Raw genomic sequence first — 60948 nt, 5'->3', positions numbered from 1 at the left:
ATTGCTTTGCAGTGAAGTGTGATTTAGTGATAAAGTAGTTGCAACATAAATATACTTGTGGCAGCCTCATTCGCTCGCACAAAATAACGTGAAATCAAAATCTTGTAAATTTTACAACTATATAAACTGATGAATAATAATAGATGGTTCCTACCAGTTGTCATATGTTTATAGGAAATGTGAGCGATTAATTGTTGCGCCGAGTATTTAGTACTGGAGTGAGCCGGTGAGTCGCTAAATGCTCATCCCTAATGCGCCGTATGTCGGTTATTGCAACGCGGAAATGCATCATCTGTGAATTAATCGCGTTGCGAATAATTTCAAGCGCGTAAATTATTTGGCCGTCTGTGTGCCATGCAGGCCATATTGCCCAAAACTCCGGGCACCAAAAACCAGAGGAAGAGTGTGAAAAGTGCAAGTGCCGGCTCGGCCCCTCGGATCTACCATTGTCCCATTTGCTTTGCCGGCTTCGTTCGCTTCTCGACCTGCCGGTCCCACACACTCGAATGCGAACCGACAAATGAGCTGCTTTATGTCTGCAAATATTGTCTGACGCTATATGGGGATGAGGAGGTGCTTCAGCGTCACATCTTGCGGTTGCACAGCGATCGGCGTTTCCTGTGCCTGCAATGTGGTAGCGAGGGGAAACGCTATGCGGCTTCTGGTTTCCTCTACAAGCACATCAATAGCTGGCATGGCGGTCACTCGCTCTTCTACTGTGCTTTGTGCGCCGACGATTGCAACGATGCTAGAACGTTTAGCAGCCATGCGGCGCTGATCGCGCACGCCGCTGGCGAACATCAGTTGTACGCGAGTGCGACGCGCAGCGATGCGGACACCGACAGTGTGGCCGATGCCGATGAGACAGAAGATCTGGAAATGCTGGAGGAGAACATCGATGAGTTGCTGCCGCCCGTTGACTGGGACGACGATGTTCAATTCGGCTGGCCGACCGGTCTCAGCAAGGAGGACTGCATAGCCGATCCCAGGCCGCCGGCTTATGTGTGTCCAGTGTGTGGCAACGGCTTTCCCGGCAGCCTCAGTCTGCTCAACCACATCGACAAGGACCACAAGTCCCGCAATCCCCTGCACTGCATCTACTGCGGCAAGGAGCATGAGACGCGCGAAGCTGTGCGCTCCCACCTCCAACGCCAGCACGTCCTCGTCCGTCCGCACATCTGCAAGACATGCAATCGGGACTTTGCCACGGCAGACCATCTCCACAAGCACGCACAGAGCCAGCACCAGACACAGCTGCCGTTTGTCTGTCCCGCGACCACCTGCAACAAAGCGTTCGCCCAGCTCGGCCATCTCAAGCGGCATATGGAGACGGACAGACACCACAAGACCTATATCTGCGCCCTGTGCGACGATCAGTTCTTTCGACGTATCGATCTCGAACGGCATGTGATCCGCAAACATCCGTAGCGCTTCCATCAGCAACTAAGATGGGTGAGTACCGAGCCATGCCTATGGAGGAATTTAACCCAAAAACCATCAATAAATAACATTTAAAGGGTGGCTGATAGATTTGCGACTGTAATTATTTTTTTGTTCATTTAATAGTTTTTCATAAAATCGAAGCAACTATCTCATTTTCCCGATCATTTTTGGTTATTTTCAAATTAGATTTGAAGAATGGGTGAACTTAACTTTATGAAAGACCTGCCTACCTATCAAATTAATTTTGCAACGCTTTAGCTAACTGCTTAATTCATTCAAAAGTTACATCGATTTTCTGCATCTAATAATCGAGCGACTTTGTTATTAGGCTTTTGAAGAGGTCAAGCTCTGTTATACTTCAGTTGTTGTTGTTGATCTTCTTCTTCTTATTATTGTGGTTATTGTTCTATAGATGCATTTGCTGTCTGGGCAATTAAAAGTCACTCACTGAGCTCAACTCAAGAGCTTGTTGCGGAAACCACAAACATTGATTAACCTTTTGCCATCCAATCCATACAGCCATGGAAAAATGTCAGTCACAGACCCTACTGTTAACAGCACTGCTCTTAACATTCTACTGAGATCCGTTCGCTGTACTGTAACATGTGTAAACAACGGCTTAACTTTTTAAAATTTAATTAAATTTATTTACAATTTGTTGTCATCTTACTTCCTAAGAAAATCAAATTGTTATAATTAGGTTTGTTGTTTGCTTAATGTTCATAATTTGTAAAATGCACAAAATAAAGTAGGAGAAACAGACTTTATTTTGTTAACATTTATTTATTACCAAGCTGGCATTTACAGTATTCCGACTCCAAAACATATAGTTTTTCGAATAGTATTTCCAATCCTTAAATCTTGTTCTAATAGATCGATCGCATTGAGGCACCTGCCTGTGCAGGCGCTGTTAGTTAACAGCGCACCACCTGTTAGACGTCCACTGTTCAGTGCGCTCAGCAGCTGTTAGCCACGCACCCACACTCATCGCGCACACGCATGTACTGCAATATCAGTAGCGGCAGCAGAGTAGTAGCAGCGCCGCTGATCGCAGCAGCTGTGAGCAGTGAGTGGCTGGGAGCGAGTCGGAGCACAACAGCAGCTGCGCAGTGGCGGCGCAGTGGCGGCGCTGCAGCAGAGAAATAAACGTTATTTCTGTCTTATTGTCATTTAAAGTTGCGCACTTGGCCGACACTGTTGACAGTTTTGAACGAAACTTGCGAGCGTTAAGGTCGAAACGTGTATTGTTTCTGTAAACTTCGTCGTCGCCGCATTCGTCGTGTTAAATTCTTTTTCTTTTTTTTTTTTTAAATTGTTACTACTATTATTATTTTACTGTGTGCAGCATTTGTGTTAACAAACCAAAGACAACCGAGTGTTCATGTTCTTTGCTAATTGCTTTGTTTAAAATAAGATAACAAGAAATTGATTGCTTGTGTAAGTAAAAAAAATGAAAAACGTGTGCCTCTCTGCTACAATAAGAAATTTTAATCTACATTTTAAAAAACAACAGCAACAAATTAAACAATATATAGCATTGTTAACAACCGACCCAACCAGCGACCCTCGTTTGTTGTTAACGTTTCTGAAACAACTTTTTGTTGTTGTTTATTTTAATGATTCCGATTTGTTGTTCAGTGACGCTTGAAACGCGCTTTGAAATCAGGCTTTACGCCACTGTATTGCATTTGTTTTTGTATTTTTAAAATAAAAACAAAAACTGATTGTTCATATTTGTACGTCTGTGTGTGTGTGTTTAGAGAGTAACATGCAATTCCGTTAGAACTAAAGCAGAGTTTTATCGACAACAACAACAAATTGAGAAATTCTAGCAATTTGTGTGAAAATTCCCCTCGTGGAAATGTGGCTAACAATTATTTATTACGAATTTAAAGCGCTCGGCACCTTAATTTACACAAATGCCGCGCTTGAGTTGGCTTGGTTGCTATTTTTAAGCCGACAATCGTAGGGCCAGATAAAATAATCAAATGTGTTATGATTATGCACCCAATACTAATTGATCGCGCAAACAACGGCTGGCGTGCAAAGCAGTTGAAACCGAATAGCCAACAACAATACCAAATGAATCACAAATGAATGCTAATAAATGGTTCTTCTTTTCATTCCCATGATTGTTCAATAACTTTAACTAAAACCAATTGTTTATCCCACTACAACAAGTCAAAATGTATGCGTGTGTGAAAGTGAATCATAAATGAATGCTCATAAATTGTTCTTCTTTTCAACGTTTAAACACTCGAACATTGAAATAGCATTACAAAAATTCCTTTCTCCACTAAAATAAGTCCAAATACTTTCTATGAGTGTACGAGTGGTATTATATTTTGAAGTGAATCATCAATGAATGCTAATAAATGGTTCTTCTTTTCATTTCCATGATTGTTCAAGAACATAAACCAATTGTTTTCTCCACTAAAACAAGCCAAAATGTATGAGTGTTTGATAGTAAATCATCAATGAATGCTAATAAATGTTTGTTCTTTTAAAGTGAATATACAATAAATTCTGCTTCTTTTCATTTCAATGAATGTTACTTAAGCACTAGAGCCACAACCATTTGGTTTACCCTCAATATGAGTTCACGTGTGAATTAACAGTGAATAATACCGAAATATTTTGTTTTAAAACGATCACTATATGAGTGTTATGCTTAAGAATTTCCTTCAACATATGCGACATATGTAGAGTGTTACAAAAAATTATTTTAAAACAAATTGATTGCCACATAAATGAATGTTTTTGGAAAATATTTAGCAACTCAAACTAATTATAAATGAGTGCATCAAATTTAAAAGTCTATTTCATGCTATAAGGACTGGATCTAAAAACTACTAGCTCTTATACTTCCTGAGATAAGTGCGTTCATACAGACAGACAAACGGATAAAACAGATGTCCGGACGTATCAGCCTCCCATTTCCGATTAAAGTTACAACAACTGCTCAGTTACTTGCCAGTTGTTTGTCCGTTTTGTCGGAGTCAATCGTTATACAAGTATAGACTCTGAAATAACTACAAACGAAATATTTCTTCAGAACAAAGGTAAAAATTATGGTAACCATTCTATTTGGAACGGTATGTCCTACGCATTTTCAAATCCAAATTAGAGGCTTGTTGCTCTTCGTACGAAATTTCACCAAAAGCGTGGCACTATACAAGGTATAGGTACTGTTGAACCACAAATAGAAATAAATTAATATTATTTAAAAGCTAATTATTTTTTAATCTTCAATATTTTGTGATAATTTTTAGAAATGAAATTTATTTTTGGTATTGTTTTTATTATAATTATTATTGAAATTCGTATAAGTATACATAATTGTTAAAAATAAAATGCCAATTCTATATTCTATACAATTCAATGAATGCTTTTGGCTGCTGGCATTATATTATATCCTATTGTAAAAGTGTTAAATAGTTTTTACACTTCATGGATTCCATGCAATAAACGAAAATCCATCCTTTCGTTTCCTTACACAGCCACATTTGTTGTTTTCGGCGAGGGCGATTTAAGAATATTTTGACAAGTATAGTACTTTATGGTTTCAATATTAGATACGTAGTGCAGCCCTGGTCCTTGTAACCGGTTAAGGCCAAACCCAAAATCGGTGCCCTCATTATTTTTATCGAAGAATGCCATCAAAATATGGAAGTGGCCCTTTCAATGAAAATCGGCTAAACAGAGCTATTTCCCAGTTTTCCTGCGTGAAAAATTTGCAATATACGAGTATGTATTGAATCAGGGTAGTTTATAATAAGTCAGGGTTAAGTCAGAGGAGTTCTCAAGTATCCAAGTGACATACATACATACATACTAAAGCATTTTGTTGTGATCGGAAAATTATGATGATATTTTCGGAGCAGGGAGAAATAAGTATTTGTTAATTCATATATGTACTTATATGCATAGTACATACCGCTTCTTTGCTAAACCAGCGACAATAGCCTCTGGTTTGAAGAAACAAAACATGAAATAAAAAAATAAAAAAAAAGTATTAAATATGAAAATCAAATAATATGAAATCTAAAATAGTAAATAAAAATGTGCATCCAAATGTGCAATTCGTCTCCACAAATTGCGAAAATTTTCTGCACAAACTGTGGAGCTGCCGCTGAGGTTAAATAATCGCAATATCTTTGAATGCTCCTTTTGCAGCCCTGGGCCCCCACTCTGCAGCATGCGATGTCGACGAGAGACGTGGCTGAGGCTCCACGCAGACTTGTTATTAAGCGTGTAGCCCGTCATGTTGTGAATTATTTTTATATTGTAATTGATTTGCCTGTGCGATCTGCTCTCTTCCCCATCCAGCCTCTCTCCCTCTTCCACTCTCCAAGTCCTCTTCAATAGCTCAGCAGACGCTGCCCTTATCTTTGACTGCGACTGCAGCTGTGTTTTTGTTTTTCTCTTATTATTTGCGGTAGTTGTTGTTGTTATTGTTTTTGTTGTTGCAATTGTAATTTGCCACTCCTGCCACACAGGCACAACAAAAACAACAACAACATAATACTAATAAAAGGCAAAGCGTCGAGGACCGCCCAAGCGGGGCATTGTTATGCTAATGGTGTCCACTCCTTTGTAGCTCTACCTGAGTAGAGTTGGAACGGTGCATGCGGCACTGGTTCCACTGATCGAACTGGGTCTTTGGCTGCAGTTCCTCTTGTACACGAACTGGGTTGGCACTTGAGATGAAATGTCATATATTAAAAGCTAAAAAAAGTTGTACATTTGGGATCCTTTTGTCTTCTAAATTTTGCATAAAATTAAATATATCTACATAGAAGCGATAGTGGTGCCGTGCAAAAGATTTTCTGCTATTTTTGGCCAAATAATTTCCTTTTATTCACTCTCATCATAAATTAATGTTTAATCCATGTGGAGAAACAGGAAAACAACTGAACTCAACAGCCGAATGAGCTAAGAAAACGAACTAAAGGAGCTAAAAGTTTAAAGTATGTAATCAATTTTCCAACTGCATACCTGAGCGAACCAGTCAGTGTTTAAGAGAGCCGAAAGAGAAAGGGATGCACAGCTTTTTGGCATGACGCACTCAGCAGCGCTGTCAGCTGCGCAGCATCGACGACGTCATCGCTGTCAGCGACACACGCGCATGCCCAATTCAATTAGTGGAATTTATCAGAGCGAACAAAAAAGCACAGGTTGTATTTTGTTGTTGTTCCTTGTGCGCGCTCTCGTGTCACTTTTATTGCATTGCGATGCATTCGCAAAATTGAATACTCGGAGTGTATAACAATTTATATGTGTGTGTATGGGACTTTGTGTGTGTGTCTGTGTGCATGTGTCTGTGGTTTGTTAATAAGAATTGCGTGCTAGTTTTTATTGCAAACAGAAAAAATTAAACATTAGACGCCAGTTTAGCGATCAACCCAATCGACCTGCGTCTGAGCACTAATTCTAAAGCTCCATTACAGTAAAAGCTCGCATCGAAGTGAGAGCAACATTTAGCTGTTCACACAGCTCTTTAATGTTGTTTGCGTTTTGTAACAAACTTACTGAAACATTTTACAATCTTGCAGCTATTAAAAGTGGTAAATCAGTTTTATTTCATTTTCAATAGAAATGGTATGAATATGTATATTAAAGCTATTAGAGTGAAATATGATCGTGATATTAAAGTTCGATGTTGTTTTCCTCCAAATAGGTCCTTGCAAGATCAATATACAAAAAAAAAAATACAATTTAAAAGTTCAATTAGTAGTTCAGAAATGAAGAAAATGGTTTGTGAGGAATGGGTAAATAATGAAAATGTATTTTAAAAATATTAATATGTAATCGTTATATTAACAATATTAGTTTTTGTTTACTATTACTTTATCAAAAAGTTCAAGATATTATTTACAAATTTATATAATAAATTTTTAAAAGTTAAAGTAGGCTGATAAAGATTAACTATAGAAGATTAAGAAGCTCCTAAAACTTCAAACCTGTATGAAAACCCTTTCTCTAAGAACTTGAGAACAACTATTGTAATTGATTTCACAATTTCAAAAACTCACATCAAAATCTCATTTTCCGAAATACAAATACTTTTCGAGCTTGGAAGCCAATTAATGGCAAATGCTTCGTCAGCTTTTCGATTTAGTTTAGAGCAGCTCTACTGTAGTATACAACCTAATATGGAAATGTTTATGCGCAAAGTTATTAATTTAGCGTTGAGGCTCAATTTGTAATCTGGACGCAGCACATTTCTGGCCAGGCCGAATGGCATTGGCATGCATGTCGCCGTCGCCATCACTGACGAAACCGCAACGCATGACTAAATACCGGATCGATTCAAACGCCTCTTGACTGACTGATAACGTCGCCCCATTGTGTCATCAGCCGCATTGTTGGCGTCAATGTAAATGATTAGGGAGCATTGGAATTTTGGCAAGCTGTCCAAACGCAAACCTTCCAATGACCTTTCAAGTATTTAACTCTTTTGGGAAATCGGAAATCCTACATATAAAATCGTCAATTATTTTCCCGACACTGAACAAGGTTTGTTTGGTTTAGTTTACTTTGAGAACCTTTTCATGTGCAGTTACTGAATATGATATACATATGTAGATTTTGGCCGGCTTTTATAATTTTTACCAAACGACCTTCAAACTATTTCACTTTTTTAACAATTAATTAACTACACATCTTAAAATACGCTGCTTTTCAGCGTGGTTTCTGTATCTGTATATTTTATATTTTCTATATAGATTTGTAAAGGAGACAACTTACGTAATTATTTCATTAGCATGCTCTAAAGAAATTTCTCCTCGGTATTCTAACGGTATTCACTTGATTTGAGTTTTTTGCAAGTCGATTTTCATTTTGAAAAATCAACAAACGATAGTTATTGGCGCAGTTTTGCATTTCAAATATAAAGCTCTCTTTTGGCAGCATTTTATTTAAAATCGAGAAGAGGGTGTAACGCACTTTAGCTTCTGATAAATCGATCTAATATATCTTTATAGCTATTGTCGCAGTGTTGCATTTAAAGTTCGAATGCAGAATGAATTTCGCTTATTCACTCATATTCTAGTTTTATTTGTTCTTTATTCTATTTCATTTTGTTGCCAAGCCATAATTGCAATCATTTCGTAGATCTTTTTTATAATCATGTGTGATTTGTGTATGTATGTGTATGTGTGTGTGTGTGTGTGTGTGAAAGATAAAGCCCTCTTCATACGTTTGTGCCTGGGTTTTATTTATTTTCAACGGCTTTGAGTCACATTTATTGCATTTGCCTTACGCCTTACACTTCCTGCAACGGCAATAACAACAACAACAACAAAATCAAGTACGACAGACACTTGTAATATGAATCATGCAGGTGGCACAGTAGCAACAACAACAACACTATAGCCACACTGTTGCCTGCCCGCGCATTGCGCTTGTCATATCAATTAGTGTTTGTGTTTATTCGTACTTGAAGCTGCGAAAACAAATGGAATGAAAGAGAGAGCATTGCTGCTTTGATAGCAATAATAAAAATATTTGTTATTGTTGTTATTGCCGTTGCTATTACATGCCATTATGCAGTAGAGCTTTTGTCACAGCTTAAGCACAAACTTCATTTTACCGTTGCCAATCATGGCAGGCTATTTTTAAACTCTCTGGCTCTCACTCTCATTCGCGCCATCTCAGTTAAAACTCTTTTCTGCTGGCAGCCCACTCCCTTTTCGCTGCATTGTTGTTGTTGTTATTTTTGGCCGACAAGTTTGAGAAAAAAAAGAGTACAAGGCAAAAGTCGCGCCAGCTTTACTCTTAAATGCACTGTATCCGGTTTTGTAATTTAATTTATTCGTTTTTTTTTCGTATTTTTAAATGCAATTTGCTAAAACCTAAATTTAAACATAATACAATCTTATATACAAAATTTTAAGCTATTTTGTGATTGTAAAATTGAAATCAAATCAAAACAAACAAAAAAATATACAAAAAGAATAACAAGGTGGATGCCTATAGACCCTCATAAAGACAGACTAGAGGAATGGGCAGACAAATATAGTATGTCTCCTCTTGTTCTTCTGACCAAGCATCGTCATTTCAAAAGACCCTTTAACCCTTTGGCTATAGGGTATAAAAAAATGTGTTGGCGATTAAAAACGCGCGCGTTTTAAAGCTCATGTGGGGGCATTTGCATTTTATGAATGAATTGCATGGCTTTGTTGTTGTTGTTGTTGTGGCTAGCTGATAAACAGACCTATCTGTGAGTCTCTCTGTGTATATACATATGTGTGTGTGTGTTCGTCTATCAGCTGCCACTTTTTTCTGTTATTATTTAGAGGCACCATTATCGACAAAACACAAATGCAAAACTGAAAGTGAAACGCACTGACCTATAATAAGAATGTTCATATTTATGCACAACAATTATTAATAAAAAAATAAAATGATATACATACATATGTATGTATGTACATATATTGTACATACATATGTACATATGTATGTGGAAATAGTCGCTCGCAGATACTAAAGGAACTCATTTTCTAGATGCAAGTGTGTGCATACTTAAGGCGAAAAGAATAATAATTTTAGCGAGACAAGAGATAATTGTTTTTCTACATGTATTTTACAAATAGCCTATGAAATAAAATATAAAAACTTATTATTGACAGTCAATAAAAAGGAAAAACCTATAACTGTTGTTTTAAAGAAAAGCTTGCCTTATCTTTTGTTCTCTTTTAATTCAATTACTGTTTTGCTTAAAACATGCCGCGTATTTGCACATTAAAGGTGAAGAGAAAACCTATTTTAACGTGACAAGAGAATTGTTATTTTTGTTCTCTGCAAATAATACCAGAAATTGCAATAGAAGCAATTGTTAGGAAACCTATTTATATTTAACTATAGTTAATAGACAATAACTTAAGAGCAAATACTTTTATGCAGTTTATTTCTTTCTGTAATGTTTGAATCTTGGAGTCTTAATGGGTAATGTTCTTACACGAAAATTTGGTAATTTCTTGCTTTCCTTGCTTTTTTTGCACTCTTTTAATCAATTATCAATTATCGTTTTTAAAAAAAATTGTTTTTTAGTATAGGAGAAAAAACTTTCTTTTAGGGGAGAAAATTGTTTTTATAATTTTGATTCTGTAATAAATGGGAACTGTTCTTTGAATTGATTGATTTGAATTTATGTTTGTTTCACATTGATTGTATTTACCTTTGTTCAAATAAATAGTTTTTCTTGTACACATTTAAAAAACGTTAAAACGTTAAATTGATGAAGCTTATCTCTTACTTGAATTTCCGTTTTTCCTAATACATACTACATTCCACGGCCTTGCTAAGCAATCTCCCATTTTATGCAAGGCTCTACTGTTGTTCCCTCTCCTATGAAGCCACAAACAAAGCCCAAGTACTGTGGCAGTCTTTGTGGAATTAAAGAGTATATAAAAAGGAATTGCTCAAGAAAAATCCTGACATGCCGTTTATAGGCGATCCCAACTGATTTATGAAGCTACGACAAACGCCTTCCATTCATACTTGTAGTTACAAATGAAATACAAGCGTCATGTGTCGCAGTTGTTGTTGCAATCATTTCGATTGCCTGATTGATATGCTTGACGCGCGCATGTGTGTGTGTGTGTTTTCGAGTGACTTACACACTCACTCTATGATAACGCCGAGTTTGCCTTGAAGTGAGCTCTTAACATAAATATGTACATACATATATGTATGTATATTTGTGTGTCTGTCTGTATGTACTTTTGTATCAATGTCAAGTTAACCATAAACAAAGAATTTTTTTTCGTTTTCAGTTCAGACAATACATAAAAACTGACCTCAATTGGTGTTGGAGCCTATGCATATATGTATGTATGTATGTACATACATTTGTATGTGTGTGTATGCGTATGTATTTATGTATGTTTGTATAAACACCTGATGCAGGCCCCCAAAACTAAAGTCTACATGCGCTTTGCATCGTAAATTAGGCAACAGAAAACAAAAACAACAATGGAAAAGTAACAAAAAGTAAAAGAACATAAAATAAACAAAAAGCAACAAAAAAAACCAAATTGTTTTTGACTCACACACATACATAAATATATATCTGCATAAATCAAGCAGTAAATCCCAACAAGACAACTAGCTGTCAACCCTTTTCTTTCTTTCTCCCACCACCTCTCTATAAAAAAAACCCTTTTTTCTGCTCTCATTACAGCGCAAACTACTCTCAATTAAAGCAACACAAAACTAACAATAACAACAACTGAAAACCAAATTCAGCAATGACACCCACCACCACCACCACCCAAACAGCACGCCCCTCTCACGCCCACAGTAGCAGTAATGATCTACAGCATGCGCAGCAGCGACGTCGCCGTCAACCGGCAGCGAACTCTCAGTTTTCTCTCCCTCTTCCTGTGTTAGTGCTGTTGCTACTGGTGCTGCTGCAATGCAGCAGAACAGTCGCCGCTGCGCAGTTAAAGTTGCGCTCCTCCTACGCTGGCGGTCCAACGCCAACCCCTTCTATGGGTGGTGCACGTCGTCAGATACGTCAAGCATCGGAATTGGATGCCGCCGAGGTGGCGGCGGCAGCGGATGCCGCGGCGGGCTGCTGTCAAGGCGCTCCGGCCGTTCTCAGTGCGCCGGCAACGGTGAGTAAGCGAAAAAGTTAAAGGAATTTCATATGTATATGTGCGTATGTATGTATGTATCTATGTACTATGTGTATTTTATATCATAGCATAAGATTCAGATCAAATTCAACATGTAGTTTCTTGGAAAAGCCTACCAGAAAAGCAATAGAATCCTATATATGCGAGTAAATATCATAACATGTAGATCGAATTCAAAAGATTTTTAGAAAATTACACAAGATAGGCAATTGACTCAAATCTTATTATATAATATCGAAAGATAGATTCTTAATCAAATGATTGAAATAATAATAGTTTATTATTGCGATATCAGGCATTTCGTTATATCGGGTTGTGAGCATTACTTGATTAATTCCGACTCATGTTTATAGCCCAATAAACAATCACGATGACACAAGTTGTGTTACAATAACCATCTATTTCAATTTTTTATGGACTGGCTTTTCTTCTATAATTTTTGCAATATCTGAGCGTCTATCTGAACTCGCCTCATCGGTCTATCAACAACCTACATAACACCCTTTTATCGAGCAAATAAAGTGGCACTATCTGAATCATTAAGTATAGTAAATAAATTGTCCGGAATTTTGTAATCGAAGCAAATAATATCAAGTGTTCTAAGACATGAAAACACGCAGAGAACACGAGGAAGATTTCATTCTAGGAACATTAGTCATTCCGCAAAAGGGTGAAGCGAAACTGAAAACAATCGTCAATAAAAACAAACAACTTGGGAAGCTCTTAGGGCAAGAACCAAAATTTGGATTTATTACATTTATTTTTGCCTAAAACTAATAGATTCTCAGATGGAAATGGAATATTACTTTACAAAATGAATGCCAATATGATGTTTTTGAGTTCTCTCTTTTGTAACTCAGTTGAGGTTTTTGGCATCCAAATCTTTTGCAGAATTCCAGATTCTGTTTTAACTTGACGGCATCCAAATCTTTCGATCCGATTGTCGACTTTGGCGCCATCATTATATGGGTCAGTGCAACGGTAAATGTAACTGTAACGGGAACCTGGAGCCACTGACAGAGTGACGTCTTTCGTCTAGAACTTCTGTAAAGCAGCTTCCCGGTTGTTTGCACTTTGATAGGCCCTTTCGTTTTAGATATATACATATACATATATGTATGTATGTACGTAGCACCCACGTCACATTTCTTGTTGTTAACAAACAGCCACGACTTGGCATCTACCGTTATAGATAATTAAAAAGTTATTTATTTGTTATGTATGTATTTATTTAGACAGCACTTTTCTGCTTCTTCTTCTTCTTGTCCGCCTTTCCTTGGCATTGATATATGTAATGGTGGCTATAACAATAACGTGATAATGGGCCCCCGGCTGTTTACACTCGGCTTTCAAAAAAGCAAATAGCTCGCCTGCTTTAGGGCTTTAATTAAGCAGCGAGCATTACTCATATTTTATTTGTTGTTTTATCTAAGGCGTCCCGCCAATTATTAACAAATATGATAAGCCCCAAAGGCGTACAACGGAAGTGCCACCATAAGTTTTTAGCATATTTCCACAGACCCTCTCCAAATATGTACATATGTTTGTATGAATCTCCCCCCGGCATATCAGGTGACAAAAAAACAAAAGAAAGAATGTGCAAAAAGACGCCGTGGAAATGAGACTACATTCATATTTATTTGAAAGTTTATTTATCTAAAAATTGGGAAATGCACTTGCCACCCTCTTTCCAGATTAAAAATGCTGTCTAAATACCTAATTAATAAAAAAAAGGCTTTTCAATTACTTGTTAACGTTATAGCCACTTCCGTCGACTGAATCTTGGATAGTACAAGCGATATAGTCGCCAAGCTTAAAGTCACAGATTTAAAGTAAATGCCACTTCCGTCTGTCTGTATGAACCCCTTAATCGCGAACAGCGAGAGCGGTAGGGCAACCAAACTTGGTAGCACGTAGCTATACATAAAACTGTTCCTAGTGAAATAAACCTACCATTAGAGAGGGTGGAAATGGATCATACTTTAATATAAAAAAGCAGAAACGTTAGAGTCGCCAAACTTGTCTACAGATTTAAAGCAAATGCCATTTCCGTCTGAGTGTATGAACGCCTTACCAAACTTGGTAGAACGTAGGCCTGCATAAAATTGTTTCTTTTAAATTAAAAGTCTTGACACTAGAGAGAGTGGAAATGGATTAAACTTGAATGTAAACATTTATAAAGTTGTAGAAAAAAGAATCATATGTATACACAAATCTATAACCCCAAGCATTGTTAGTGTATGGCGAACGTGCTCGTAGTTGTTGGGCGTAGCAGATTGCTGGCTGGTGCTTTAAAAACGCATCGGAAATTCTTTGCCATACCTCGCTCAATTCTAATTTCCACCTGTGGCGCTTATTATGCCGTTTCGTTTCGCACACGCTGCTTCACTCTCTGTCTCACCTTGACCTTCCGCCAGAGTTGCCAAACCTGCCGCTGCTCAGTTTGTTGCTATTTCCCTGTGTGATGTACATACATACATACAGATGTGTGTCTAAAGTATGTCGTGCAATCAATTAGCAGGCTGCCAATAAACTCGTGTGAATCATTGCTAAGGTATGGCAACAACAACAATAACAGTAACAGCGCAATAACAGCAAAGGCGACGACTACATACAAACGTGCCGAACTGTTAAAATTAAGCTACGTTGCTGATGCTGACGTCGATCGCGTCAGCGGCGCATAATTCAAGCTAAGCTTTGGCACGTGTCGCCATTTTGTTGCTTTCCTGCTAGCCATGCTCTCAATTATAGTGCCTAACTGTTAAAATGCACTGCGTCGCTGACGCTGACTTCGACTGCGATTGCGATGCACAAATCGAGCTGAGCTTCAATTCTGTTATCCCTCTTAAGTCTGCTGATACAGGTCTTCCAGCTGTTGCTCTCTTCTCTTAGAGGTGCTCTAAACTTTCTGTTATCCTCCTCTAATGGAGAGCAATCCTTCTGTAGCCTGCTGATGCATAGGTTTTTCCAGCTGTTGCTCTCAAATAGAGGTGCTCTTAACAATTAGACTGCTCTTATCTGTTAAAATGTGCAACATTGATGCTGTCGTCGACGGCGACGCACAATTGGGGCTGAGCTTGAGCACGTGTCGCTGCCACTGCACCGGCTTATTTCTTACAGTTGGCATGCATAGTGACGTTTCCAATCTCTCTGAGCCAATTGAGTAAAAAAAAAATCAAGCTCTGACTCATTTGCCGGCTAGCCCCAAAGCAGAAAATGTCAGAGCTACTGTTGTTGTTATCTCCATTGACGACACCAATTAATGTTATTCAAATAAAAAGTCGAATAACAATAACTTTTTTCTATGACTAATTTGTTGCGATTGGCTTTTGCTGTTGCTCAGTTGATACCGGATCAGCCGTTTGGCCAAAACTCACACTGCGCCCAAAATAATACAAATACATAGTGTACATCACGAATACTATATATAGTTCATCGACTTTTTTTTTTATTTTCAGTACCATATTTAGTCATATTTTAATAATAGATATTTAAATAATAGATAAAAATAATTAACTTAATTTTGGTAGTTTTGTGTTAAAATAAAATAAACTCGTAATGCCTAGGGACTAGATGAGTCTAAATACCAAGTTTGGTTAATGTGGATTCAACCGTATTCGAAATCTAGGCGTTCATCCAGACAGATGGACATGTCTAGATTTATTGTTCTGGTCGTGCTGATAATAAAAATGTAGTATACTTAATGGGGTCGGATATGTTTCCATCTGCTCGTTACGGATTTTGCACAAATCTAAGATACCCTTTTTACTCCGCACTGATTTCCAGACCTTTCACTCTAATATTCTTTCCAATTTCTGAATCTATTGGTTCTAGTCTAACTCTTTTGCGATAACTTAGCTTTGGTGGACTACCTGTTTGTGGTTTAGACTCAATAGATCCAGCCGAATTGAAATTTTCAAGCACATATCAGAAAGAATTTCGTTTCTATTCTTCGCCATTTATTCAAAACCAACCAATCCAAATCATTTCATGACAGCAGGCTTAGTAAACTTTAGTTACTTCAAATAGATTTCATATAGATTAGGTAACACCTATTTAGAGTCTTGTGGCATCTATCTGTATTATTTGACTCTTAACTGCAGTAGTTAAATGCGTTTTTTATAGGAGCCTATTTTTAATCATGCTCTTTATATACACACGGATGATATTCACCACCTAGCCTGAATAGTTCTTGAGATAGGTCTTTCCTATAATATGTTACAATCCCTATACCTTTAACTTCATCTCAGAAATTCTTTCCATTAGCATGTTGCCATTTGTTTTCTAGTAACATCGTTCATATATAAAGTTTTATAAAAATCTTAAGATACGGGAATTTCGTGCTGGGGCTATTTTTTTTTTTTTTTTTTTTTTTTTTTTTTTTTTTTTTTGTAAACAAAGAATAGAAATAACATAAAGGGGTATCAAGTTTTTGTTATTTAACTGGTTTTGAAACTTCGGCTGTCTGTTTGTATCATTAATTATAATCGAGCGCACACGCTGTTGAGTGTTTGTATTATGTATCTGAATAATTAACTAAATTTACACAGCTGTTATTAATAATACTCTCCTTCTTCCCCTCTCTCTCGCTCTCTCTCTCTATTATTCCAAACAGTTGCCATCAGAACTGGCTCTCGAGCTTAGCAACGTAACTGCCGATTACAGTGAAGCCGATAGCTCTGGCGATACCTCTAGAAGTAAGTATAAATAACTAAAAAATATCGAGACTATAATCTAATAACTCCCTTTCTCCCCCTTTCTACTCTGTTGACAGATTCGGAAATCTTTAAGCGCAGTGTTACACGTTGTAAGTGCTATTTAGATAATGATTTGGATTATAAATTGTATGTTCATATTATTGATTTAATGGGTCCTACAGATGATATAATATTTTAATCAAAATAGGGATATCAGTATTCAAAATCTTTTCTGCTAATGAAGTACGTATAAGAAAGTAAGGAAGTTTTTGGATGCGAAAAAAACCCAAATATCGTCATTTCATCTGATCTATTAAGTGAATCGACATACATCCAGGATAGCCAATTATTTCTTAGATTATAAATGAAAATCTAAATCGATTTAGAAGTATGTACAATACTTGGGGCTTAAAAATAATTTGAGAACTCGTTTTCACGCATTATCATCAATCGTCTCTCAACTCTTCATCGATCGCGTTTAATCGAAACGATCCCGTTTCATTTGTCCATCTCTAATAACGGCATTTTCTTTTTCACTCTTGCAGCCGTTCGCATTGCAACACCCGCGAGTTGCTCGCCACAGCCAACAATTGTGGAACTGAAGCCGGTGCCCGAGGTCGGGGAGCATACCGCAGCGCTGGTCACCTATCAGCCGGCCTGCACGCGCGTCCAGCGCTGCAACGGCTGTTGCGGCTCCACACTGATCTCCTGCCAGCCGACGCAGACGGAGATCCTGCAGCTGCGCGTGAATAAGGTGGAGAGAACGGGCTCGAGCATCAAGCGGAGTCACGCCATTGTCGAGGTGGAGCAGCATTTGGCCTGCAAATGCGATTGCAGGATCAAGGAGAGCGACTGCAATGCCTATCAGCTGTACGATAAGAGTCTGTGCCGCTGCCAGTGCCAGAATACGGATGCACGTGACAAATGCCTAAAGGTGGGTGGCAATGGCTGGAGCATGGAGGAGTTATGATTCCGAAATTGTGACTGATTTTTCTTCTAATTGCAGCAACAGGAGCAGAAGTATTGGGACGATGCGAACTGTACCTGCGCCTGCCGATACATTCAGAACTGCACCACCGGCACCTACTTCGATGAGACGGCCTGCAAATGCTCCGATGTGAGTCCGGACTAGATAAGAGTATAGCGTCTGGTGTAGCGTACGGTCTAGTGGTGGTGAGGGAGATATGTAGACATATATACTTATATAAAGGGTGTTTCAACAAGCAAAGCCTCTTTTTTGCATGCTAATTGGCTAACAGCTGTCAAATATCGATATTTGTGATCGATAAACTTGCGAGACTGACCATGAACCGCCAGAGAATGAAACAATAGTTGGATGTCGTAGAACTTCGTCAAACAAACATCAAGGAATTATTTCTGTAGGGTATACATTAAAAGTAAATTCAATTCAATTTTTGAAACTCTTATGCGAAAGAGTAATCGCAAATATCGATAAAAATGAGAGTAAGTCTTGCAAGCAGATTAAAATGGAACATTTTGTTGATATTACAGTCCTTGTGTCTCAAACTAAGTCAAAGCGATTATTTCGGAGTTTCAAAACACAATCAAAACATCAGAGATATCCAATACAATACTATATGTACTTTGTTGGAGCTTTCAAAGCGAGCATTAAATCCCCCATCGCCCGAATAGATTTCTTTGTTTTGGGGTTTTAAAAAAAGTAAGCTCTCTGCAAACCATTAGAAATCTCAAAGCATGCAATAAAGCCGCCCTCCGACAAATATAGATCCAATGAGACCAACAATCTTTAAACCTCTTGTTGAAGCACCCTTTATATAAAGAAATTGTTAGAAATTTGCAAAATCTATTTAGACCCCCCCTCTCTCCCTCACAAGTACTTTCTCTCCCTTTCGCTCTTCTAAAGAATTATAGATATTTGTGAGAAAGCCTATGTGTTGGTTTCTGGGTCGGTTTGGTATTTTTCTTTTGTTATGGTCTTGTGGCTTGTTTTGTACGTTTAAGGTAAAGGTTTTGATATTACCAAAGCTAGAATTAAGTTTAAAAGATCGTATATGAAATGTGTTTTAATATATATATAAATATAAATCTAATTTCAAAAACACATTTTAATATTTACGTACACTAACGAAATTTTCTTTAGCATTATATCGAATTAGTAATATATTTATGGTATTTATAATCTTCCTTTAGTTATATTATTTATGCTGTATTTGCCAAATTTTTGTAAAAGTAGCCAATCTTTTCTACTCTAGAGGTAGGCTGTGGTCCTACCAGCAAATAATTTGCACGAAACTTTGTAAAACAGTACAAGTATGCCACGAGAAGAAAAACTAACATTTTTGCGGTTGGAAATTGTGATTCGTCATTACTTTGTTATTCTTTTTGCACTATATAGAGCTTAGTTTTATGACAAACCATAAAAATGAATAAAGTTGTGTGCAAATTATTTGCCAGATAAGAGCTTGGCTTTAGACGTGCCGTGAAGATATTCCTCTTTGAAGTAATTTCAGTATCTGTTGGGCAGCTTTATTACAAATTGGTTTTGTACCGTATGGGGATATTGTTATTTTAAGAATTGCCTTTAAGTAGCTAATAATAGTTCTAATCGATTAGTTTTTGAGGTCTGCTCCTTAATGTTGTAAGAAATGCTTCTAATTTGTTCTCATATGTTACTTTAAAACTACTTCAAAACATTCAAAATTTGTGCAATGCCGTGAATGGTAAGCTCTTCACGATTTTGGCAATTGTTACGCTCACGTCTCTAACGCTCACGCACGCATTCACGCACAGCTCTAATGAAAAAAATTCGTTCTGCTTAGAAATCAAGCCAAATCGCTTTTATGTTATTAGTATTTTTGTTAATACTCTACATGTTTTTTCGTTTCATTTTAGATCAAAAATATCGAGTTTTACGCTTAGAAAAAGATCAGTTCGCACACACACACACACCCACACATAGAAATTGTAGCGCGCCATTTGCAATTTTTTTGAATTTCCCTTTCTTTTGTAATTGTTTTTTGTGATAAATTTGAAAAAAGTTAAACTTTCAAATTGGCTGTAAAATGAGTTTTCAAGCATTTTAGCAATTATATTTATTTAGCAGCATTCCCTAGGCTTATAAATGTGTACCGATGTATGTTTATAAGCTAGTATTAGAGCTGAGTTGAAGCGAAGCACAACATTCTAGCATTGTGTGAGTATTTGTAACATTTTATGTCCCCCAATTTATCACTAAAATTTCAAGCTTAAATGCCTTAACACCACTCTGCATGTGCTTTCAAGCTACAAGTATATTTGTATCATACTATATATGAATATGTATGTGTATGTATGAATAGATTTTAACATTGTTACCTCAACCCAATTCCTCACCTCGGCCTTAAACCTATGTACATACAAGTATATACCATATAGATTTGAGCTTTCTCATGATTTCTTTTCTCACTCTTCCTTCCCCCCTGTAGTCAGCGCCTACTGAAGTGTTCGATCGCAAGCGTTTCATCGTGCAGGCCGTTGCCGTGGAGACCGACAATACGACCATCTATGAGGTCTAAGCAGTAAACATCAGCCGATTGGTGCTAATATGGATCTGCTGGCCGTGCTTACGGCGTTACGTACTGAAGATTCTTAACACAAATTTATTATGCAATTTATTGTATTATTTATAAACATTACTTAAGCATCAGCACACACATTTACCAATTTCCATCAAGTTGAAGATACTTTTTCAGTATTTTATGTAAAGCATGTTTTTTGTGAACTTATTTTGTGTTTATTTTTTTTATAGTTCCAAAATTTCATTGCAAATCAGTCTTAAATTTTAAAAATGCCGCTAAATACGTATGAGAGATAACAATTAAGTTTGCAGGCAAAAAATGTCCATGTTAAAAGTTGCAGCTCATTTACATGTTTGTATGATTAGTGTTAAGTTACATTTTCACCGTTATGTTCCAAAAAAACAAGTAATAATAGTTGTATAATTAATAATAAAAAACATCACGATAACATGAATTACTGTTGACGTGCTGGCGAAATTGTGCAACACTGCCCGAGTGACGCGATGGTGATGGCAAGTGCCATCACTAGGCGGCAGCACATCGATAGCCATATATGACATTAGCTAATAATATCGATAGCCGCCAGTCAGTTTATTACTTACCGTAATTCAGTGCGGGTGTATGTATGAGTTGTCCGTATTTTTTGTGGCCGGTATTTCTAAAATCTTGCAAAGTTTTTTTTTAACATATTTTGTTCGGTGTTTTATCTGTTATTTTCCGCTACGCATGCAGGTCATTTGCGAATGCGTGAGTCATTGTTGTTGTGCTAAATTAAATTACAAGTCATACATCGAGTCGCAATTGGCCACTGAGCTGTCAAACATAAAACGAACAATAATAACAGAAGTAATCAACAAGAGTAGCAGCAATAGCAACAACAGCAACAACAAAACCACACCAGCAGACGCATGAAGGAAATTGAGTGCGCGCGTGTCAAGCTTTTGCATATATAATTATTTAGTGACTGCTGCTTGTTGTTGTCGTCATTCTTGTAGTTGTAGTATCTGTTGTTGTTGTTGTTCATTTCTCAACGACGACGAAACCAAAGTGCAAAAGCAAATCAACAGGTAAATACCAACAATAAGATGAGACACAGTTATCTCTGTGTACAAACACAGACTAAAGTACACATACACGCATGTGCCATGTATGTATGTGCATATGTTTGTATATGTGTTTGTCCAAAAGAGAGTATGTGCGTGTGTAAGTTATTAAATATGTCTGTCGCGCACTGCCCACTATAAAAATAAAATAAATAAATAAAAGTAAAAAACGAACGGTGACAGCAGCTCCAAGGCACTTAATTGCGCTTCAAAATGGGTCCCGCACAGTGGAACGGGATTGATGGGATATTGCGATTACGCGAACATTCAATGAAGCCCAAGAGTATACAAAATACATACATACATACATAAATGCGTACATATGGATCTAATCATAACTCTCAATATGCCGGTGGTGCACATGTATGTATGTATGTGTGTCATGTGTGTTTGCTGAAGGTCAACTCTATGCGACTGTATCTGTGTTGTGACCCTGCACTTGTCCCGCTAATTTATTGATTGCTCTACAGTGTTGCCTTTTCCTGCTTCATCAGCAATAGAGCCGAGCCAGCCAGCCAACAAGAGCAGCTTCAGACAACAACAGTTAGACAACAGTGCGAAAACAGCTGTGTGTGAGCCTAGAGCTGGGCACCGATCGTGTTCTCGTTTGTGGCATTGCGTGTTGATTCAAAATGGCAAAAAATAATACAAACAAAGCTATTTAGGTTGGCACATGTTTTTTATTAATAATAATTGAAAAGAAGCTTGTAATTTCGTTTTTAAAAAAGCCATGCCTGAGTGCAAATTAAAGTTTTTTTTTTTTTTTAATTTGAAATAATATCAATGAGTAAACAAAATTAAATGCAACTAAATATAGATAACAAAATAATATTAAACAAATATAAATAAAAAATAGTTGTGTGCATTAAAAGTCTTTTTCGTGTTGAAGCAATAAAAGCCAGCCCTTGTCCATCTCTAGTGAGAGCAATTTGGGTTGGGCATATGTTTTTTATTAATAATAATTGAAAAGAAGCTTGTAATTTAATTTTAAAAAAAGCCATGCTTGAGTGCAAAATAATATATTTTTTGGAATCAATAAGTAAACCAAATTAAATGCAACTAAATATTAAATTAATGTAGATTTCGTGTTGAGCGATGTTTTAAAAAATTGATGTGTGTGCATTAAAAGTCTTTTTCGTGTTGGAACAATAAAAGCCAATCCTTGTCCATCTCTAGTGAGAGCCGCTCTCTCGATGCCATTGTTGTTACTGTTGTTGTTGATTATTTGGTCGATGGATGTCTTATAATAATCGCATTGCCACTGCCAGTTGCCTGTCGCCCTGTTGCTTTCCATTTCACCTTTAACCGTAATACGCACGTTTTCGCGTTTGATAGATGAGGTCATTGGCGAACTTGGTGTATCCTAACAGCGACGTAGACAACAACAAATAAAGCGCATTTCCACACCGCGTTTACTTGTTTATTGTCTTTTACAAGTTCATACTACATACATACATATGTATGTATGTAAATATGTAGATATGAATGTGTGCAGTGTATACACATGTATTGTGCAACAATAAATCGCTTGTTTTCAAGCGTATCATTCTGTCGGTCTGCCAATGTAATTACTTGCATCACTTTTATTATTTTATACCATTTTCGCTTGCCGCAGCACATTTCACGGACATTACGCGATCATCACAAACTAATTTCCCTCTCTCTTTCGCCGCAACTGGCTTTGGCTTGGGAACGATAGTGCCCGATAAGCTATACATGCATACATAAATATATATGTATGTACATATGTATTTAGTTCAGAGTTGCACAATTTTTTGAGAATATTCATCAAATTATAGGCCATTTGGGATAAGTTGAAATTCGTCCGTAAATCTGTGTTTATTTCATGTTATCAATTCCTGCTCTTGTTTTTATCTGTTTGTTTCCCTGTGTACTTGTATGCATGTGTTTGTTTGTGTTTTAATAACTGACAGCCTTGCGTCATATTTCTCACGTGATCAGCAGTTTTCGTTTAGCGTCCAGAGAGGGAAGCGCTGGAGAACGATGGGAGAAAGAATGTGCATGTGATGCACCAATTGAACAGTTATAACTGTGTTACGAAACTTCTATGAATGAGAACTGATTTATTCCATTTATTAGATATCAATTGAATAGTTAGAAATGTTTGCTGAATTGCAAATACTCGCTTGAATGTGGAAAATGTTCCATTATTTGACTTTCTTTTCTTAGATTCTTTTCTACTTTGAGATTTTTTTTAATAATGACACAAAACAATTGAATGTTTCCTGTGGAAACTGAAGTTGTCTTTTATTTTTAGTTTCCCGCTCTGAGGTAGATTGATTTTCTTACATTTGTAGAGGTATCTTACACATGCACGTATCTCCAATCTATAATTGTGGGCACCCTTTGCTATACGTCCTTTGGGATACACGCTTTAGGAAAACTGTACCATTAATCTTAATTAATTGAATGAATAGACGATTGTTAACTAAGATATCCAATACTCTGTGATCTTGAGGTTTTATTTATAAAACAACCAAAGGCAGCAAGTTGAATCCCATCTCAAATATAATAGGAATTGACATGCTTGTCTGTCAATTTGTTTGTCCATCTGAATGCCTATAGTTGAAAAACTACAGAAGCTAGAATAACGATACTTTGTATCAAGATGCTCTTATTCCCAGTACATATGAAGTTGATTTGTACAATCGACCAAAGACCTGTGTCAACAATTTTCAGATGTAATACGTGATTATCTGATACTTTGGCGTCAGCGCAGGCGGAGGCGCGATTTCAAGGCCGTTATTGACGTCGAAATAACCCCAGAAATTCGTTACAGTTAGCCAACAAAAAAGTCTCTTTATCTAGCAGATAATTGGATTTTCAACAGCAGTTAGATAATGCGTGCGATCAAAGAATTTATTTCTTATCAGCTGTTTTTTTTTTTTTTCGATATAATAGTGCTTGTCACAGGCGGGTCTAACGGGCATTACTTATCGCATTAAACTAATTTTACGTTCAAACTGCTTTTATGATTGCTGCGATAAATCGGCGAGCAAATATATATAAAAAAAGAGGTGCTAATCACTGTATTTGTTGGGTGTAAATATGTAATGGCTTAGATAAACAATTTAATGGGGATTCAAAGGGATGACTGGTTTGATTTATATAAATAATAGGAATCGGTAAACCGCAGTATTAATCTGAAGAATAATAAAAAACAATATTCTAGGATGCTTAGCAATTCTCTTATGGAAGCTGAAATTTGAAAAATTTCGAATATAGAGATTTTGCACATAAAATTCGACCTCCAAGGTGGGGAAATCTGGTTTCTATGCAAAATGTGTATATACAAGTATGTACTCTAAGAATAAATATAAAACAAATTGCACCCACCGATTTTTACTGATTTATTGGTGCTTTAACATCTTGATCATATAAATATTAAGTCAAAATGTTAATTACACCAATGGTAAGGTTTCTATAAAACGATAAGCACAAAACCAACACGCCAAAAATAAATAGAAAGCTCACAAAATACGATTTAAAAAAGAGATACAAAATGCGATCAAACCATACATCATGGAAACTTTTCAGAATATAAAAATAGAATAAAAAGCACTCGAAATAAGTTGAGCTTCGACTTATGATGTCATGTTTGGAAGAAGAAACAAACAACGATTAGGAGCAATAAATATCTATAAACTGGTTGCATTTAAGGGCAGGGGGACTTGCAGAAAGTCGGCCGACAAATATATGCCACATTGAAGGCATCTCAAGTGCCACTTCAAGGCCCCGATGACGCTGACATTAATGACAGCATATAAAAAGAACACTATTATAGTCAGCAGACCAGGCCCGAATCACACAAATAGCTACCGGCAGGTGCTAAAGAGTGTGATAACCTATTAGGAACGGTACGTGTTATATTATCGACAGACTGATATTTGGCACAGAAGCACTCGGAAAAATACTTTCTTCCACAAGTATCATCGAAATTGTGTTAAAAATTAACAAAGCGTGAATTTAAAATAAATGAAAGCATATATTTCAACGTCTTTTAACCGCATTATAGCCTTAAAACTCAAATGATATTCTAGAAAGATTTTATTCCATTATCTAATCTTCGCTTTGGTATCAAATATTGTTCACAATAATATCGAGATATTTTTGTATTGCTTTCTGGCAAAATTAAAACATATATATATGTTTGCCCGTCTGTTCTATTATTTCTATCTTTGAGAGTAAAATCTAAGCTCAATAATTGTTTTATTCATATAATTGAGCTTATTAAGACTAATTCAAAAAGAAAGTTACAAACGAATACACAATTGTTGTGCTTAAAAATTATCCTTTAATGAAACTTCAAGCGATTCAATAGCAGATCCCAGTCTATATACCAATGCCCGTAAAACCAAGCTCCATATAGCTAATAAGTTTGTCCGTCTGAACGCTTCCATTGCGGGTACTATGGGAGCTACAATTATGAAACCTTACGAAGAGATGCAGTGAGTTATAGATGCTTCTAGTCCAATAACCCTTTGAGTTTATTTTATTTGTTGTGTGCAAGTGTTAATCAAAAAGTAATATGACATGAAACGATTTTATATGAATTTCTGAAGTGTATATATATATGTACATATGCAAAAATGTTGATATCCAAGACAAATCGAGAGAGACTGGGAGTCCGTCCGCGTGCTGTTCAATTGTTTGTCCGTCTGAGCACTTATGTTTTGGAAACTAAAGAAGCTAGAGTCAAGAAATGTAGCATGTAGATGCTCCTATTCCTAGTACTTATACAATTTATTGGATGCACCACCTTTTCTTCATTAAATGGTGCAAGTATTAATCGAAAGCTTCCCCCTTTTTTTGGTAGTAATACTAATTGAAATGATTGAAGCAGAGTTTCTGATGTCTGTACGAAGCTAAAGACAAATAGTTGATTCCAAGTACGAATCGAACTGGGATAATGATAACAGGGAGTCCTTCCACCTTACACCTTCAATTGTTTGTCTGTCTGAACGCCTATATTTCGGGAAAAAAAGGAAGCTAGAGTCCAGAAACTTCGTACATGGATGCTTCTAGTCTTGGCACCTCACAAGTTGTCACTTATTTTTCCCATTTCAAGCGGAAATCGTCTAAGGAGCACTTGGTAGAATGGAGTCCTTATATTTTCGCTGAGTGCAATTAAGTTCAAAGACTTAAATAGGTTGATAAATCGCATGATTGCATGGGACTGACTAACAGTGTGCCTTAAATAGCCCCAGGAATGCTCGTAACAATATTGTAAGCAACAGCACTGAGCCATCGAGCCATCTAGCTCGCAAAGCCAATTCATTTTCGTCATGCCACGCAAACACAAAAGTACATATGTACATACAAGCATATGTATATCGTATGTATTTGTCAATACGCTATATTGGTAATAAGTAGTTTGATAAAAATTCGACCATTGCGTGTACTTTAGAACGAACGATTGGGGCTGTCAGGAATGACACGGCAACTAATTGCCGGCATTACTGGGGACCTGCTTATCAGAAGGCATGAGACGGTTCCGATATATGTACAAACAAACTATAGTAGTACTAGAGCTTATGAAGTATATGCCATAAATACATAAAACTTGGCTAACGAACGCATCTAGATCCCGAGCGCTAGAGTCGGGCGTGCGATTGTAAAACTGTCAATTAAAATCGTATTTAATTTTATGGGGCTCGAGTGTCAAAGCCCTGCAATTAATGCGACCCATCACTATCAAGTTAATCTGCCCAAAATCGCTATATACCTACATATGTATATAAATGTATATATTTATATAAATTGATGTACGGCTAGACTGGCGAATATGTCTATAAATAAATATTTTGTGCACTCAACAGCTTATTGATCTGGACTGTGAAAATATTTGTTCATGCATGAACAGAAAGGCTGCCAATTTATTGGACGCCAACTGACCAGTTCTTTTGAATTCTGCTTCTTGGTTTACTTATAATCGATAACTGCCTTGTTTTGCGATATTCGATATATAAGTGCAGTGGACACAAGATACATTTTATTTTGACTCTCGTTGAAGCCATTTTTATTGTAGTCGTATTGCAATCATGACGGCGGAGTTCTATCTCTTCTATTACTCGGGAGTGCCTCCTGTGTCGACGACACCATTACCCCTTTTTTTCCTCGGACAGAAAGAGGAATGACAGACTTCATGGGTGGGTATACTAGAAAGTTTAAACGGCCGTCCGTCTGTATGAACACCGAGAACTTTTGAATCATAATATTCAGAGACCCCAAACTTGGCATGGGGTCTAATCCATTTAATTCACACTATATTATATAGCTGCCATAGGAACAATCGGTTCAAAAATATCTCTTAGTATGATAACCGTTTTGTTCATTGAGATCTTAACAAAATGTATCAGTTGTGGGTTATGCATGGTGTCTCACCATATTCTAAAGTTTCATTGAAATCGCTGCACTATATCATATAGCTGCCATAGGAACGATCGGTTCAAAAGTAACTCTTACTATGGTAACCGTTTTGTTTATAAAGATATTTCGAGAAAATTTAATATTTATCAGTTTTCTTCAGTGACTCAGTTTCATTGAAATCGGTGCACTATATTATATAGCTGCCATAGGAACGATCGGTACAAAAATGCATTTTGGTACTAAAAACATTTTGCACCAAACTTTTTATTTGATATCACGAACAAGTATTTTTTTTGTTAAACTCGTCACAATCTGATGTTTGAATAAAATCTCTAAATACGTGATTTTTTATGATACCTCACCATAATCTGGAGTTGAAGTTTCAATAAAATCGGTGCACTATATCGTATAACTGGCATCGGAACAATTATTACAACAATGTTTATTTTGATTAAAGGGTTGTTATATGGCATTGAAAAGCCGAACTTACTACTCGCCAATTTATAATAATACTTATAATAAATTTAAAATGCAATTAATATCGTTAAAAACATGAAGTTGTGTACCAACTTGGCTAGTTAAGCATTTATTTGAGCCCATTATCGTGTTAACTTGTAACCAAGAGCTAAGTAAATGGGTGTACTCGTACATGTCATTAAAATTGCAGTTCTACCTTCAACTCGTCGACCAACTGTTGCCGCTCGCTCGGCGAAATGTCAATGCCACCCAGGAGGGGACGCAAATGAAAAAAAAAAAAATAATAATAATAAAAAAAAAACCGTCCAGTCCATATGGATTTTATGTCATTCGGTGAGGCGTTTTTTTTTTGGGTGGTTGGGCCAGTTCTTAGCTTGAGGGAGTGGCAATGGCAGTGGCTGCTTTTACTGATCAGATAGGGCTTGACCATTGCTCAAGGTTATCAAATAGGTTAGGCCTTGGATAAATAAATGTGCACAGTGTGTGTGTGTGTGTGTGTCTCCACTTTCGTATTCCATATTCCCTATTCATTTATTAAATATGAATAACGTTTTGCAATTCTTTAGCTGTCTCTCTGTCTGTCTGTCTGTCCATGCTAATCGATAAATGCAAATTGCCGTCAAAGTTCAACTTAACTCTCTCCTTGGTCTGTTTGCCGAGCACTTAGGGACTTCTTTGTTCCGAGCACAATCGACACCTTGCCTTGCGTTTAACTAATGAAGTGTTTAGCAACTAATCAAAGGCACGCGAACGGAAAAGTCTTTAAACAAATACACGCCTCTGTCCAACTGGCTGACTGTGCCCTTTCAGGTAACAACGCGACTCGACCGGATCCGACCCGACGACTAGAGATGAAACCGAATTTCACGCGTTTCTATTCATTTCACCAGCTTTCTACTGCTCTTCATTGCTAGCTCCTATTACAAAAACTGATTAGTTTTTGTTAAGTAATATTTTATCTGAAAATTATGCATGCTTAAAACAAAATTCCCAGAAAGTGTCGGGGGGCTTTTATAACTGAACCAGTTTTCTAAAAATAGTTCAAAGATAAGAATTGTGCTCGCGGTTTTCAACCGATTCACAGCACAAATGAGAAAGTAAATAAAAACAACTACTAAATTGAAATAGCAAGAATTATGATTCGGATTGGTCAGTCGGGACTCCATCGTTAATGAGTTTCGAAAATAGGAGGAATATTCAAACTTGAGTCACAATTTAGCTCGAATGTTTGTGGTGGAATCAGAGAAATTGTGAATTCATAGTGAACCCTCCGCCCAATGCGGTGATTGCAGAAACCTATGAGCATTACCTTGATTTCTAGCTGACTTTATTTTAAGAATACGAGTGTAGTCGCAGAACTGCCTGATCCAATCAATTTAATCTTATTTATCTACATAGTGGCCTTTCCCAGCGTTGCTAAATAGCTTCAAAATCCTGTCTACAGTGAGAAACTTCTAGCTTCTGAAAACAACTAGTTGCTTCATTTTTCATTTTTGGAAAATTAAAGTAATCCGAGAAGGCTAGCTGTGGCGATATTGTGGTGCGCTAGGAACCTAACTCATTGATTTTTGGAACTGGTACTTTATCTTGATGAAACGACACTTTCTTGTATGCCAAATGCGGTCGTTTTTTCTTGATGTCATTTCCCAAACGTTCCACTGAGTTCTCATAATACTGGGCGTTGAATATTTTTCCGATTTCAAAAAAATACTAATGCCTAAGGCACGTTCGCCTGCATATGGAACTGTCTTCGCTTTCTTTGGAATGGATTCATCCCTTTTTTCAGTCCATTGTTTTCACTGTTCATGCTTCTCAGGACCTATGTTACATGCAATTTTATTGAAATGAAATATTTACTTAAGTATGTGTGTCCCCACGAGATCCCTCGTTTAAAATATATAGTATAATATCTTAAATATATATCTTATTAAATCTAAAATATTGTAAAAAAAGAAGAAGAAAAAAAGTATGTGTGTGTTCAGGTGTGTGTATGAAAATAATTTTCACACAAGTTGTTTTCTCAAACTCAATTCCAAAGCAGACTTTTGTGGCAATATACATATTTTAGTTTATAATTTGTTTGGCTTTAATTGAAGTTACATTTTTCATTAACATTTGCGCTCAAACTATTTGCATGTCTGAATGGACTTTTAAAATTCCGAAACTACTGTTCAAGATTTTGTGTATTTTTTGTAAATGCTTTGGATTATTCTTTTTTAAAATAATTTTAAATTAATTAAAAAAACAACAAAAAATAATAAATAATTTTTAAAAAAAAAACTTAAAAATAAGTAATAAATAAAAAAAAAACTTAAAAATAAGTAATAAATAAAAAAAAAATAAATAAATAATAAATAAAAAATAAATTATAAATAAATAATAAAAATAAATAAATAACTAATAAATAAATAACTAATAAATAAATAACTAATAAATAAATAACTAATAAATAAATAACTAATAAATAAATAAATAATAAATAAATAATAAATAAATAAATAATAAATAAATAATAAATAAATAAATAATAAAAAAAAAAACAATAATGAAAAATACTGAATAAATTTTAGAAATACCAAATAATTTATAGAAACACGAAATAAATAACAAATAAATACCAAAAAAAAATAAAAATAAAATTCTGAACAAATAAATTATTAATTATATAATAATAATAAATCAAATAATATACAAGCATAAAGAAAATTAATAAATAAATGGGAAACTTTACAAATAGATGAAAGCACACAAAACTTGTCACGCGCCCATCCCTAGCGCGTTACTGCCGATGGTGTTGTTGAGTGGGTGTCGATTTCCATGCAAACAACAACACCTTGCACTCCATCCTTGCGCCCCCCTCTGCCAGTCTCTCATTATTTAATCGAATTCCATGGGACGACCGGCCAGAAGTCGTCGCATTGTGCGACAGCGGAGTACGATTCTCTCTCCATATACTATATATGTATATAAATGTATATACATATATGTATATATATTATGTTTCATGCAGCAATTGCTGTCCATTTCAATTTCCGATTGGTGGGCCCAGCCCAACCCAACCAAACGCAACGCAACTTTAATTTTTTCATTCTCATTTATGCATTTCAGTCGCCAGACGCTAGAGTCCCGCTACCGAGACCGCCAACACCAACACCACCACCTCCACCCCCCCACAGCGACTGCCAATTTTGTAACCCACTTGCCAGCGCCGAGCGAAAAAAGTCGCCATCACGACGTCGCCGTCGCAACCGCCGCCGTTGTTACACGTGCCGTTGGAGGACGCCAGCGCTGGTGATCGCGGGCGTGTCTACAAGCTGAAGAAGAAGAAATACTTGAACGTTGCGCACATCACATAGAGAAAGGCGCGCCAGGAGGAAGGAGCCACACAGGCACTGAGCAGAGGGAGGAGGAAGACGACGACTACGACGAAGACGACAACGACGACAACGACGAGGACGACGAGGACGAGAAGGCAAAGCAGAAGCAGGTGGAGGAGAGAAGAGTACGTTTGTTTTTATCAGCATGCCCGTACAGTCACCAATTGAGATTAGCAATCGAGCTATAGAGCACATTGACGATGTCGATCCGCTTGAATATCACGGCCATTGGGAGCCAGTGGGCGTGGCACGTGTACAAAACACCGGCACCTCTGCGATGGTGACCTTCAGCAAACGGAAGCAACAGCCGTACATTATAGGCGGTGCTCTGCACAACAACAAGTATATTTTCGAGCAGTTGCACTTCCATTGGGCGGACACAGATGAGTCTGGTTGCGAGCACACCCTGGAGGGCATCAAGTACTCCATGGAGGCCCATGCCGTCCACTACAACGCCAAGTACAAGGACTTTGCGGAGGCCAAAAACAAGCCAGATGGTTTGGCCGTTGTCGCTTTCTTCATACAGGCCTGTGGCGAGAAGGATTGTCCGGAATTTAAAAAAATCACCGAAGGCATTCGCATTGTCCAAAAAATACACACGAGTGCCTCCCTGGATTCCGGTAAGTTACGAAAATTCCTCCTTTCCCCCCAAAAATTCCACTAAGTCAGATATTCCTTTTCATGTTGCAGACTGCCTCTCCTGGATCGGTCTGCAGGAGCTGAGCAAACACTACTACACCTACAAGGGCTCGCTAACGACGGCGCCGTACTTTGAGAGCGTCCAATGGATCATTTATCGTACACCCATCTATGTTTCCCGTGGACAGGTGTGTATTAGTTGTCCAGGCAGCTCGAAATTACAATAAAATGGCTAGGTCTAGGGAAGGGGTGAAAATTCCTTAAAAGTAATCAATAAATTTAATATTCGAAGGCATTTCTTTAAAATAGATGAGAAATACTTTCCTTCAACTGATTTCCAATAATAGAGGGTGAAGGGTGGTGTCGAAATATCTTCAAAGTAATCCATTAATGCCACATTTGAAGGCATTTTTTTAACGTAGATAAGAATTACTTTTCTTCAACTGATTTCCAATAATAGAGGGTGAAGGGTGGTTTCGAAATTTCTTCAAAGTAATCCATAAATGCCACATTTGAAGGCATTAAGAAGGAAGATAAGAAATACTTTCCTTCAACTGATTTTCAATAATGGCGAGGCTCTTCAAACGAGATACGAATGCCGAGGGGGCCCGATTACCAATTTTTGACTGAATAATTTCTTAGATATCGCAGCTTTTCCAACATTTGAGTTTATAGTATTATAACTCGCTAGCTAGATAAGAAATTCTAGCCAATATACGCCACAAGATTTCTTTCGAAAGAAAAAATGTACAGAGCTTGTCGATGTGTGTTTTTACAATATCCATTTTTTAAAGAAAAAAGTACGTGCTTTGCAGCAAGCGTCATTTATTAATCAATTACTATATTATACAGAACTTCACAGAAAATGTCGTAATATCTCTAAAATTAAAGTCTACAAAGCCTCTTTTGAAATGAATATTTGGGGGTTTTTGTTCAGTTTTTTAAATCAATTGAATACAATATTGCGACGCATTGCTAAGTTCGGTTCTACATCTGACACAGAAATTCTTAGGGTTTTCGAAAGAACAATTTTATAAAACTTTATATATTAGGACAAGATGAGAAAAGCTTTCTAATAACAACCGCTCATTTCTCTAGGGTTTTCTTGAGTGCAGTTTCCAGACAAAGAAATACTTCCAGAGAAGCGGCAATTATTTCCCTTGGTAAAAGTTTCTTGTGCTCAATTTTCGAAAGATCAAATAACATATTGAAGTAGCAAGTCCCCCTTTTTACGGGATACATCTTGCAATAATTGGGGAAAGAGTTTATAAAAATCAAAACTCATCAACTGTTGTTAAAAAGAAATACTTTCCTATAACCGCATGTAAAACCAGAGCTGTACATTTTTTTGAGTAGCTGCAACCAAAATCAAATGGAATAATAAATACAGACCCTGAAAAGCTACTTAATTAGACCTCCGCCTCTCAGATCTCTCATATCATTACAAATAACTGCCATATGGCTAATGTCCGGTATTTATTTTTTCACACACAGGTCAGCGTTTTTCGCAACTTGCAATCATGCCCCAAAGATGAGTCGAAGAAGATAGTGAACAATTATCGGGAGATTCAGCGACCGCACAAAGATCCCGAAATCCTTTTCGCGCGCAATGCCAAGCCGAAGTCCAAGTTATGATCTGACCACGCGAGTACTGGGAAGCACTCAAAAGAAAGAAGAAAGAAATCCACTCGGGAACACACGGAACCACACATGGGATCATGGAGAACTATCAGAGCGGAAGCAGAATCATAATCAGAAGGAGCACCAACTGCTAAGCTAAACTATATAGTATAGCAATCGCTGTCTAGTTGTTTCTTCGATCCGTACACTCGTATCTAAATGTAATTGGTTGTCTCTACTCTCTGCTTATTACTCGTTTCATGTACATAGCCTAATGTTATCCTATACCTGTACTTCTCTTTTTACTAAATTACAAATAATAGGTGCATACAGAGAAACACATAAATATGCCTATATATATATATACCTCTCTATCTCTATATATAAATATATATATATGTATATATATATATATATATATATATATATATATATATATATATATATATATATGTATGTATGTATGTATATGTATAGTTTGGAACACGCGGTTGCCTTGCATTAAATATTTCCCAGGAATATTTAGGAGTTGTAGAATTTGTAAACATTTAAGTAACTTAAGTGAACGTTTTTTGTATGCAAAAGTGAATTTACTAAACTACCAATAATAATAATAATATACATAATATATGGTACATATGTATGTGCATACACATACTTATAGATATACACTTATATGCATGTGTGTGCATATAAATGTTGAGCATAATCCGCCAAGTTGTTCTCCATCTTTTGGTTGTTCTCCCTTTTTCTCTCTCTCTCTCTCCCTCTCTCTCTCTTCCTGTATATATAATTATATCTAATAAAGCTTTTTTTTTGTTTGTTCCCCAAGTCGAATTCCATCACTGAGCGCCTTTAGGCCAATAGCAGCGGCACTAAATTCTGTATAAACCACTCCTTGGATATGGCCAAGTGATCGCCCTCGAGACTCAGGAATTTCAGTTTCCCATTCGCTTGCATTTTATCCAAACCGAGCTGAAATCGAACAAAGCGGAAGGAAATAAGTTATTCCGATCATTTATCAAAATCATCATTTATCATTTGCCAGAGAAAAAAATGGTGTTGAAAGGAATTTCCTCTCAAAGAAGAGGAAACCAAATCGATTTCGGAAACGGCTGCTATTTGGAGAATCCGAATGTGCGTGTGTGTCTGTGTGTGTGTGTGTGTATCGTGTGGATCGTATAACTTACATTGCTGTAAACCTTGCTTTGGTTCAAGGGCTGCATTTCCCTATCCTGTCCAGGCGTATAAAACTCGAACCACTGGCTATCACGCGGCTGCACGATAGTATCGTTTAGGAACTTGACCATCACAAACCTAAAAGTGGAAAGAGTGGAGAAACATAAGTTAGGTTGGGAATATTGAAAAAAAAAACAAACAAACAAGTCAGGTAAGTTAATAAGCATATTATGTTATTCTTCTTACTTTCGGCTCTTTTCAAAGTTAAATAAAACCGCTAAATGTTCTTAAATGTGATCTGAGTTACAGATTACGAAAGAAAATATAACAACCTTAGCATTTCATTATATTTTCGGATTCCGAATGCCAACTAACCAGGTTATTAGTATTTCGTATTTACTGGATTTTTTTTCAAATAAACCAGACTAAAACATCTTCACCAATTATGAAATAGGAAATACAATAGGGTTTCCTTTACATTTTGGACTTAAGAAGTTTGACTCTACACTAATCAAGCTATTAAAAAAAAATGTCAATGTATCTCTAAAATCAAAGCCTATAACATCCCTTTTGAAATTAATACTAAGCTTAGTTTAGAAACATAAATTAAATACAATTCGAGGGAGTTCGTTTTAAAAAACTTTTCAAAGGCCGCCGGCTATGTCTCAGAGATGTACATCTGACATAGAAATATTTGGGGTTTCCGTAAGAAAAATTCTATAAAACTAGTATTCTTTTTATAGGAAATTCTTTCCAATAACCGCCGCTCATTTCTCTAGGGTTTTCTTGTGTGCAGTTTTCAGATGAAAACAATCTGATGCGCATCTAAGATCTGAGGCGCAACATCCTAAATGCATCTATGTATAAAATCTTCAATGATAATTATCTTTAAAAAAGAGAAATTGTTTAGCTTTGGAGGTAGTTGCTTTGGTCTTCTAGTCTTCCACTAAACTCCTCTGGGACAGTATTTCGGAATCAAAAAGTAGTCCACAAAATTTAATGATATTTCTAAATGAGAACAGATTTGTTTATCAAATGTAGGGCTTACTTCTTGAGTTTGTTGAGGTTCTCGATGTAATTCACTTTCAGATAAAGCTCGTTGTTGATATCGGCCAGAAAGGTACTCTTCAGCCGATAGCTGTTGTCGTGCAGCGGATCGTGCCAATATGTCGCCTGCACGAGCTGTTCCTGTACCCAGCTGGAAATATAAGTATATATGAGCAATTAGCTGAGCAGGGAATATATCTAAATAGAAGACCTACTCCTCGTAGGCCGCATAGTTGAGCAGTCGGCTGAGGTATTCACAGGTGCTGGTGCTGAGCGTCGGACACTTGGGCAGACCGAAGACGCCCTGATGTTGACCGCCCAATGAGATCAGCGTACGCATCGGCGGTTTGGGGCAACGTTGGGCCACGGCTCGTCTAAAAAATGCAGGATTAGCATTGCATACACATATGTACTCGTATGTATGGTTGTACTTACAAGAACTGACCACCCTGCGAGAATCCAATGGCATTGTAGCCATTGGCCAGTCTTGCATCCTTCGCCAGCTGCTTGCAGGCGTACTCCACCTGCTTGTCGGGATGTATGAAGAAGCCGCTCTCATAGTCCAGCACCACGTTGCCACCAATTTTGAGGGATAGCACGTACGTGCCATTAGTCTGCTCCTCGATGAGCTTCTTTATGCTGCCCAGACTGAAGGGAAAACAACAAGTGTCGCCCATGCCGTGCCACAGCACCACCGGCAGTACCGCACCAGCCTCCTGGCCGCGCCCACAGCCCAGCCAGCAGCACAAAATAAGCGACAAGGTCAAGTTGAAGTGGAGGAAATGCATCTTGCCAGCTCCTTTGTTTGGTTTCACTTTGAATTGCTATCGCAGCAACAATGTCTCCCCTCCCGCAATAGTGCAGGCACATTGCCAAGCCGGCAAGCCAATCGATACATCGATACATTTTGCATAACTATCGAAGGAAAAACTAAGTGTTGGGAAGCATAACATGGCGCACTTTTTTGAAATTTGTGCCAACATTTCTGTTTGTCCACTCGAGCTCGGCAAATGTGGAAATTAGGAATACAAATTTTTCTTTAATATAGAAGAAAGTTATTAATTTTGAAAGACGTTCTAGGGCATTAAGTTTTGTTTCTTTTGTGTTTTAAATCGGTTGCTGTTTCCCTTGGCCGCTCTGTTGTAAAAATGTGTGTGTTAAAACATAGCTTCGATTGTTTATACCCTGACCGGTAGGGTATAGGAATATAAAATTCACTATTTGTACATATGTATACAGGTGTGCCGTGTGAAGAAAAAGAGCCAGGAGAAGGCCAGCTCTATTCCTTTGCTCGTTCCAAGGCCTCATGTACTTGTAGTACTTTCTTGGTGGCCTTCTCCTTAGGCTGCTTTTCTCCTCCGAAAGTTAGCCAGTTCTCTCGATAACGGCCGGCACATCCACGCCCATGGATTACGTTTGCTTCGGCCGCACTGGCGATTCTTTGCTGAAAGTAGAGGCTCCTAGTCCCAGTTTTTGTTCCATTAAAAGGTTATATCCACTAGTTTAGTGCGAATCAACATATGAAAAAAATGTATGTATATATTTGTATCAGAGAACTGCAACGAGTATGTTCCTAGCTGTTATAGTTCAAAAGTTGCCGATGTTCATACAGTCGAACAGACGAGCATACTGACGAATGGGCGAACATGCCTATATCGATACATGGGTTCTGCAACGTCTTCTGCTGACAGTTGCATACACTTGACGTTCAGGCACCACTATATCCTAGGCTTTGGGTAGAGGCACTAAAAAAATATTCCTAGGTGGATATTCACGGCGATATTGGAATAATTCCAATTCTCAAACTTGAAACGCTTACCTTCTGCTTCTCCATTGCCCACTCTTTGTGTGGAGAAGATTTTTCGTAGCTGATCGCAGCCAAAACTTTTAGTTTTGGGTGTGGAAATATTTTGATAATTGAGGATAATAACAACTAGTCGGGTTTAATATTTAAACTGCTCTCACGCAGGCTTCATTGTTATTGCTTAAGCTTTACAAAGCTAAGAAAAAAAAGACATATAATGCGAATGCACATTAAAATCACGTGAATACATAAGAATTTATCGGCTTAAATGTACAGACTCTCCATATATATGTATGTATGTATATATACTATACTATATACGATTTAGTGCACGCCATTGGCGGTTTGTGGCGGTGGTGCCAACGCTGTTTGTTGCTGTGCTTCCTGTTGTTGTTGTTGTAGTTTGCTGCTTTGCGAGAAATCGATGCAAGCCCCAGATGTTAGGTCGATTTCCTCAGAATCTGAACCATCGGAATTATCCTCGGATTCTGGCGACAGAGCAGCGACGCCCACACCAGCCCCGATGCCGGCATCCAGTTGCGAGCCACCATGCGAGGGATCTTTGTAGAGCTTCAGTTCTGTATAGGTTTTGGACAACTTCCCATTGCCCATATCACGTGCATGGGGAGGCGGCTGGAGCTGTTGTTGTTGCTGCTGCTGCTGTTGTTGTTGTTGTTGTTGATGCTGGAAAGCTGGATGCATCATAGTGAAGCTGGTGGCGCCATTATCCGCACCCATTTCCCCACCACTGCTGTGCGAGTCCTTTGTGGCCGATGTGCCATTTCCAGCCGAGAGATTTTCGGGCGTTTGTCCGCCAGCCGTTGTCGGGGGTGGCACACGATTGCCTAATTGGATGGTTGATAAGTTGATCAGCTAGGGTTAAGTTGGTTAGTTAGTTAGCTTTACATACCACCGCCTCCGCCACCAGCTAGGACGGGAGGAGTTCCCAGACTCAGGCAGCGCATACGCCAAGCATCTTGCAGTAGCTGCAGGCGCGCCTGTTTGCGCCACTTGGCGCGTCGGTTCTGAAACCAAACCTATTTCGAATAACAAGCGAGCATTACCAATCGAATTATAAAGAAATGTTAAATCAAATTAAAAAAAAAAAAACACCTTAAATGAATATATTACATGCCTCAGATTACGTTCTTAACTAATACTTACAAAACTTCGTGGGTTTATAAAAACGAAAAATGTTAGAAAGCAGCATCTATTTGTTAGTTTGGTGTCTGTACATCAGTGTCTCAGTGTGAAAGCTATATGGGTTCATACAGTCAAACTTTTGGCTGACAGACGAATGGAAACAACAACAGACAACTCGAAACAAACATACTCGACAACAGGCACCGCACGTGCAAAACAAAAAAAAAAGGGCTGACATACAAGTATTCCAAAGCAGAAATCACATAAGAAGTTTCAGAAATTCAAAAAATTTGTCTAATATTTTTTAAAAAACGAACATCCAAACACACACTCGCAGACACTCACCCAAGCGGCGTTTGAGATACAAGCAAGTCTTAACTCATTAGATATCGCAGACATTCAAATGCGATAAATGACTAATTACTTTATTTCACGACCTCTTTCAAAAATATATTCTAAGCGCGGATTTTTTCTTTGTTCGGAATCTCTCTGCTCATGCATAAGACCAATCTTTGTATATACCCAGTTTGTCGTCCCTAGCAATTATGGTTCAAATGTTATTGATGTTCATACAGTCGAACAGGCTGATGGACGGATGAGTGAGCATGCCTGTATCGAGTTTTTTTAAACCAGAAGGCTCCTGTTCAACAATTTCTTGATGTTGAACGGAAGAATAAGCTATTAAATCCTTCATATAGTTCCGAATGTAGTTGCTTGTCGTATCCTTATCTCAATTAATAATATTCTGTATAATTTATATAAAATTTGTAGCTATCTCTATTATTTGAATATTATATTTTATATATTCACTTATCTGTTTATCTGGTTCAATCTGGTTCATCAATATCGTGATTGATCTTTCAAAATACTTGTGCATTATCCGTTGATGTCATAGTTTTACTTTCAGAACCTATACATTCTTTGTTTAAGATCATGCTCGACGGTAATAAGTTTAAACAATCATATTTTATTCTACATGTTAATTTTGATATTTATATGTATCTAAATACTCCTAGGTCTCTGTATCTATATATCTCAATCTCATCATATCTATATCTTTCCATCTAAATATCTACAACCATGGCTTTGTAAAATGTTTATTGGTTTAATTAAATTTACTTTTAAAAGAAATATTATCTGTTGTTCAGCAAAACAAATACAAATACTAAAAAGCAACACCAGTCTAGTTTTGTGGTGTCTGTATACCTTATAATTTAAAAGCTATAGGGGTTCATACAGTCAAACTTTTGAATCAAACTTAAATCGTTAAAGAAATATACACACTGCAACATTATTTGATTTGTAGAAAAAGTGTGAGATTCACCTGCACTCGCGCTTCGCTCAGACTAATGCGTAAAGCCACTTCCTCGCGTAGAAATACATCCGGGTAGTGGGTCTTCTGAAAGAGGGCCTCCAGCTCCTGTAGCTGTTGGGGCGTGAAGGTCGTGCGATTGCGACGTTGACGTCGACGCCCGAACATATATTCCGTCAGCAGATCGCCCGGTAATGGCGATATAAATGGGCCAGCCATTTTTTTAGTTTCTAACGAATTTCACACACGCTTCATAGTCAAAAGAAGGCAAATAGAATTGAGTTTTAAATACACTGAAAAAAATATTGTCTGTTTCCCTAAAATGAAAAGCACCTTGAAAAGAAAGAATGCATTGCCGGTCTAACAAATCAAATTATTGAACCAATTTATATTCAAATTTTAGATTCTAATTTTATAAAAAATAATAATTGGTTTGGTTTTTAAATTATTTAAAGATATGGCAGACTTTCTCATTTCATAAACATGATTGCATTTATAATATTTAAACAAATAAAAATTATAATTACTATAAAAACAAATTTTATAAAAATAGCATTCTAAAATCCATCGAATAACTAACATAAAAATACAAATATAAATTTGTAAAATAGAAGATTAGGTTTGAAAAAATAACTTTACAAATCATTATCTTTTAAACATCTATTTAATAATACTTCAACAAATAAAGAATTTTTCATTATATACACAAAGCTATGAACAATATTTTAAAAAACAATACTAAGTTGAAAATTTAAAAATCTATTATGAATTTTTATGTATTTATACGGCGCCTGGCGAGCTACCGGGAATCCCCCAATGTGAGTTCATTCCTTGAGTAGGCACTCGAATCGAATCACACCGCAAACATTATGACAGAAGCATGATTAAAAATTGTCAAAGTTATCATACAATTTAATAATTGTCCAACATAGGACAGATCTTAAAAAAAGATTTAAATAAAATTTATTTATACAAATTAAATAATTCAATTATAAATTATTACAAACAGCAAATTTTTTAGAATTTTATTTAAATAGCAACCGATTTGGAATTTTCAAAATGCATTTAAATTAAATAAAATTGATTGAAAATATGCAACTATAAATCATAAATTATAATAATTATAAATGAATATTTTACAAATGTTCTTGCTAAGAACACTAATTTTGAATTTATAATAATAAAAATAGAAATTAAAACATGCTATAATTAAATTCATGTTTTCAAGTTTCCTCCTAAAGGCAACCAATTTTTTAAATTAATCATTTTTGAGGGCACACTTTTTCAAGATTATCACAAGAAACGTGTTTTAAGAAAAACAAATGATAACTAAATTTATGTGTAGGAGTCTTATTGGTTTCAATTGAACTACAACTTTTGTGAATTGTGATAAATGTGCTTGAAAATTATTCGCCTGTTTGACGATACATGAACACAAGCAACATTTTCGAAAAATAAAAAAATAATTAAATATCAAAAAAAAGAAGACGATCTTTGTAAACAAACAATAATTTTTGAAAAACTGTTTCTATCGTGAAATGCATTTTTTTGTTAAGCTTCCTTGCAAGATTTATCACCTTTCGTCACAAAGTTTGATATTTTATTTGAATTAAAATATTCTAATGTGAAGCTGAGCTCGATTTGAATTATAAAACACGCGCGCCAAGTCGTTTCAGAAAAAAAAAAACAACAACAAACACAGATGAAACGGAGAGAGCAAGAATTTACAGTTGGAGCGATTTTCTCAGCTGCTGCGCGTTACGCGTTTTGTCAGCGACTGCGAAAGTGCAGGCAGCGTCCTTTGGCTTTTATGCTGCCTGTCCACGGACAGGCTAATGCACACACACACACACAGAGAGAAACTGCGCTTGCACAGCACCTGTGGGTGTGTGAGGCTGCCACTTGCCTTTGTGTTTGTGTGCTGTCAACTATGCATGTGTCTGTGTGATAATTAAAAAATAGGCTTTGCCTGCTGCTCGCACATAAATTTGTTACTTATACTAAATAATAACAATAAACAATTTATTTGTTTGTTTACTTTCCAATTTAATTTTAAACGTAGAACTTTCAAAAAAGTGTAGTGTGCTTTTGGGCGGCCACTTAAAATAACGCAAATTAATTTTCGTATTCATAAATACAAACGCATAATTGTATGGATGTTGTTGTTATGCTTTGTTGATGTTGTTGTTTAAGCTGTTAATATGCACGTGGAGTGCAATGTGCGCGCGAGTGAGAGCGAGCACGCGAGAGAGCGTACTGTTAACTGCAAAACTGTTGCCTACTCGCTTGTCCAAAGGGGCAGAATCGCCACCATCACCATTTCGTAATGTCAGGTGGCAGCAGCCACGCGCGCAGCCTCCGTTCGGGCTTACGCTCATTCGCTCCTTCGTCGCTTGCTTGTTCGGCAGGCGTCGTGCAAAGAAACGAACAGAATGCTACAGTTGCTTGATACTGACTTCTGTGTACACTGTACTCTTGAAAAGCCATAGCTATGGCGTCCATATGCTATAGTTATGAAAATATATATATCTAAGCAACAAATTAATTCTACCCGATTGATTTTTCCTCCGATCTCTCCTACCCCTGATTTGTAATCAACTTGCTCTGCGTATGCATAATAGTAATAATAGTATAATAATAATAATAATAGTCTAGATTAGGGGTGCTTACAAAATAACGACGTAATTTAGAATGTTTGTGGCAGAATGCTTGAATCAAATTTTATAAATTCATGTACAATAAATATAAGTTTTATGAATCGAATTATTTATTTAAATACTTTTTTTAATTATTCACAAAATTGCAAACTTCCTTATTGCCATGCGTTTTTATTATCCAGTTTTCAAAAATACGTGTTTTAATAAAAATCGGTTAATATAATATAATAATGGTTTTGGAATAATAAATTTAAAACCCTCATAATTTCGCGCTTTTCAATAAAAACAGTATTTTGGTAGAGAGTTGAAAACGAAGAATATAATTAAGAAATTAGCACAAAATTAGTATTTTCGAACATTTTATAACTACGGTGTTTAAAGGAAATATCAAATATATCAACTGAATAATTATACAGTCGAGTTAAGTTAGTTATTCTACACCGCTTCAAATGAATTGCTTACCACTAAATCGTTCTACGCGATTTACACTGTATTAAAAAAAAAACACGGGACGAATTCAATTGAACATAACTTAAGAATTGAAGTGGGAGAACAAATTGAAAGTATTTAAAAGCTCGTCTGCATATGAAAGCTCTGTCCGCATAGTGAGAGCAAGAGCGCGTTGATCTTAAAGAGAGAGAGAGAGAGAGAGACTTAGAGTTCATAGTGCACGCAAAACCAAAATAAACAGAAGTCAAAATGCATTGACGTTAACTTACTTGCCAAGTTTTTATGTTTTTTATAGTTTTATAGTTTTTAATTATTATGCTCCGAACATGTAGTACGTCTCCTTTTACATGCAACTGGCGTTTAGACTTTTCCATTGCAGGGTACACATATAAATATAAACAAATACACAGCAGCTACAGTTAGAGGCGCCCACACGCACACGACGCTGCATTCGTGCATTATGAGAGGGCCCGAGCTTAATAAACACACACACACACATCCATGCAAACACACTCCCACATATACATACATATGTACATACATACATTCATTTGTTGTTCCTGCTGCTTTGCTTACTGTGTGGGGTTTATTGTTTTCTCGTTTTGACTTCGTTAAATTACGGCACAAACACAAAAACCTCATAAACGCTGCTTTGGCAGATGGGCGTTCGTTTTTTACGCATTCTGCACCGTGGCTTGAGTTGCGCTGAAAAGCGCGCTACATTTTCCTTCAATTTCCGTTTTATAACAGTTGCTTTCTATTTACATTTTTATTACATACACTGATAAAAAAGTTGTATAGTACATATGAATATTTTCATATTAAATTTAATGTAAACATCGTAAATTTTACTCAAAACAAATTCAATTAGTGATTTTAAAATGAATAATATTCAAAGCAAAGTGTTAAACTTCGTTATTAAACTGTGACATATTCAATTTAATGTTGAACCATATTACATATTAATATGCACACACTTCAAATAGTTACATTTACTATATTCCATAGTAAATTATAATATTTTTCTCAACTTTAATTTGAAGTTTTTTGTAGTCGATTTAAATATACTAGAAATATTTTATTAAATTTCAATTGACTAGAATTCTCAAGTCTGATTTCATATGTACATAATTTTTTTAGTATTTCTTAAATATATGAAATCGTTCTACAACAGGAAGTAATTCCTAGACTAGATGAGCGCCCGGATTTTGCAACGGCTGATCCTACACAGAACAAAATTTGTATCCAGATTCTCTAGTCGCCTACATCCTATATTTTTATATATCTTAATTCTCTAACACTTATTGCGCTGAAAAGCGCGCTACATTTTCCTTCAATTTCCGTTTTATAACAGTTGCTTTCTATTTACATTTTTATTACATACACTGATAAAAAAGTTGTATAGTACATATGAATATTTTCATATTAAATTTAATGTAAACATCGTAAATTTTACTCAAAACAAATTCAATTAGTGATTTTAAAATGAATAATATTCAAAGCAAAGTGTTAAACTTCGTTATTAAACTGTGACATATTCAATTTAATGTTGAACCATATTACATATTAATATGCACACACTTCAAATAGTTACATTTACTATATTCCATAGTAAATTATAATATTTTTCTCAACTTTAATTTGAAGTTTTTTGTAGTCGATTTAAATATACTAGAAATATTTTATTAAATTTCAATTGACTAGAATTCTCAAGTCTGATTTCATATGTACATAATTTTTTTAGTATTTCTTAAATATATGAAATCGTTCTACAACAGGAAGTAATTCCTAGACTAGATGAGCGCCCGGATTTTGCAACGGCTGATCCTACACAGAACAAAATTTGTATCCAGATTCTCTAGTCGCCTACATCCTATATTTTTATATATCTTACTTCTCTAACACTTATTGCTCACATTTTTGGGCGAACGATTCATTTGAAAAAGTGCAGAAACAGTTCGTTATACCTGCATTTCGTAGGTCTAGTTTGAATCGAAACCTTGGATTTCTCTATAAGTTAATTACGAAAAATAGTATTGATTCCCCAGCGCTTTCACTAACTTACAGTTTGCTGCCCCAGAAGAAAGAAGACTTCATTTTAGTAAAACTTTAACATGTATAGGTTTTTCAAATGAAATCAAAGAAAACTATTGAACAAAATAAATTCATTATGAATTGAAAGGATAATAAAATGCATGTAACTGTTGAGCGCATTGTCCGATTTCGACGGAATCAATGAATAAAGAATTGATTTTCCAAAAGCCATTCAAATGAACTTGTTGAAACTTGAATACAAATTATATATTTCAATTGCAACAACGACCATAAATAGCCCCAAATTAGCTGAAATATTAGTGTAATACTTGTAGAGCAGTTACAAAATGTTTCGTTGCAAATGCAATGTGCACCACTGTGCAGCCGTACAGTGCGCTTTGTGTACATGAAATGTACCTGTGATAAATAAAATTCAAATCACTTAATGCTTAGAGCAGCAAAACAATAAGGCAACACCCCGTTCACACACACGCATATATATCCAGAGACACACACACAACTTAGACGAAGAAGGACTTACGGTTGTTGTTGTTGTTGCCTCACTGGTGTAGCTTACAAGCCGGGCACAAAGGGCGCACCAGCAGAGGGGGAGCATAACAATGGAAATGAGGTTGCCACCACAGCTGATGCTGCGTCCGTGCGGCTGAAGGAGCCCGCCTGTGCTTGTGTTAGGAATGTGCGCGTGATGGCATTTCATTTAAATCAGCATGACGGGACGAATCTGTCCGTGCGACCGTTTGTCCAACTAATCGACTGCACAAACATCGATAGCTTTTGAACCATAACAGCCAGAGACATTAAACTTGGCCAAAAACTATATATATAGTGTAGGGATGTAAATCGAAGGAAAAACATCGATGTTGATGTATATCGACGTCTCCTTATAAAAAATCGATGCATGGTCGATGCATCCCATAAAAACATTGATGTTATAAAAAAATTTACTTTCCATAGAAAAAAAAGCTAAAATTTGGAAGTAAATCAACAGAGATGTTTGAAATAAAAAATGTTTTTCTATCAAGAGAGACTGTCATACTCTTTTACTTAATGTTGTTAATCAATAAAGTACTCGTAATATTGACTTTTGATGAACTTGTATGGCTTACTTAAAAAAAGGTAATATACACTTTTAAAAACAATGACGCGTTTTAGCTACGCCTTTTAAGCATATTAAGTGTGTTATATATGAAAAAATGAAGATCAAATGCTTAAAAATCTAAAATTTATGCTACAAAATACACATTTTAATGAAAACATTTATAATACAAATATACCTTCTTTGGTAAACCACACAAAGAAATGTGACCGCCCGACAAAACATGACTACATCCATACATCGATGTTTTTTTACATCCCTAATCTATAGTAGAGCTGGAAAACACATTGATAGCCCCTAGGAGGGAGTTTGGCGAGCAGTGATGATTCATTTTATTCTGTAGTCAGGCAGATCATGGTCGTTCCATCCACATAATGTGCCTCTGAGCGCACTTTTAGCAAAGCTGGTCTCTCTATATTAGGAACACATACTATATTCTCCCTCTTCTCGCTCGCCTCCTAGTTACTATTTTCATTCGATTAGCAATCTTTCGCATTAAAAGCGAGAATTATTGTTTTCTTAATCTTCAAAATATTGTTACAAGTATGTTATGGATTATTTTGGGAACTCGAGATGAAATCAGATTATGAACTGAATTAAGTTTTTATTCGATATCTTTATTGATGTCAACAAAGCAACTGTTGAAATGGTATCTTGCCTTCCAATACTATTTTCTTCCGACGCCCTAAAATTCGAACTGTATTTGAGTTTTTAATTAAAAAATCAAATCAGCAGGCTTGGAAAAACATATGTTTCATAATCATTGCAAGTTTTTATAATCATTGTTAGTTTTAGTGAAAGCATTCAGTACAAAATTATCAGAAAAATTTTTAATCATGGATCTCGCATCGTTGATGATTTACATCTTCACCTATATATTCGGTAGATTCCTTAAAGGCCCCCCAGAGCAATTGGGTCGGGCGTACTTAAAACCTTTAAGTGTAGACATGGAGCATAGGGAGTCCTCCTACAAATGGTGAGCTACCTGTCAACGAAAAGCCACTATCTGAGGCTTCGTGAAATGTTTTCTTATTATAAATGCAGGCACCAGGTGGCCCACAACAAGTATTTTCGACCACAAAACTTTACGGGCGATTTCGAAAGCAGCGAAGTACACAATCCCTATACGGCAGAGCTTGTAAATGATACAAGCGGAGAGGATGTCGAGGAGTCCCATTTGGAGGATTGGAAGACAATTTTGCAAGAAAACGCGCTTATTTTGCGAGACGAGGTGACCAGTTTGGTGAAGATGCGTGTTTCGAAGGTCGCCGTTTTTCGTCGACTGATCCATTCTCTGTTCAAATACTTTCGGGACATATTGTTGCCAAGTGACATCTTCTATATAATCTGCTCAACTATCATACCTTGTCAGTATGTCTTCAAATGGTTCGGTGAGCTCCGAAATTATGTCACAGGCAGAGTCGGCCAGGAGGTGCCGCAACAAACTCAAACCTATTCAACGCCAAAAGTCTCATCCATTCGCACCAGTTCAGCAATAGAGGAAGAACATCGTTACAGAGAGATTCTAGCCCAGCTCAGCCTGATAGCCAACCAGGAAGTGTTGCAACAGAGTGCAACTAATTTATCGCCAGTTGTCGCGCCACTCGCTGAGGAACACATTCGAACCGTAACTGTAATCAGTCCAGCCATGGGACAGGAGGAGGAGCAAGAACTTCCAGCCCAGCTCAGTCTGAGAGACAACCAGGAATTGCAGCAACAGACCGATACCAGCCGACCCTTAAGCGATCATGGAGAGAACAAAACAGACCATCTAGAACGCTGTCGAGGAAAGAGCGAGGAGCAGAAGGCCATTTTCTGGCTAAATGACGGCAGAATGTATGTCGTGGACTGTCAAGAGGTGGGCGATGATCTGGTTACTGAAGACCCCTAAAGGACAGCCGACACCTCAAAATATTAAAATATGTTAAGCATGTTTCGTTTTTCAAGTTGTATTTGTTATATTTTTTGTGAAATATATTTTGTTAATCACACCGTTACATTATGTTTATAGATCCCCGTAAAAAAAAAACAAACGATCACTCAACCTTTTTATGAGAACAAATGAATTTATCGAGGAGTTATGGTGTGTTCCTTATTACTTTCGTAGTCAGAAAGCCAACGAAAGCGATTGTGGGATTACCCTCCAGAAATGTAAAAGAAAGCTTCTTTAGCCTACTCTAGTCCATCTCTGCCAATCCAAATCTATACTTAAGAACGTTATGTGGTGGAATTTCCATATCATTTCGGAAATAATATTCGAGAACAAAATATAGTGAATTTATTAATTAATAGGGTATGATATCCTATTTAAACCCTTCAAGTGTATATTCCGCACAGATTCGTTTGGAAATTTGTGACTTAATCTCAGAAAACTGGTCCATCATTGCAAATCCAGCGCCATATATTTCGGTGGTGGAATGTTTATATGGATGCCTACATAAGTGCACCTAATTCTGTTTTACACGGTCTTTTTTTACACGATTTTCATACAACACGGTTTGAAAATTAAAAATTTCATATATATTTCTTTAGAGATAAGGAACCAATCACCTATTTTTGCATAAGATCAATGTCTTTTTTACACGGTTGTTTTTGTAACCAATCTACCGTGTAAAAACAGAATGAGGTGTAAACAATAAATTGGAATCGAACAGAATGAATTTATTAATTGATAAGGTAATATCATTAATAAACAAGTAATAATAATAAATGTGTAATTTAATGCTACATATGTATATTTTTATTATTTTTTTTATTAATGACCAGAGATGATCAAAATAATGTTAAATCTTTCCTTTCCTAAACATACTTGTATGTAAAATGATAATTGACATATTCTTAAAATAAAAGGTCTTAGAATGAAATACGATATTGCCATTATAAACCTGATATTCAAGTGAAATTGTCTGTGCAACAACTTTGATCCTTACTTGGTTTAACATGTATTTTGTAAGTTCTGCAATAAAATCAGGAACTTTATTTATTACTTATTTATTGATTTATTATTTATTACTTATTTATTTATTATTATTATTGTATTATTTATTTATTATTATTCATTATTTATTAATTATTATTTATTTATTACTTATTATTTATTATTTAGTTTTTTATTATTTATTTATTTTTTATTTATTATCTATTTATTATATATTTATTGACTTTTTATTATTTATTTGCTTATTTTTTATTTATTTACTTATTATTTATTTATTTATCCGAAAATCGAACGCAATATAGAAACCTTCTCGTGTAAATCCGTACACATTCGTTTGAAACTGAAATGCGGGAAATGCATTTCTGTCATCTCTAGTCTATTGTGCATTGTTATCGTTGTTGTAGTTGTTGGCAGGCAGGCAAGCAGTGTGTTTGTGTGCGAGTAAGTTAAACAAATGAAGGGATGTAATTTTTTCATTTGCATGTATTGTTTCATCGCCGTCGTCGTCGTCGTCGTCGTCGTCATCATCGTCGTGGAGGCTGCTGTTGTTATTTAGTTGAAGTAGCTCTGGCAGGTGTATAGGTGGGGGGGGGAGGGGGGCTTTTGCCGTGGTGTGCTTGCAGCGCTTGCGCTAAAATTATATTTATTTATTATTACGAAGCAGTGGTGGGATAACGAGAGAATAGGCGGAGCGGCAGTCCGTGTTTCGTGTTATTGCATTTGCTTCCTTTTGAGCCCAAAGCCAATCATAAGCGCGCAGCAGCTGTCGCTGTGTGTGTGTGTGTGTGTGTGTGTGTTGTGTTATGTGAGAGAGTGAGAGTGAGAAGAGCGGGGTGCGCTCAATGTATTGTGCATTGCCTGCTTGTGTCTCTGTCTGTGTGTGCGCTGACGACGTTGACAGCCTCATTAAAATTATGAAAATTGTTTCATGCGTTTTCTCCTTGTTGCTGTTGCTGTTGCTCTTGCTGTTGTTGTTTCTTTTGCTTCTCTTCTTGTTTGCATTCACATGCACACAGCGCCATTTTTAATTTTGTAATTTGATGCTGTTTGTTGTTGTTTTTCAGCCGCCGCTTCTGTTGTGGAATTCATTAAGCAGCGCGCTACTACGAAGCTGTGCGGCGGCCCCACCTGAGCGCCAGGTAGCCTCTTTTTTTATGTTGCTAATCATTTTCACTCGCTACACCCACACATACACACACACACACCGAGAATATTTATGTATGCATGCATGTAGGTGTGTGTATGTGTGTGTGTGTGTATGTCCATTGTTTTGTCGCGCTGATTGGTCTTTCTCTAAACTTTGTATACAGTGTGCAGCATGTGATTGTGTTTGTGTGCGAATGCGCCCCTTTTGTTTCCCTGCTGTTCCGCTTATCCCTCCACCCACAAAACACCCATCCTCCCCAAACAACAACAACAACACACCTTGCGCAGCTGTCCCGCTCATGCCGCTTAATTATTCATTTTAGCGCGCCTTGTTGGTCTTGTTGTAATTTTTTTTCGCTCTTCGTTTTGATTTAATATGGCTGCAAGAAACAACAACAACAACAATGGGAGCAACAAAATGGCGCTCGTCATTCATTGTTCGCTCATCAGCTCAGCAACGGCTTGGAATTGCAGCCCCCAAATATGCAACACTATATGAAAATTTATAATTTTAGAAAATTTTACATGAATTAGGAAATCCTCATTCCTAAAACTATTAAGTAGAAATCGGCAATTAGAGAACCCTGATTTCTTTCAAAGAGTACTTGTACTAGTAAGTCCAAAAGCCAAATGTATTCAGCAATTAATATTAACTTGCCCGTCCATCAGTCTATTCGACTGTATGAACACCGATAACTATTGAACCAATACCGCTAGAAGCATCAAACTAGATATATAGACTTGTCTTACCTATTCGCATAGCAGGTTTATTACAAACCATGTATAGCCGCATTACTTTTTATAACTGCCATAGGACCCATTAGTGCAAATAGCACGTTTTATGGGATATCTTTTTTGTTTATGAAATCATCTTAAAAACGGCTTATCAAAATAGTTTTAACTATGGCATATGTGTGTGTAGCTGCCATAGCAATGATTGTTATAGAAAATTTTATTTTCGTTAAATGAGTGAAGGAGGAAAAGGGTGTGTATGAGGTATTCATATTCGGTCTGGCACGATTGTAACGTTCTACTCGTGGAATTGTATTACACTTAACACAATTCTTCCTAGAATATAATTACATATATAAATAGTTCTTATCCTGTATATTTGAGTAAAAAAAAAACATTCGATTAAAATTCCATTTAATTGATCCTTGATTCCTTAAAAGTCATGAACAAGCGACTTTATTGCCAGCTCTGAATTATATAAGAAACCAAAGAAATCCTTTGGAAGAAAGAGAACGTCTGTTAGAATTGTAGGGGATGCAAGTTTTAAGAAGTGTAGGAGAGCAATTATGTATGTTTTGGAATTTCGGAAGCAATGCTCTCAGTGTTCCTCCATTAATGATGGTAAAAAAATAGATTCGTTTTTATTAAATTCCAGATATATGGACGCACGCATTTGCTAGAACTAGATTAAGAACTAGATACAAGTATGAACTCGATTAAGCTGTCAGATAGACAATTGGATACTAGTTTAAATATAATGATACAATTTTTATACATATATTTATAAAAATAAATAAAACTCAACCAAATCGTAACGAATGCTTAGCAAGTCAGGATATGGGCGTTTGCTTAGATCAATGCTTATTGGATAATGAAAGAACTGTATATATATTTATCTGGCGGATAAAGAGCACTCTTTATTTCTCTTAAGGTCAAGAGTATACTGTTAAATATAACTTGGTTATAGAAGTAAATCGACGGATAGAGCTTTGTGAATACATTTTTTATTTATTATATAAAAAAAAGTATAATATTTTTCTTGTTTAAAAATGTTTGAAAATATGCGTAGTTTTATCACAGCATGTAATTCACATTTCATTAATGTATTTAATTCTGCCCCACCAAGCCTAAGCGTTGCCATCGCACATTCGCATCACCAGCAGGCCATGGTGGTACCAGCTTAAGCATCAGGATCAGCATCATCAGCCTCTATCCTTATGCCATGACACATGCCACTCCAACGGCGGCTCGTTGGAAATTAGCGCTCAATGTTAACGTTAATATGTGGCCACATTGTTGTACTGTGTTAATGTATTTTAATTCTTAATCATCAGGATCAGCATCACCAGCCTCTATCCTCCATCCTCATCATTCTGGTGCTGCACAGCAGAGGCGCTGCGCATTGTTGGGTCTCTACACCCAAAAGTGTGGTCTATAGCCTATTGATAGTAATATGGAGATATGATGAGAGATGATAGAATTAACGAGAGTTTGAGTGCAGGAAAGATAGATAGAGTGCAATGAAATATAAAAATAAATAGAGCGAGATAGGGAGGGACAGGTTCAGTGAAAGAGAAATGATAGATATTACAGATATTATCTTTCTTGAGTGTAACATAATAAGAAAAGTTGTGGTCTTAAAGTAGTAAATTAAGCTTGAATGTAATATATGATTGGTAATCAGCATGCTATTAAAAAGCTTTCATCTCTACGCAGTTAATCATACTTAAGTGCAATTTAATAGAAACGTTGTCATCTTTAAGCAGTTAATAAAAATTGAATATAATATGTGAGTGTTAATCAACATAATATTAAAAAAGCTTTTCAGCTAATCAGTTCATTACCCTTAGTGCAATACAATAAGCAAGTTCTCATCTTTAAGCAGTTAATTATGCTTGAGTGTAGAAAATTTATGCTTAATTTGCTGAGCATTTTGATCAGTATTGAATTAAGCTGTTAATCATCCTTAATAGAAAAGTTGTTAATTAACTTAGGATGTAACATTTGATTAGTAATCTGTCTGATATTAAAAAAGCTAATCATTCTTAAGTGCAATACAATAACAATGTAGTCATCTTTAAGCAGTTAATCATGCTTGAGTGTTGCAAATTTAAGCTTAATTTGATGAGCATAGCAGCGTATTTGTGCGTCGATTGTGCCAACTCGGTTACTTCCACACTTCCCTCCTTCCCGCCTCCCTTCCACTTTTAATTACTTTTTGCCCCAACTCATTTTCTTTTGTGAGCGCAGCTTCGTTGCAGCCACAGCAGCAACAGCAGCAGCAGCAGAGCCAGCCAGGATTGATGCAATGCCTGTCATTGCCGTTGCTGTTGTCGCTTTTCTTTTTTTCCCCCATTTTTCTATTTTTTTTCTGTTGGCTTGGCTGCATTTTACATAAATTCATTTTCATCTCATTTTCCCCGACGTTGTCGGCTGTCTGAGTTGACGGACTGCATGACTGACAGACGGACGGACAAACAGTCAGACAGACTGACTGACTGACTGCATGACAGACGGACAGACAGACAGTTAGCAGCCATAGGCGCCAGGCCGCCTCGAAACCCCCTCCCCCCGCTCTGTGTTCTGCTAAAATGACATTGTGACTATGCAATTAGTATTATGAAAATATTTTTCTTCTTTTTTCTCCCAGCGCCCATTTAGCAGTTTCCACCCATTCCACTTCCAATGCTGCCAATGCCGCTGCCGCTCCCGCAGCTGTGTCTACTAGAGATGGGCTCTATTCCGTGCAAGTGGATAATAGTCCTTCGCCTCGCTCAGAAAAAAAGAAGCAAGTGTTTTAAAATCAAGTACGATTGCTGTCAAGTCTTGGGGTAAGTGCGAAATTCTATATAACACTAAATTTTTTGAATACACAAACGATTTATGTACTTTTTGAGTATTTATTTACTATGTATAAGTAACTACATATGTACAACATTTTCGTCAATATTGACAATACAGATAAAACATTCTTTCAATATTGAACTGTTCCTCACTTCTACAGCCCGTAGTGAGAATACATGGAAAGTAATAGATCGGTATGACCAGACAGATTGGTGGAGACATGTTTGTCTGTTCGTTTGACCATTTGTAAATTTGTTCGAATGTATGAGCATCGAGATCTTTTGAACCAGAACAGCTAATGTCGGTGTCATTTGGTTATACGGTTATAATAAACTAGCAGGTATTGCCCGTCTTAACCCGGCTCAATATAATGTTTCCAATTGTATTTATTTTGTGTGTGCATAACCTACCCATATGTTTTCACCTTATAAGTTACCAGTAGGAAGGCATTTAAGGTATTTAAATGAACATATTCTGTTCTTGACAAAAAATTGTTCAGTAGTCCGTTACATTTTTGTTCTTGCCAAACTATTTCGTTAAACGAACATGACCACTACTTGTATAACTAATATTTTTTAAAGCTCGTTTTCCCCCCTTTGGAGCTAGAATTTTCCAAAAGCCTTTCTTACTCCTACACTATGATGGATGCTATGAAAGGATACTTGAGTCCAAATTTCATCTTTTACCGTTTGGGCTGTGCGTTGATCACCAATTAGTCAGGACAAACTGTTTTATATATAGAGATAACGCAACGTTTTAAGATAGACTATGTGCAAAAAAGGGGAATAATTATAAGGGTATATCCTAATTTTAAATTCACATTTGAGTATTTTCGTGCCCTATTGAGTCAATACGGTCACGCACAAACTCGGAATATGTAACACGATCAAAAAGCACTGACAATTCTCATCTCAATTTGCTAGAGTAAAACCTTCGATTGTTGTTGTTCTTTAACAAAAATTTAAAAAATTATATCAAATATTACTATATCTGATTTTAGGTAAGATATAAAAAACCGAGAGTTTAGGGCGCCATCCTGGCAGCAGCAATATATCCATTTCGTCACGCGCCCATCTCTGGTGTCCACATTCCTTCTCCGGCTCCAGCTCTCCTCCGTCTTATTATTGTTGTTGTTGATATTCTATAACAAAAATTTAAAAAATGATATCAGTTTAAAAAAAAAAGCAAAACTTATCAAATATTGCTATATCTGAGCAAGTAATGGGTAACGAATCATCTTTAAGGAGATTTTAGGTAAGATATAAAAAACCGAGAGTTAAGGGCGCCAGCCTGGCAGCAACGTGAAAGGATGACTAGTGGGCGTCAGGACAGGAATTTAGTCCGAATATTTTTGCGTAACCGTTTTAAACCGGCTCCAGATATTGCAGCAGAACTTAAAGATACCAGTCACTTTGAATTAGCTGTTTAATAAACTGTCAAATGGCATTTAAAGAAAAATAATTTGAAGGCCACACGAACTGGAAGGTATTATCAACTCTGCAACATGTGTGGAAATAATAGAAATGGGTGTTTTGCGTACAATCGAGGTTCTAACTGAACACGTTTAAAAAGGGTTTTTTCAAGACGATTGTGCACCATACCCTCATTCGAAATCGGTAAGAACTGCGTGGACATATTCTAAGGTGGACCTTTTGTTTCAATTTTTCCAAAGATTTTATCATTAATTAACTATTTTTTTTGGCGTAAGTTATAGAATATAAAGATATTTTAGGTATAGAGTCCCTTTCTTGGCCTGGAAACAGCCCAAACCTCAACCCTATATGCTGACTTCGTTAAGATTTTATTCCTTTTAAAATAATAATATTATTTGCAGAACTGAAAAATCCCTTAAGTCATTTCAATAATATATAGTTTCAATATAATACTAACGTTTGAGTGAAATTTTTAAATATTATTAGAATATTTTTTGCAATGAACATGATGACAGCATTGCAAAATAAAATCAGCTTTTTATACCCTGTACCCGTAGGGTAAAAAGGGTATATTAGGTTTGTGCAAAGTATGTAACATGCAAAAGGAAGCATTTCCGACCCCATAAAGTATATATATTCTGAATCAGCATGACGAGAAAAATCGATCTAGACATGTCCGTCCGTCTGTCCGTCTGTCCGTCCGTCTGTCCGTCTGGATGAACGCGAGGATCTCAGAAACTATAAAAGCTAGAATAACCAAAGTTGGCATCCAGATTCTCCTAGGTCCGAGTAAGGACGAGTTTATTTATTTTTTTTTAATTTTCCCCCCCTTCCCCCGCTACAGAATTTCGTCAATAGCGTCCACATTTCAAATGCTACCTCAACCAAACTTTGCACACATAGTTTATATATAATTGTCTACTGTTGTTCAAAATTTTATTCAATTCGGTCAATTCTAAGAAAAGTTATTAGCAAAACAAATTCTCGCCAGTACAACCCCCCCAAATTGCAGCAACAAGTTCGCTCTTCTTCTTCCTCTTTTTGCTGCTGCTATGGGCGCATATAACTCAGTGACGGAAGTTTACCTGGGTACAGGGTATTAGACTGTCGGGCTTGCTCGACTGTAGCGTTCTCTCTTGTTTTATGAGCGCGAGTGTATATATATTCTTGATCAGGATCAGTATGACAATAGGAGTCGATCTATGTCTGTCTGTCTGTCCGTATGAACACCTGAACCCAGAGACTAAAAGAGCTAGAGACAACATATAAACTCGATTAAAAACGGATCTTCAGAAGAGACAATTTCGGACGAAAATGGAATGATTTTGTGGGAGTGGGGATGGGGGTGGGAGTGGGGATGGGAGTTGATGGTTGTGTGGGTGGGTGGGTGTGTGATGTTTGTGATTATGTGAGTCCGTGTCTCGATGTGTGTCCGGGTCATGTTGTCGTTCTCCGTCCGTGTAAAAGTAAATATTTTCGTATAATCCATGTGGTACGTGGATCCAGTACCACCTGAATTATTTTCCGAGTTTTGATCCCCATTCATTATACCCTGTACCCAAAGGGTACAAGGGTATATTAGTTTTGTGCGAGTGCACATGGAACACACAGAAGGAGGCTTGGTAGACCCCACAAAGTATATATATTCTTGATCAGCATGACAAGCCGAGTCGATATAGCCATGTCCGTCTGTCCGTCTGTCCGTCTGACCGTCTGTCCGTCTGTCTGTCCGTCTGTCTGTCCGTCTGTCTGTCTGTATGAACGCAAGGATCTCCGAAAGTATAAGAGCTAGAATAACCAAACTTGGTATACAGATTCTCCTGAGACCGAGAAAGGACAAGTTTGTTCATTTTTTCTGATCCAACCCCCCACTCCCCCCCTATTACCAATTTTCTATAACTCCCATAATTCTTGGAATTTTAAACTTAAATTTGGTAGTCACATTAGGTTAGTAATTATATATCCGTATACCAAGTTTCATTATGATAGAATGATCAAAAAGAAAGTTATAGCCATATAACCAGGCCCAATGCACACATACATACATATGTACAAGTACACAAACACGCATAAGGCACGATTCTGATGTAAATGTAAATGTAAATGTATGTATGCATGCATGGAATATTTTATATTTAATTAGTTAATATTTAGTTAATTAATTAAATTAATTTAGTTAATTAATTAAATTAAATTAATTAATTAATTAAATTACTTTTTTGTGGGGTGGTACAGGGTATTTAAGAGTTGAGCCTGCTCGACTTTAGCATTCCTTTCTTGTTTTAGATTTCTTTTCCGTTCAACTTCTTTGTTCCTATAATGAAATAAAGTAAATGAAAATATATTTTACTGTCAATTAAAATGTGACGTGCGACTACCAGCCGCAAAGCCTTACACGATCAAATAAAATCCATGTAAGTTCAAAGCAACCTGGTGTTAAATTTGTGTAGCATTCACTCCTTTATACTTAAGTATAGATTTAAGTTTGTTGTAAATATTTTAATTGTAGATTTAAGTCATTTGAATTATAGATTTAAGTTGTTGTAAGCAATAATTGTAAGTGCGCTCATTTAATGTAACAGCTGTTTATATTCTCTTGCTCTCGCTGTTAACATATAGTAAGATCCACAACATTTGTTATGCTAATGCTAAGCCTTGCACGGCTAGCAATAAACACTTGAAAATTTGAAATTGATTTGTGCGGTTGCTTTATTTCGCTGTTCCTGTGCTTCTCATTTGTTGTATATATGTAAGTCCACAAGCGACTTATATAAGTTAACACCAAATAAATTTGCATGTTGGCATTAAACAAACTTGCAAATTTATTATAAATAATTTATCCAAAGTTGGTTAACTAAATGAAGGAAAAAGTTAATATTGGTAAAAAATAACAAAAATATTATTAACAAGAAAGGAATGTTAAAGTCGAGCAGGCTCAACTCTTAAATACCCTGTACCACCCCACAAAAAAGAAATTAAATTAATTAATTAATTAAATTAAATTTAATTAACTAACTAAATTAATTTAATTAATTAACTAAATTAAATATAAAATATTCCATGTATGCATACATACATTTACAATTACATCAGAATCGTGCCTTATGCGTGTTTGTGTACTTGTACATATGTATGTATGTATGTGTGCATTGGGCCTGGTTATATGGCTATTTTTCCGATCATTCTATCATAATATAACTTGGTATATGGATATATAATCACTAACCTAATGTGACTACCAAATTTTAGTTCAAAATTCCAAGAATTACGGGAGTTATAGAAAATCGTTAATAGGGGGGGGAGTGGGGGGATGGATCAGAAAAAATGAACAAATTTCCTTTCTCGGGCTCAGGAGAATCTGTATACCAAGTTTGGTTATTCTAGCTCTTATACTTTCGGAGATCCTTGCGTTCATACAGACAGACAGACGGACAGATGGACAGACAGACGGACATGGCTATATCGACTCGGCTTGTCATGCTGATCAAGAATATATATACTTTGTGGGGTCTACCAAGCCTCCTTCTGTGTGTTCCATGTGCACTCGCACAAAACTAATATACCCTTGTACCCTTTGGGTACAGGGTATAAAAATTAAACCCTCCTTTCTTATCAATGACGTTTTGTAAGCATACAGAAATTGATTTTACGAAATTTTTTAATATTTCTAATAAAATATTGTGCCGAAGTCCTTGAACTTTAGCAGTCGTTTCGTCGAAAGTCTTCGATAAGTTTGAACATCGTTTTCTTTTTACAAGTATATACAAGTAAGCCCACACAATCTCTATTATATTGAGATCGGTGCTTTTAGGTAGCCAATTTAATCTACTTGTATTGCCTTCGACATTCCTCAAACATGCAGTTTTCATATGGTCCTTGTGGTGGTTGTCCTGCAGCAGTATAAATGATTGTCAAATGAGCTGGTCATCGAAACTGAATGCGTGTTCATTCAGGACACGTAAATATTTGTCCTTGTTCATTGTTACATGATTTGGTGTCAAATCGCCAAAGCCATTAAAGCACAGGCACCCCAAGAACATAATCAATCCTACACCATGATCCAATCCCCATTCGCACATGGACCCAATTTCTTGGCAAATATTCTTTGGCAACGTGCAATAAATTGTCCATAATACAAGTACTTCTTCCCGAAACGAGCTATACATACTATATATGCAAAAAATCTGCCTCCCTTAGCCGTATTTGGATAGTTTTTCTACTTATTGATATTTTATGGTGCTTTTTGAACTCACTCGACACTGCTTTTGGTGTATTCATCACATTTTCCTTAAGTTTCCTCAATATTACAAGTATGCGGCCTTCTATAGGCTTTGTTTTGCGTGCTCTTCCCGATCTGAGCTTATTTTTGAAGGAATACTTGTAATGTTTCTTCTTTTTGTTAATTTGTAATACATTGATTGTCTAGGTATGTTCTATTATTTGCTAAGGTATTCTACAGAAATATTTGCTTTCATTTCACTTCTAATTAATTCACTTATTTCCCGTGTTTTCTCTAAAATTTAACAAAAAATACGATCAAACAGTGATTATTATTAATATAGACGAGAAAAAGCACTTAAAAAATTAGAGCACGTGCTTTGTATCGCAAGCGAATCAACGAAAATGAATATACAACGGTGGACAAAAGTATTTTGACAACACATTGCAAAATATAAAACCGCTTATTTCTGCAAACTTAGTTGTAGAATAGTAATTTTTAACAGAGAGAAGATATTAAAAGCTTTAAGAGAAAAAAGATCGCGCTGATAACGTAACACATTTCTTTTCAAGGATTCGCTTGCCGTACAAATACGGGCTCTAATTTTTGAAGTGATTTTTCTTATTATACCCTGTACCCAAAGGGTGAAAGGGTATACTAGTTTTGTGCGAATGTATGTAACAGGCAGAAAGGGGCGTGGCAGACCCCCAAAGTATATATATTTTTGATCAGGATAACAAGACGAGTCGATATAGCCATGTCCGTCTGTCTGTCTGTCCGTCTGACCGTCTGTCTGTATGAGCGCAAGGATCTCAGTAAGTACAAGGGCTAGGATAACCAAAATTGGTATCAAGGTTCCTATAAGCCCTAGGCAGATCGAGTTTGTTTATTTTTTCTGATACACCCCCCCCCCCACTCCCCCGCAATTCGTGTTTTTTCTTATAACTTCCGTAATTCTCGGA

At 36.5% G+C, this 60948-nt stretch overlaps 6 protein-coding genes across 8 annotated transcripts; 4 read left to right on the top strand and 2 right to left on the bottom strand.

The window, feature by feature from the left end:
- The first annotated feature begins 211 nt into the window (after positions 1-211).
- On the top strand, positions 212-11973 carry LOC115630202 (histone-lysine N-methyltransferase MECOM). 3 transcript variants are annotated; one of them, XM_030526770.1, is made up of 2 exons: positions 212-1452; positions 11633-11973. In XM_030526770.1, exon 1 carries the CDS (start codon positions 355-357, stop codon positions 1426-1428), a length of 1074 nt encoding a protein of 357 aa, XP_030382630.1. In that variant the 5' UTR covers positions 212-354; the 3' UTR covers positions 1429-1452; positions 11633-11973. The 3 variants fall into 3 exon arrangements, 2 of the variants coding, with proteins under 2 accessions (XP_030382630.1, XP_030382631.1); XM_030526771.1 differs by lacking the exon at positions 11633-11973 and adding an exon at positions 1963-2002; XR_003996060.1 differs by lacking the exon at positions 212-1452 and adding an exon at positions 2752-2880.
- A 17-nt stretch (positions 11974-11990) lies between these two features.
- Positions 11991-20773, top strand: LOC115630208 (vascular endothelial growth factor A-A; the record flags this gene model as incomplete). Its single annotated transcript, XM_030526777.1, has 6 exons — positions 11991-12068; positions 16705-16786; positions 16864-16896; positions 17332-17720; positions 17793-17903; positions 20233-20773. Coding segments are annotated over 6 exons (783 nt in total), but the record flags the coding sequence as incomplete, so codon positions are not given.
- A 194-nt stretch (positions 20774-20967) lies between these two features.
- Positions 20968-34273, top strand: LOC115630193 (carbonic anhydrase 2). The gene is made up of 4 exons (XM_030526760.1): positions 20968-21392; positions 31404-32292; positions 32363-32499; positions 33806-34273. The coding sequence occupies exons 2-4, from the start codon at positions 31818-31820 to the stop codon at positions 33944-33946; spliced, it is 753 nt and encodes a 250-aa protein (XP_030382620.1). The 5' UTR covers positions 20968-21392; positions 31404-31817; the 3' UTR covers positions 33947-34273.
- Positions 34274-34505: 232 nt separating this feature from the next.
- Positions 34506-36962, bottom strand: LOC115630199 (palmitoyl-protein thioesterase 1). The gene is made up of 5 exons (XM_030526767.1): positions 36593-36962; positions 36373-36531; positions 36159-36308; positions 35122-35248; positions 34506-34906 (listed from the first exon to the last, which is right to left on the bottom strand). The coding sequence occupies exons 1-5, from the start codon at positions 36943-36945 to the stop codon at positions 34787-34789; spliced, it is 909 nt and encodes a 302-aa protein (XP_030382627.1). The 5' UTR covers positions 36946-36962; the 3' UTR covers positions 34506-34786.
- Positions 36963-38185: 1223 nt separating this feature from the next.
- On the bottom strand, positions 38186-40650 carry LOC115630205 (homeobox protein orthopedia). The gene is made up of 3 exons (XM_030526773.1): positions 40429-40650; positions 38872-38998; positions 38186-38806 (listed from the first exon to the last, which is right to left on the bottom strand). Exons 1-3 carry the CDS (start codon positions 40633-40635, stop codon positions 38286-38288), a joined length of 855 nt encoding a protein of 284 aa, XP_030382633.1. The 5' UTR covers positions 40636-40650; the 3' UTR covers positions 38186-38285.
- A 6828-nt stretch (positions 40651-47478) lies between these two features.
- LOC115630206 lies at positions 47479-48671 on the top strand. The gene is made up of 2 exons (XM_030526774.1): positions 47479-47650; positions 47719-48671. Exons 1-2 carry the CDS (start codon positions 47511-47513, stop codon positions 48563-48565), a joined length of 987 nt encoding a protein of 328 aa, XP_030382634.1. The 5' UTR covers positions 47479-47510; the 3' UTR covers positions 48566-48671.
- Positions 48672-60948: the final 12277 nt, after the last annotated feature.

Source organism: Scaptodrosophila lebanonensis, unplaced genomic scaffold (genome assembly GCF_003285725.1).
Source record: "Scaptodrosophila lebanonensis strain 11010-0011.00,11010-0021.00 unplaced genomic scaffold, SlebRS2 tig00000359-arrow-arrow-pilon, whole genome shotgun sequence".
Taxonomy (NCBI): domain Eukaryota; kingdom Metazoa; phylum Arthropoda; class Insecta; order Diptera; family Drosophilidae; genus Scaptodrosophila; species Scaptodrosophila lebanonensis.
Note: the sequence above shows the minus strand (reverse complement) of the source record. Positions and strands in the feature narration are given on the sequence as shown.

What these genes read in the sequence shown, in the direction of transcription:
- LOC115630205 (XM_030526773.1), bottom strand. Translation starts at nt 40,635, where the DNA reads ATGGCTGGCCCATTTATATCGCCATTACCGGGCGATCTGCTGACGGAA. An exon ending in TGAGCGAAGCGCGAGTGCAG is followed by an intron (nt 38,999 to 40,428) that starts GTGAATCTCACA and finishes TATTCGAAATAG; the next exon opens with GTTTGGTTTCAGAACCGACG. An exon ending in AGCTGGTGGCGGAGGCGGTG is followed by an intron (nt 38,807 to 38,871) that starts GTATGTAAAGCT and finishes CCATCCAATTAG; the next exon opens with GCAATCGTGTGCCACCCCCG.
- LOC115630193 (XM_030526760.1), top strand. Translation starts at nt 31,818, where the DNA reads ATGCCCGTACAGTCACCAATTGAGATTAGCAATCGAGCTATAGAGCAC. An exon ending in GAGTGCCTCCCTGGATTCCG is followed by an intron (nt 32,293 to 32,362) that starts GTAAGTTACGAA and finishes TTCATGTTGCAG; the next exon opens with ACTGCCTCTCCTGGATCGGT. An exon ending in TCTATGTTTCCCGTGGACAG is followed by an intron (nt 32,500 to 33,805) that starts GTGTGTATTAGT and finishes TTTCACACACAG; the next exon opens with GTCAGCGTTTTTCGCAACTT.
- LOC115630202 (XM_030526770.1), top strand. Translation starts at nt 355, where the DNA reads ATGCAGGCCATATTGCCCAAAACTCCGGGCACCAAAAACCAGAGGAAG.
- LOC115630206 (XM_030526774.1), top strand. Translation starts at nt 47,511, where the DNA reads ATGGATCTCGCATCGTTGATGATTTACATCTTCACCTATATATTCGGT. An exon ending in AGGGAGTCCTCCTACAAATG is followed by an intron (nt 47,651 to 47,718) that starts GTGAGCTACCTG and finishes TTATAAATGCAG; the next exon opens with GCACCAGGTGGCCCACAACA.
- LOC115630199 (XM_030526767.1), bottom strand. Translation starts at nt 36,945, where the DNA reads ATGCATTTCCTCCACTTCAACTTGACCTTGTCGCTTATTTTGTGCTGC. An exon ending in AACCTCAACAAACTCAAGAA is followed by an intron (nt 35,249 to 36,158) that starts GTAAGCCCTACA and finishes TTCCACTTTTAG; the next exon opens with GTTTGTGATGGTCAAGTTCC. An exon ending in AAAGCAAGGTTTACAGCAAT is followed by an intron (nt 34,907 to 35,121) that starts GTAAGTTATACG and finishes GTTCGATTTCAG; the next exon opens with CTCGGTTTGGATAAAATGCA.